A 53,330-nucleotide genomic window follows, 5' to 3' on the forward strand; every position below is an offset into this window, starting at 1 on the left:
GCAAATCCCAGCATCATCTGCATCAGGCCCCTAGAAGCCCTAACAGGGAGGAAGCCAGGAGGGGAGCCACCCAGACCCCGTGGCCCTGCCTGAGAGGATCCTGCTTTTTCTCCTGGTGGCACCTGGGGCTTATCAGACGCCTTGTGTCAGGCTCCCCGTTGGGGTGGGGGGTGGTCCCAGGACTCCTATTCTGGGGTGGAGACAGATTCATGAGCAGACTACTTTCGGTGGGGAGGCAATAAAGGGAGGGGGCATGACTGGGGGGCCCAGGGCCCTTTCAGCTGGTTTCGAGGCCAAGATCTGGGTTGTCCAAGAGCCCCAATGGCTGACAGGTCAGGGTCGGAGTGCACCAGGGGAGGGCACAGCCGTGCAAAGGCCTGCAGGTGGGGGTGATTCCTCATGCTACAGAGGAGGAAACTGAGGCTCGCGAGGGTAGCCAGTAACAGTCAGGACGGGATTCAAATCCAGGACCCATGTAGTCCGAGCCTCTCCCTAAGGCGGAAGGGCCTCAAGGGCCTCAGGGGCCGTCGCGAGATGGCCCCGCCCACGACCCCGCCCACAACCACGCCCACCAGAGGCTCTGCCCCACGGCATGACCGGAAGTGCGCGGGGCCCCCAAGATGGCGCCCGAAACCCGGAAGTGAGCGGGGCCGAGGCGAAGCTCGGAGGAACGGAGGCGCCGCGGGCTCCGCGCCCGGCCGGACCCGGGTCCGAGGTGAGGCGCGCCCGGCCCCACCCCCCGTCCCGTCCCCGCCGTCCCCGCCCGGCTGAGCCGCGCTCCCCGGCCTGCACGGGCCCTGGCACCCCGCGGCCGCCAGCGCCCCGTGCCGGGGGTTCCGGGGTTCCGGGGCAGCGGGCGCGGGGAGCGCGGTGGCGTGTCCCCGCCCTCCTGGGCGACCCCCGACAACGTCCTCCGCCACGATCCTGCGACGGCGTCGTCCGTCGTGAACTCTCTCTAACCGCGTCCTCCTCGGCGACCCTCGACCTTGCGCTGCTCCGTGACCCCCGCCCGACACTCGCCTTGGCGTGAACCCTGAACCCAGCCGACTCCCCAGCCTTTTCCTCTCGCCCTCCTCGGCGATTCCCTGACCCCTCCCGTCTTGGTGATCCCCGGACTTTACTTTGGTGACTCTTCACCCCGCACTTCTCTGTGACTCTCCTGCAGTTGGTGACCCCCTCCTGACTGCTCCTCCGTCATTCCCCGATCCCTCTCTTCTTGTGACTCTCCAGCTCCATTACCTTAGCCCCCCTTTTCTGGGTGACCCCTGACCCCAGGCTGCTTGCAGATTCCTGCCCTTCCTCCTCAGTGTCCCCTCTCCCAGTACCCCTCCTGTCCTGGCTTCTCCACCCTGGGGCTGTTGTTCCCTGTGTTTCCACGGGTGGGATCCTGTGGCCTTGGGATGGGGGCCTTGCTGGTATTAGCTGAGCTGGCAGAGCGTGTTGGGTGGGAGTGTCTCCTGGAGCTGGCACTGGGAACAGCCCCCAAGGATGTGCCGGGGGAGGTGGTGGGCAGAGGGCTGCCGGGGCTTGGAGTGGGTGGAGGAGCAGCCTGTGACGGTGGATGGGGACAGTGAGGCCCCTTCCCAGCACCCCAGCACTGGCCGGGAGAGGCCGGGGTGGGGGAGCAGAGGCGTGGACAGCCAGGCAGGAGTGTCTCATAGCATCGTGTTGTTAACGTCCTGGAAAAGGAAAAAGAACCGAGCGTGTGAAGTGTGTCTGCCCCCCCTCGGCTTCTGCTTCCTGGAATGCGCCTTGGTCCCGCCTGCCCTGGACATCCTTTCTGCCTGTCCACTGCCTGGCCCGGCCAGGTTTGTTGCCATCTGTTTGCACGAGGGGCAGGCCTGGATGTGGCCTGGGATGGAGCTGCTGGCAGTCACGGGGTGGGGGTGGGGGGGTGCGAGTGAGTGTTCCACGTGTGGCGAGGGGGCTGGTGTCGGACGGACTTTAGGTGGGAACCTGCCTACCTGCTGCCGGGCCAGGTGATCCAGCCCCGAGCCCACCACGGTGGGTCTGTCCCCGTATTAAAGGTTCGAGGGATCTGGGGCTGGTCCCCAGGGGCTGGAGAGCCCGGAGGGAAGAAAGGCCACCTGTCAGAGGCGTGAGACTCCAGACAAGTCAGTGGATGTGAGGCCCGCCCTTCCTCCAGGCTGGGCGACCAGGGCTGGACCTGACCCTGTGTTTCCGGTCCCTGCCCTGGGCTCTTCGTGCTTGGCTGTGTGGGGAGCTCTGCCCTCAGGGACCCTTGTGAACAGAGGAGAAGCTGCGGGCTCCTGTCCTTGGGGCTGAGACCTGGGGCTCTTGGGCAGTCTGGAGAAGCCACCGCCAGCCCAGCTGCACCTTTTCTTCCAAGCACCCTGGATTTTCCCAGGGGAGTCCCCACAGATGGGTAATGGCTGTTCAGGGCTGTCTGCTTGGACCCTGGGTGGGTGGTCTGGGGAAGGGTGGTCCTGGGACACCCCAGGGCCGGGGAGATTCAGGCAGGCGCCTGACAGACCCTGGGGAGCCTGGCGAGTGTGAGACACTGTCCCCAGGGACAGCCAATGGGGACCCAGGGGAAGGCTCTCTGGGATTTTGGAGGGCTGGAGGGCCCTTTGTTTAACTCTGTGAGATGTCTACTCACACCTGCCTGGAGCCGGACCCACCCTGTGTGTGTGTGTGTGTGTGTGTGTGTGTGTGTGCGCGCGCGCGCACGTGCACGCACACACTGGGGAGGTGTTTACACTTTGGCGGCAGGATGGTGGGCCCCGGGGCCCAGATGAGGGGCCTGATTTCCAGGGGAGCCTCGCGGCACAGCACAGAAGAGGCAGTTGGCTTTGAAGTCCAGGTGGGGTGGGCCTCAGGTGTGCAGCCCAGGGCCAATGCTCTCCGGCTGCCTGACCACCTCGACCTGGGTGGGGTGGGGGAACGGAGCTGGCCCCCACTGGGAACATGACCAGCCCAGCTGGCCCAGCTTGGTTCTAGCAAAGTCTCAGACACCCCTCCAGCAGGGGCCGGGCCGGAAACGCTGACCCAGCACAGGGCTCTGGCCACGTGAACAGCTGGGCTGGGAATAAAAAGGCAACTGTGCCCAGTCCCCAGAGGCCGCCTCCCTCCCAGGACGGCCTCCACCCTTGAGGTTTTTACAGAGGCTGCTGGGGGCGGGGATCTGCTTGTTCTCCGTGCAGGGGGGTCTTGTCATCAAAAAGAGGCATCTGGAGGCTGACACACAGAGTGAGGAGGCAGGCCCCCGGGGTGTCAGCACAGTTCCAGGGGGTGCGTGTGTGTCTGTGCGCGTGTGCGAGTGCATGTGTGCAGATTCGTGTGCAGCAGTGCACATACATGCCAGAGTGTGCACGCGTCACGTGTGAGTGCCACGTGCACACGTGTGCATGCGTGTTGCACGTGTGCATGCGTGTGTGTGTGTGTGTGTGTGTCTTGAGTATGTGCAATCCGTCAGTGGGCAGGCTTGGAGCATCTCCAGCCACTTTTCCACAGCCAAGGGCCGTGTGTTCAGATGCGGGGAGGGCTGGTTACGGAAGGCTGCCTGGAGTAGCCGAGAGCGAGGTCACTCAGGCCCGGTCCAGGCCTGGCCAGCCCTGCTCACCCACCATCTCCCCATCTGCCCAGCTTGGGTGCGGCCTGGTGTCCGTGGGCCCCCTCTCCCCTGAGTGGAACCCCAGTCCCCGTCCCTTGGAACTACCCTCTCCTCTGCTGCTGGCAGGTCAGTCCCACATGGGTGACCTGAGCTGGGCTGGGGAGGACAGCAAACTTCCTTCATCTTCCTGCCATGGTGACAGCCACCAGCTTCCTCACTGGGAGGTGGGGCCGCCCTGCCCTCAGGCAGGTGACTCAGGTGAGGGCGATTTCTGAGGCTCTGGGCTTGCCAGCCCCCTGGGGTGGGGGGCAGAGCTAAGGACTGTCGTTTATGTACAGCAACAGGGACTGACTTTGAGAACAAGATGCTCAGTGAGAGAAGCCACACACGGAAGGACACACGGTGTGTGATTCCATTGGTGGGAAACATCCAATCCAGAGAGACAGGGTTAGTGGTTGTCAGGGGCTGGGGAGGGGGTGGGGGTGACCGCTGATGGGAGTGAGGTTTCTTTTTGGGGTGACGGAATGTTCTGAAACTAGATGGAGGTGGTGGTTGCAGAAGTCTGGATGTACTAAAGGCCACTGAATTGTTCACTTTAAATTGGTGAAGGTATGGCGTATGAATCGCGTCTCCATAAAACAAAGAAGTGTTAAAAAAAAAAGAGAGATAGCAGGGCCTGACTGAGCCTTCAGATGCCCAGTGCTGCGGCCTGGGGTGAGCGGGCATCAGCCGGCCCAGAGCATGGAGGTCTGTCTTCTCCCAGCCCCACAAGGAGGGCAGGGGAGGTGCCATCTGCCCATCTTATGGTGGGTGAACGAGGCTCCCCTGGGAGCCCCCAAGCCCCAGCTCTGCCCTGACTGCCACCGGCAGGAAGCGGTCTTGCGGGGACGTGGGCTCTGGTGTCTGGGCCTTGGTGCCTGGGCCTTGGTGCCTGGGCTGTGGTGGGAGGCCTGGGAGCCCCTCCCTGAAGCCCGGCCCTGTAGGAGGTAGCAGGCCCTCCTGTAGGTTCCCCTGATTGGCAAGGACACCCCCCCCCCGCCCCTGCATTCACCCGTTAGGTGACTTGTCCCCTCCCAGGTCGGCTCGGCGCTCCCCCCGTGCAGCCCACGGGGCAGAAAGGGTGTCCCCCGCACGGCAGGCAGGGACACCACCAGGGAAGGCATTGAACTTGGCCCCGCTGTGTGCCGGGGGCGGGAGTGGGGGCAGCGGTCACCCCGCGCCTCCCTGGGTCCTCAGGCACCCGCTCCCTCCAGGCAGGCGACCGCCCCGCCTTCCCCGCTGGCGCCTTCCCCCGCTGGCCTCGCCCCCGGGCTGCGCCCTCTCTCTGCGGGCAGGTACCTCCCTCCGGGTTGGCCTCCGTCCCCATTGCAGCCAGTCCCCAAGTGAAACCGAAAGAGGTCTCGCGGCCTCGCTGCCAGGTCCGCAGCTGGCGCGGGAGCCGGGCCACATTCCGGAAGGCCGGCGCCTGGCATTTCCCGGGAGCCGGGGTGGGAGTTGCAGCCCCCGGGTCAGAGGCTGACACAGGAAGCGGGATGGAGGAGGACGGGAGGAGGGAGCGTCCTGGGGCTGCTGGCGCAGTGAGCCTGTATGGCTGTGACTCATCGCCGGATGGAGATGGGGTGAGAATCCTGCGTGGAGTTGGCCGGGAGGCGCCAGGAGCGGGTGTCCCCCAGCACCTGAGGTACGGTGAGGAAAGGCTGGCGCAGGAGCTGGGACAGTGGTGGGGGCAGGGCGAGCCTGAGGGATTGGCCCCTCAGCCCTCAGCCCTCACCTCTCGCGGACCGGACGACGCAGCCCTGCGGCGTTGGGGGGCTCGGAGCTCGGCAGGGGCCGCCAGCAGAGCCGCTCAGAGTGTCTGCAAAGCTCTGCGTGGCCTGCACGGCTTGGGGGCGGGGCTCGGCCCTGGAAGCTTCACAGTGGGGGCGTGAGACCCTCCCCACCACCCACTCCTTGGCCGGCCATGGTGCCACAGGGCGTGGGGGCCCTCCTGGTGTTGCCTGGGGTATGTCTGTGGGCCGGGGCATTTGGGGGCAGTTCCGTGAGATTCAGGCCCTCCAGAGGCCCAGCCACCGTCCTGGGCGCCGGGCTCAGGGTAAGTGAGTCTGCAGGTGGGCGTCGGGCGGCGCTCAGGAGGACCCTGGGTTGGGGGGGAGCTGGGTTGTAACTGGAGAGTCTGGCAGCTCTGCCCCCAGCACCGTGGGCACCAGGAGGAAGGCACCCCATGCTGGGACTGCACCCCAAAATCCAGACCTGCCACTCCCCTTGCAAAACCAGCCCATCTGGAAGCCCCGGGCCGCATCCCTGCGCAGAGGAGGCCCCGCAGCCCCTTTGTGGCCCTGAGGAGGTTCCCTGGCGGCGTGGGGTGGTACTATGCACAGGGTCAGGCCAGTCCCAACCAGGCTGCCTGTCCACTCGTGGGCTGTGTCCTAGCTGGGTTCAGGAGTCTGCTCAGTAACGGCCCCAGAGATGCCCCCGTCCTGGCCCCGGGACCTGCAGACGTGTCACCCCACACACAAAGGCACTTTGCTGGTGGGATTAAATTAGGGGCCCTGAGATGGGGAGGACCCTGGATTCCCTGGGGGGCCCAGTCTCATCACACAGTCCTTATAAGCAGAGGACTTTCTCCATGGAGGCTGAAGGGGACTGAGTCGGAGCTCAAGGGGCCTCCATATGCTGCTGCTGAAGCTGGGCCGCAGCCCCACCTTGCCGACAGGATCAGCACCAAGCCGGGCCTCCGGAGACCCAGAGGCGAGGGCCAGCGAGCTCGCCTGGGCTTCTGACCTGCAGGCCTGGGAGAGGGCCTGAGTTTGTGGTCCTTCATCTCGACAGGAGAAGGGGACGTAGGCTCCATCTGCTGTGATTTGGGGGCGGGTGCCCTTTGGCTTGGGCAAAGGTCTCTTAGGATGTTCTTGGCACCAGGCTGGACCTAAGGAGCCCAAGGAGGGTACTGACAGGTCTGACCACTCGCCTGGGACTAGTGTGACTTGGCTGTGGGCAGCACCAGCCACTGTCTCGCTCCGGACTCTCTGAGGAGCTGGGTAGAGAGACCTGGCATGCCAGCTGGCCTGAGACACTCCTGTCATCAAGCAGCAAGCGACAGGAGGGACAAACCCTTCTCCCCACAGAGCTTGGACAGACTGGGGCACGTCAGTGTCAAAGGACTAGGAAGTTGGGCCTGCTGAGATTTGGCTTTAACATCCACTCAGGGGAAGAAGACCTGGGGGTCAGAGGAGACCACAAGCTCAGTGTGTCTAAAGCCTTTTATTTTAATTATTTTTTATTTTTGGCTGTGTTGGGTCTTCCGTTGCTGTGTGCGGGCTTTCTCTAGTTGCGGTGAGTGGGGGCTACTCTTCGTTGCGGTGCGCGGGCTTCTCGTCGCAGTGGCTTCTCTTGCGGAGCACGGGCTCTAGGCGTGCGGGCTTCAGTAATTGTGGCTCGCGGTCTCTAGAGCACAGGCTCAGTAGTTGTGGCGCATGGGCTTAGCTGCTCCGTGGCATGTGGTGTCTTCCCAGACCAGGGATCAAACCCGTGTTCCCTGCATTGGCAGGTGGATTCCCAACCACTGTGCCACCAGGGAAGTCCTTCTAAAGCCTTTTTTTTTTTTTTTTTTTTGCGGTATGCGGGCCTCTCACTGTTGTGGCCTCTCCCGTCGCGGAGCACAGGCTCCGGACGCGCAGGCTCAGGGGCCATGGCTCACGGGCCCAGCCGCTCCGTGGCATGTGGGATCTTCCCGGACCGGGGCACGAACCTGTGTCCCCTGCAACGGCAGGCGGACTCTCAACCACTGCACCACCAGAGAAGCCCCCTCTAAAGCCTTTTAAAGACCACGAGTAATCACAGGCCCTGAGCACGCGCTTCCCAGTGGAGGAAGCCCGCGTGAAGATGCCCTGCCGCTGTGGGCAGCCGCTCCACACATGTCCACGTGGACGTAGGTTGGAAGGTCCGCCACCAGCAACGGTGGGCCAGTAGGCACCACAGCTGGAGCTTCATCCTGTGGGCTCTCCCCTGGTAAGGCTGGACCACACCTGGGAGTGGGGACCAGGGGTCGGGGCCCCAAGACCCAGGCACAGTGTCCCCAGCTGTGACTAAGGAAGCTCCCGGTCTTCAACCCCATTCCCCACTTGGCCCTCGGGTGGATACAAAGGGCTACGTGCCTCCAAGCTGTGCCCTGAGGGCTGGCGGGGGCGCTGACTGTCCTTCTGAGGGCTGTAAGGCAACGACAGGCCCTTATGGATGCGGGGCGGCCGCTCTGGGTGTGTGAGTTGCTTTGTGAAGCACCCGACCTGCCGTGGGCCATCAGAGCACCCCAGGCCGGCTCTTCTGTGCCCACACACGGATGGGTCTGTGGGCGCGGACACAGCCAGTGCAGGTGAGCCCGGGTTGGTGCCTCTGGGGCTCAGCCTGAGGGTCTCCTTTTCTGCATAAACATTCAGCAAATATCGCTCTGTCACCTGGATCTGGGGTCGGTTCTGCATCCCAGGGTGCAGTTTCTCCTAATGGCTGGCCTTGCCCTCCTGGCCTCTGGTCTGTCCGAGACGCGTGGGGGGAGCCCTGACACCCGCCACCTGCTTTTCTGGCCGGTGCCTGTCCTCAGGCATGTGCCTGCCCCCGTGGTGGCTCCTGGGGTAGCGGCACCGTCCCCGAGTTGGTGTCCGGGGTCACCGTGCGTGTGCCCTGTGGCCGGCGCCCGTGTGGTCTGGCTCTGCTGTGGTTGCTCTCCCCCCAGGGCCTCCTCCGTGCGGCCTGGTGTTGACTGTACCAGGCCGGAACCGAGGCTCTGATGCTGTGGCCCCATGATGGGAGTGGGGGCCGGCGGGGGGTGGTCTGTGTCCCAGTAGGCCGGGAGGTTTTGCAAGAGACTGCTTGTCACTTCAGCCACCCGCTGGCAGTGAAGTGTGGGAGCTGGGGAGCCTGCAGGTCCTCCCCCCACTGGCAGCAGAACTGGAAGTTGGACCCCTGGCCTTCTCCGCGGGCCAACCTCGTCCTCCTTGTTCCAGACCATGGGGCTCCCCGTCCGGCCCAAAGGGCGTGTGCTCAGGGGCTGGGCCCTCCCCACCGCTGGCATCCCAGGGCTGCTGTGTTCCACAGGCCTCCTGGGAACCCGTGGAGGTCCTGGGTCGCACGCTTGGCGCCAGCCTCGCCCTGGTCAGCGGTGCGCCCAGCCCCGGGTGGCAGGAATTAGAGCCCAGTGTCAGGGTGGCTCCTTGGCTCTGCTGAATGAAGCGGCCGAAGGAAGCCCCCCCCGTCCTGTCCGAGTGTCCGGGGGCGGCCGTAACAGCTGACCGCACACTTGGCTTAAACCGGAGATTTATCCTCTCCTGGCTCTGGAGGCCAGCCGTCTGAGATCAAGGTGCGGCAGGGCTGTGCTCCCTCCGGAGGCTGGGGCGGGGGGCGGCTGGGGGGGGATCCTTCCCGCCTCTTCCAGCTCCTGGGGCTCCAGGTGTCCTGGGCCTGTGGCTGCATCACCCCGGCCTCTGCCTCTGTCTTCACGTGGCTTCTCCCTGTGTCTCTGTGTCCAAATTTCCCTCTTATAAAGGCACAGTCTTTGCGTTAGGACCACCCTGCTGCAGTACGACCCCATCTTAACTGATTTCATCTGTGAAGACCCTATTTCTAAATGAGGCCCTATTCCCAGGTTCCTGGTGGACATGAACTTGGGGGACACCAGTCTCTCCAGCACACCTCCTCTGTCCCACCACCTCCCTCCTGCACACTGGGTTCTGTCCACCAAATCCCCATACCCCCATCGCTCACCAGCTGACCCTGTGTCCCCATGCGTCCCACCCGAGTACCGGGCCTGGTCAGTTGGTGGAGAGGCCCCTGAGGCTTCCCTCCCTTTCCGGCCTGTCCATGGAGGTGACTGTCCAGTGGCACGTGCCCTCCTGGGGGTCCTGACACAGCCGAGCGGTGCCAGCCAGCCCAGGTGGGACCTCAGAGCGTGGCCGGTGCCCGCAGGACAGGGCCCCATCCCCTTGCCCGAGCATCCCTGTCCCTCCATCCCTCCGACTTCAGCACGGAGCCTCTCCGGGCGCCCCCACTGGGGACTGACCCCAGGCTGGCTCTGATCAGCAGGGCGAGGAGGGAGCTCCCCACTCCGGCCCTCCCCCAGATACCCCGTTCAGCCCAGTCGGGGCCTGGCCAGGCCTCCCGATTCCACCAGGGCCTCTGTCCCCACGCGCCCCCAACTCTTCCCCCCGTCCCAGGATCCCAGGGCTGTTGCTCAGACCCCAGTGGAGGGGTGACCAGAGGGCTGCCGTCCTGTGGCCTGGAGGAGGCCGGCAGGTCCCTGATGCCTGGAGACGCAGTTCCTGGGGGGCCGGATAACAAGTGGCCAGCGGGGCCAGGCACCACCCGGCGGGGGTCCAGGCAGCCGGTTCTGAGGGTGCTTGGGGGGCTGAGCCAGTAGCACGCATCGTGGGTGAGATCCAGCGGCCTGCCCTGGGGACACCGGCCCCGCGGTGAGGTCTGGCCAGGGTGATGGGGTGAAGTGGGCTCAGGCAAGAGGCAGGGGTGGCCGCGGTCACCTGCCAGCTGGGCGCATCCTAGGGGTCCGGCTGTCCCAGATCTCGCCTCTTCCCACATCCCGCCCCCCCCCCCCCACCGGTCGTCTGGTCTGGGCCACCAATTCTTTGATCTTTCCCTTTTACAATGACTCATTCGAAACCTGATCTCAAAAGGAAATCCTGCAACTCAAAGCTGGGTGAAGCGTGGGCCCTTCCCTGAGAGCACCTTGTGGGCACCCACGTGGCACGTGTCATGGGGCTCACGTCTAAAAATACACTCTGACCCCGCCTCCTTCAGCCCCAAGGCCCCGCCTGGTGGGGTCGATCCTAGGCGGCTGGAAGCCCCCCAGGGACGTGGTGAGGTCACCCTCTGCAGCTCTGGGGCTGGCGACAGGGTCTTGAGCCCGGGCCGGGGCGGGGCTGGTGGGGCTGCTTAGCAGAGGTCAGAAAGTGAGGGGATGGGTGGGGGGACTGTGTTTGGGGGCTGCCCCAGTGCCAGCACTGGTGGGACGGGGGAGCAGGAAGCCAAGACTGTGGAGGTGGGGGCGGGGAGATGACCTTGGGCCTGGGCATCGAAGGACAGGGACACCATAGGGGTGGCCCTGGGGGCATGGGGATGGCGGTGGGCACAGTGTCGACCCCTCCCCAGCCCCCGACAACTGCTCTCTGTCTGTGGATCTGCCTGTTCTGGACGTTTCCCATCAGTGGAATCACACCCTGTGGGTCCTTCTGTGTCTGGCTTCTCTCACTGAGCATCACGTTCTCAGGGTCCGTCCACGTGGTAGCGAGTGTCAGGGCTTCGCCCCTTTGCGTGGCTGTGTGATGCCCCCGTGTGTGGAGGGACCACGTGGTGTTTATCCATCATCTGCTGGTGGGTACTTGGGCTGTGTCCACGTTTTGGCTGCCACGGTGACCGTTTAACCGTGTGAGGAGCTGCCGACCCCCAGGTGGCACCACGTTCATTCCCACCCACCGCGTCCCCCCTGCCCCATCCCGGATAATGGTGCCCTGCAGACGCCTTGACTCGCAGGCACATCGCTCCCCTCCCCACACCCCCCTCCAGGTCCTGGTCTGAACCCCCGCTTGGCGGGGGTCCCCAAGGCATGCCCCCTGCCCCGTGTCTTTGAGAGGACAGGATGTACAGGCTCCGTTACAGGAACTCCCACCCAGTCATGGAGCCCTCGCTGCGGGGACAGACCTCTTGCTGGGGGAACGTGATGCCCTGGATGGCAGGTGACGGCGTGGGGCCTGAGCCTGCTGGGGCTGCTACTCAGAACGGGGGCCATGGGGGCGCGCAAGCCTGGCCTGCAGCCGGGGGGTTCCTCGGGCACAGCGCACCCTGGGGACGGCCTGGGGTCCCCCTCCCATGCTTTTTGGCCGTGGGCTCTGGATGGTGCTTCCCAAGAAAGCAGCCCCGCCCTCCGCGGCTGCAGAGCCTGGAAGTGCCCGCGAGTGGGACGGGGTCGGTGGTGCTCGGGGTGTGGCTGCCGAGAGAGGGACGCTGTGGCAGCAGGGGTGTCAGTGGGGTTAGTGGGGGTCTCAGGCAGAGACACATGCCCTGCACTTGCTGCAGACGAGTGACCCAAGGGACACAGCGAGCCAGCCCGCCTTCCATCCCAGAGGGATCCGCTGAGGGGTCCCATGAATCGAGGAGCTTCCCGGGGCCTCCGCGGAGGCAGCGGTCACTGGAGTGGCTTGGGATCGCGGAGGCTCTGGGCTCCACTGCGCGCCAGGTGAGCCTTGTGCTCATACCCGAGCAGCCCATCCTCCCGATGACCAAACCGAAGCTCAGAGGAGCTCAGGCGCCCCGAGTTGTGGGAGGTTCTCCGACCCTTAGACGCGGAGCTGGGCTTTGACCGTCCTCCTGACCGAGACCGTGGGTCCCAGAGCATTCCTCCTCCTCCCGCCGGGTCTGGCCTGCAGGAGGCTGGGGGCCGTGGCACTGGCGGCCGGCCAGCAGCTGGAGCCCAAGGCCTGAGCAGAGCGGGGCGGCCCGGCCTCCACTCCCTTCCTGAAGGGCTGGACGCAGCTGTGGGCTGTGGCCCGGCCCCCGGGCCCCTTTCCTTCTGGGTCGCAGGGTGAGGCGCGCACGGGCCGCCCAGCCGGTGCAGGCGGCCCTCCCCGCCCCCACGGGATTGCACAAGCTGCCCGTGTGCGGCAGTGATTACTGGAAGTCCCGAGGATTTCTTCACTCTGGGCTTGGCCGGGAGTGCCAGCCGCCTCCCCTTCCTGCCTCCCCGGGTGATTAACGTCCTGGGGCTGCTTCCCAAGGTGTGCTCCGCCAGCCTGGGGTTCCTGCTATCCGAGGCGGGCGATGGGGCCTGGGGCCTGGGGTCCCAGGCCACAGGCGGGTGCGAATCGGGGTATCGCGTGGGGCTAGGTTGGCCCCTGCAGCTTTTCCCGGCTGGGTGTCTGCCCTCCTTCTCAGTGGGGACCCTGTGCGACGTTAGCCCCATCTGGGTCTGGGGGCTCTTCCCCACTCAGCTTGGCCCCAACCACCCGGAGACCCTCGGCAAGCCTGACCTGGTTGCAGAGGTATGGGGCTTCCCAGCCCCGGTGGGCCCCCCAGCTCAGAGCTGCTGGCTGGTCGGGCTTCCTCTCTGCCAGACATGCTAGGTACAGAGAGCCAGGGGTGCGCCCCCCCTCGGCTCATGCTGGGCTCGCTGGGCTCCCAGGGCTCGAGGCCCACTTTGTGGGTGGAGGGAGCAGCCCCCGGCCAGCATTATTCAGGGGCCTGAGAACGAGGGTGGGAGAGCGGTGGGGCCTGGCCACCCGGAAGGGGTTGCCCTCACCCTGGCGGTCCCAGCCCGGGTCCCCAGGAGGGGGTGGCCGGACAGCAGGAGGGCCACCCCGGCAGCACTGCGATGCTGGGAGCATCAGCTTGCCCCCTGCGTGGATGGGTCAGTCAGAGGGGCTGGGGGGACATCTACAGGGTCCCCTGGGGGTCCCGCCACCCCCTAGCCTGCTGACCCTGTCCCTGGAGGGCGCCCTCCCCTGTCGGGATCAGAGGGCAACCTCAGGACATGCGTGTCTTTCCCCAGGTCATGATGCCACCACCACGGAGCAAGAAGCCCAGATAGATGCCCCTGCGGCCCGGCGTGTGGAGCCCCCCGATGCTGGCAGTGGGGCCCACCATGGATGGGGAGTTCCCTCCGCACGAGCCTCCCCCAGCCGGCAGCGTCCTGTACAGCCCGCCGCCCCTGCAGACCCCACTGTGCGGGCCCAGCGTCCAGGTGAGCCCCAGCCCTCAGGGTCTCCTCCCGGCCCCTCGGCGCTTCTCTGGTGCCTCAAGCCCATATCCCAGCCCCCAGGTTTGCAGGCAGGACCCTCCAGGGGCTCCCGTCACCCCCAAGTCCCTCACGTGTTAGCCGTGAGGTTTCTCCTGCCAAGGCCTCGGCTGGCCCTCGGGACGCTCGGCCCAGGCGGCTGCCCTCACCTGCGGGACATCGAGGGCTTGGACCACTGTGGCAGGTCACACTCGTCTGCTCTGCTTCATCACTTCTTTCTTCTTACTTTATGAGACTTTATTTCTTAAGCAGTTCTAGGTTTACAGGAAAATGGCACAGCAAGTTCCCGTACACCTCTCCCCCCCCACTTCCCCACTGTTAACATTCTCACACTCGTGGGTGTGCTGTGTTCCAACCTGGGAGCCGGTGCTGACCCAGCATCGTTACCTGAGGGCCACGGTGACGTTCGGTTCACTCTTGGTGTTGGATGTTCTGTGGGTTTTGACAGATGTCAAGATGACCCGCATCCACCATTACGGCGTCACACAGCGTAGTTTCACTGCCCTAAAACCCCTCTGGTCCCCACCTGTCCATCCCTCCTCCCCCCAGCCCCCGCATTGCTGATCCTTCCCCTGGCTCCAGAGACCTGCCTTTTCCAGAATGTCCCAGAGTTGGAATCACAGTGTGTAGCCTTTTCAGATCTGCTTCTTCCGCTTAGCGATGTGTATTTAAGGTTCCTCCGAGACTTTTCCTGGCTTCACAGCCCATTTCTTTTTAGCACTAAACAACTTTCCATCGTCCACATGTCCCATGGTTGCTTCCACCCACTGAGGGACATCTTGCTTGCTTCCGAGCTCTGATGACTGCAATAAAAGTACCACGAGTGGTAAAACGACCCGAGGGGCCAGGCCTCCTCATATCACAAAAGGTACAAGAGGCCTCGTGAAGAGAAGTGTCCAGAGTCCTCCAGCGAGTCAGGCCTAGAGCCAAACAGGGGCTCTTTCCCTGCAGAAAAGAAAAGAAGCCGAGTTTCTCTGTGTGGAGACTCGAGCTGCCGGGTGGGGAGACCAGATGGGGTGCGGGCACCAGGGGGCCGCGTGGGCTGCGGCAGTGACGCGCACACCTGCGTGGGGAGAGAGAGCAAGGATCCAGCTTGGGGTTGGGAGAAGCCGGGCCCTGGGCCTCGGGACCCAAGTGGAGCTCCAAGTTGAGGGTCCAGAGCTGTCATGAGGCATCCCAGACCCCAGAGTGTAGCATCAGATGGGGCTGGGAGGTGCGCGCGAACCCAGGACTCACTCCGTGCCTGGCTGTGCCCACAAGGCACCCTAACAGGGCAGAGCACAGTGCCAAGCCACATTGAGCGGGCCTTGCCAGTCGGCAGGGAGGGAGCAAAAACGGGTCACAGCTGCAGACCCACCCGCAGCTTCCAAGCCTCGGCTGATGGCCAGAGCCTCCTGCCAGGGCCCCGGGCACACGTGTGCCAGGCCAGCTGTACCCACGGGGCCCCTGCCCTCCTCAGCCCCCACCTCCCTCCAAGCCTCTGGCCGCCCGCGCCCACCCTGAGGCTCTCGGATGCCCCGGTGCCATCCCACACGCGGCACAAAGCGTGCTCCTTCCTTGGGTGCTATGTCGCCCTGTTCTGCAGGCTCGGAGCACGCGCCTGTCATTCTTGTCTTTGTTTTTTTTTTTTTTGCGATACGCGGGCCTCTCACTGCTGTGGCCTCTTGCGTTGCAGAGCACAGGCTCTGGACGTGCAGGCTCAGCGGCCATGGCTCACGGGCCCAGCCGCTCCACAGCATGTGGGATCTTCCCGGACTGGGGCACGAACCCGCGTCCCCTGCATCGGCAGGTGGACTCTCAACCACTGCACCACCAGGGAAGCCCGCGCCTGTCATTCTTATAACGCCTCAGGGTTCCTTCTCCTCAGCATCCCATCATTTGCCTAATTATTTTCCTGTTGTTGGGCCTTTGGGGTGACTCCAGTTTTTTCTGCTGCTATAAATAGCGCCACTGCATTTTCCTCCCCCCTCCTGGATGAGTCCCTGGGGGTGTGTTTCTGGAATAGAATTCCTGGGTCAGAGCGAGCCCCAGCTTGGGCGGGTTTGCAGAGGATGGAGCTGTTCCACAGGGAATGGGCTCCTGCCACGTCCCGTGGTGTTGACCCAGGAAGCTGACTGAGGGCCAGCACATGAGCTCTGTCTGGACAGCCCGTGTGGACCAGAGGGGCTCAGATACTCCCTTTTACAAGGGAGGTGCCGCATGGAGCCCGACCTTGGCTCCGAGCCCCACTCCGGGCAGTCAGAGCCAGCAGGGCAGGCTCCCCAGTGCCCTCCAGGGCTCAGGCTGTGCACAGAGCCTGTTCCTCTTGGGCCACCGAATGTGGGGGTTGCCCCTCAGACCACACTGGGCCTGGCCCAAGAGTGACCAGAAGCCCGGGCAGCCTGTGTAGGCTGGGGGCATCAGTGTTGGCACTGTGCTCCTTACTTCTCTCATGTGTCCTGGCCGAACCAAGCTTGTAAGGAGGATCCCAGGGTGGAGCAGGCAGGGAGTGGAGCTGGCCCAGGACTGCCTGGCAGGAACATGCCCCCAGGACTGTCAGTGTCCCTAAGGTGGCCAGATTTAGCAAATAAAAATACAGAGCCTGGTGAAATTTAAGTTTCACATAAACACAAATAAAATTTTAGTATGTGGGTGTTCCATACAGTATTTACACTAAAAATTATCTTTTGTTTATCAGAAATTCCAATTCCTGTTTTTTATCTGGCAGCCCTATGTTATCTGCCGCCCTTGCTGCCCTAGCAGGAATGTCATCTTCCTTCATCAGTTTGCACATGGCCTAGTAAGCTTCTGGCTAATCTCCCAGGGCCTGCTCCTTCCCAGAAGAGGGCCAGCCTCTCTGTCTCCAGGCAGGCTCTGATTGGCTAGCTGGGGTAAGGGCCCATCTTTGGACCAATGTGGTCCCACAGGCCTGCCCTCTGAAGGTGGAGTCACCCCTCTGGCTGCAAGTGTAAAATCCCGAGGAAGGCTCTGATTGGCTGGCCATGCTGTACCACCCCTGTGAGATGGGGCTGGATGTCCTTGGTTGGCAGCCTTGCCAGAGCAACGTGCTGGGGGAGGAGGTTGGGGGGCTGGGTAGACAAAGTCATAAGGGACCCTCCCCAGCCTGAGGCCTCCCCAGCTTGAGGCCTCAAACTCCTCAAGGACCTGGGGGTCCCCTGGTCTGGGAGCTCCACAGGGACCGCCCCAGGCCCAGTCTGGGTGCAGGTGGAGAAGGTTGGTGAGCAAGGGGCCCCTTGGACCCCTTCTCCCTGGCTGCCCCCTTCTGGGCCCAAACTACATCCTGGACTGGCCTCTAGTTTGGAGGCCAAGGGGCCTCTACCAGTTGATACCATCTCACCACATCTCCTTCATGCCTCTTCTCTGAGCTGGACCGTGGGGAAGCAGGCGGGGCCCTGTGGACAGCCCAGGGCTGGGGGCACAGTGATGGAAAGTGGGGCTGGCAATCCCCTTGGTAGAGAGGGGTGGTCCCGGCCCCGCAGGCTGGTTCTGGGCTGGTACTAGGTCAGTGAGTCCCGAGGCGTGGGCCTTGTGTGGCCAGGGCTGGCACAAGTGGGCACGGCAGCTGCAGCCAGCGGGCCTCCCTGATGGAGCTTCACGTGGCCAGCGGCCCGTTTAGGGCAGGGACGCAGCACCCCGATTCTACAGAGGGTGTGAGTGTCCACAGCCCTACCCCTCAAGCCAGTCCTGGCACATGCTGCCCCTTCTGACTTCAGGCTCACCTTCCAGCCATCCTCCCTCCCCCTGGTGTTTCCTAAAGCAGGTTCTCCAGAACCCCTGCCTGTGCCTCACTCTTGGGCCACACGGGCTTGGCCTCTGGGAGCTCTGAGAAGGCTGGGCTTCAGACCTGCCTGGAGTGGTTGGGCTGCGAGAGTCTGGCTGGGACAGGGCCGTCCACGGTGCTGGTGGGAGCCCTTCACCCTGACCTCAGCCCCCGCCCCTCTGAGAAGTCCCCTGCCCCTCTCCCCCACCCACCCGCTGGCAGGCTGCGCGTCTCGCTTATGGGTGCTGGCTCACGAGGGACTCTTACTGTCTTGCTTTACACAGGGTCCCCTCCTCCACTTTCTAGAATGCAGGCGTCCAGCCTGGGCTCCCCAGGCCCTGCAGGGATTCTGGGGGCCCTGCCAGTCCAGAGTCACAGCCATGCCCGCCATCCCCTCCCCGGCTGGTCCCCAGACCTGCTTGTGTACTGACCAAAGCCTTCCTCTTCACCACAGCCCTCTGGGTGGGTTCTTCTGTGCACACGGGGAAGCTCCTGGGCAGGCGGGCTCAGTGCTCTCTGGAGCCTGCCCCAGGGCAGTGCAGTAGTGGGGGGGGGATGGGGGGGAGGAGGGCCAGGGACCCTGCCCTCCTGTCCTCTCCCCTGACGCCTGCCACTCTGTCTCAGAATGCCATGCTGCATTATCCCTGGTGGAGCAGCTTCTCGCCCACGCCATACCCAGCCTTCTCCAGCGAGAGCCAGTAAGTGCCCAGCCCCACTGTGTCCTGCTGGGGGGTCCCCCCTCACAGGGGCTTCGCTATGCCTCCTCATCCCGCAGTCATGGGCTAAAGAAAACTAGAGCTCTCAGCCACGGGGGCTGTGGGCCCGGCCCTGGCCACATGGGGAGAGCTGAGACTGACCTGCTGTGGTCTGTCTAGCGAGAACTCTCCAGGGAAGAGGGCAGAGGTAGTGGGGACGAGGGGGCCAGGAAGGGCTATACTGTGGGGGGCACACCAGGTGGTGGTGAGAAACTTCAGGGGTGAAAGGAGCTGGGAGGACAGCTTCCCCATGGAGGGCATCAGCAAGCTGGGTTTTGAAGGGTAAGTAGGAGTTTGCCAAGAGAGCACGCCTGGTACCAGGCCAAGGAATGGCCCATGCAAAGGGCACGGAAGCACATGTAGCCAGAGCCTCGAGGTTCTTCTGGGGCGCCATGTCCCGAGACATGGGTGCGTGGGCCCCTCCTGAGCAGAGTTTCTGAGGCACCGGAGTTGTTCCTGCTGGCCTGTCCTGCACCTGGGGTGGGCAGGCAGCACCCCCATCACGCCTGCTGGCTCAGCTTCCTTCTCCGCCTCCAGCCAGTTCATGAACTCCTCCTTCATTGTGGGCCAGCCCTGCGTGGACACCAGCTATGGGCCTGCAGCCGCCACCCCCAGCTTCCCGCCAAAGAGCAGCGACTTTCCTCAGGTAGGAGACCTCGGCTGGGCTGTGCCCCGCGTGGGGTGTCAATGCTGGGGGACTGGGCTTGTTTGGGGGACGGGCTGGTGTGACTTCCCCGCAGCAGACGGGGGTGCCGGGTTGGAGGTCACGAAACCGAGGCTGGGGGCCCAGCTGCGCTTCTGCTCGTCTGCGGGTTATGGGGCCACATCTCGAGCGTCCGATTTCCTCGCCCACTTGCTCCATCTGGGTGCCCTAGCGCCTTGGCGGGGTCCACGTTCCCGGCGCCCCCCCAGGCCAGAGTGACGCCCCATCAGGTCGAAACAGCATAGTGAGCATTTATGTCCCCGAAACGGTAGCCGCTTGACGAACGTGAGCCCCTCGAGTTGGAGGAAGGGAGGACGTCTGACCTCGATCTTTTGGGGGACGCCAGGCAGCTCAGCCCCCAGGGAGTCAGGCGGACCCTGCCTTGTAGCCTTGTCCACGGGGTTCACAAGTGGGTCCCACACCTCTGTCCCGCACGGCAGCTGTCGAACCTGAGAGCCTCAGAGGGGGTTTGCGGGAAGGAGCCCAGCAGTGTCGTGGGGTGACCCCAACAGGGGCCAGGTGGCGCCGAGTTTCCCTTGGGAAGCTGAAACTGTTGGCAGCTTCCGTGCTGGCCTCTGGGTCTGGGCTGCCTCGGCGCTCAGTTAGGGAAGCATCCACGTGGGCCCGCCAGGGAGTGGGGTGTCAGGTGCTCAGCTCCCCTGAGCCTCAGTTTCCTTCTGTAAAGTAGGGGCTCATGGGCCCCACCAGGTAACAGGCCGAGGGAGGCCACGGCACACACGGGCCGGTGCAGACCTGCTGGACTCACTTGGACCAAGGCCAGGGCCGTTCAGACCGGCCCACACTCACTGGGGCAGCAGCAGGGCCGGGCAGAGAACTGGACCGAAGGTTGTGTGCTGCGGTGACAGCATCCCCCCAAATCCAGGTCCTCCCGAGACCTCAGGACAAGACCCTACTTGGCAGTCAGGTGTTTGCGGGTGTGATTAGGTAGACGGAGCTGAGGTCCTCCCAGTTAGGGTGGCCCTAAACCCTCTGGGGTCCCTGTGGAGATACAGCTGCGGGGGCCGGGCTCGGGGGCAGGCACGTGGCCAGGGAGGTGGAGCTCAGGCGCTGGGGAGGTGGGGGTACCCGGAGCCTGGGGGGCACAGCCCTGCCACACCGTACCCTGGACGTCTGCCCTGAGCTGCCCTGTCAGTGACCCTCTGTGGCCACCCAGGAAACAACACGGCTGGGCCTCGTGGCGACGGGAGCAGAGCCTGCCCCTTGGGAGCCCCAAGTACCCCAGGGTGAGGGCGAGGGCCGTGGGGCAGGAACAGGAGGCCCGTGGACGCAGCCTCCCTGCCTTTACAGAGGCATACGTGGTTTCCTCTGCCCGCCACCAGCCCGTGAGGAGACCCTTGGCCTCCAGGAGAGGAAGGGCCAGTGGGTTCAGCATCCAGGGCGCCCGGCCGATGGCCCAGGACCTTCTCCCCACCCACTACGGCCCCATGTCTCTGGCTCATCTGCGGGCTGGCGGCTGACGGGCCTCCTGGGCACCGCTCTGCGTCCAGACTTGGTCCCCTGCTGGGGCGTCCCTGCTGGGTGGATGAAGCCTTTGGGGGTGTCCCGGCCCCTGCGGCCACCCGCCTGGCCTCGCTCCGCCCCCCACTCGCCCGCTCCCGCTGCTGCCCCAGCTCTGCGAGGGATCCACGCGGCTTCCGAGCCCAGCAGCCCCCGGGGCGCCGCGTCCGCTCCTTGCTGCAGGTGGGGAAGCGCGCCCTGTGTTGGAGGTTGCTCATCCACCTGACAGATGCTCGCTGAGAGCGGCCGCAGCCCACCCTCTCTCCAGCTGCCCTTGCTGGGGGCGACTTGGACCCAGATCTCCCTTTAGAGCAGCGAAACCTTCTTCAAACGCAATCTCACCTCACTGCCAACCATGGGGTCAGACAGATGTGAGACCACAGTTCAGCCAGGCTGAGGGTCTGAGGCCTAGTGGTCAGCCTCCTCCACCTCCCCCGGGACCCTGGGCCTGTGCGCCAAGCCAGGATGGAGTCCAGAGCGAGCCTGGCATTCAAGGCCCTTCCCAGCTCAGCCCTGGCCCGGTGGGTCCACCACAGCCACCTCTGCTCCTGGTTCAGACTGAGTGACGTCGCACGGGGGCCGGCACAGGGACAGCCCCAAAGACGCCCCTGTCCTGGTCCCGGGACCTGTGGATCTGTTGCCTCACGGGGCAGAGGTGACTTTGCAGGTGGGATTAAATTAAGGCCCCTGAGATGGGGGTGACCCTGGATTCCCTGGGGGGCCCAGTGTCATCACAGGGTCTTTTTTTTTTTTAATATATATATATTTTTTTCAATTAATTAATGTACGTTTGGCTGCGTTGGGTCTTCGTTGCTGCGCGTAGGCTTTCTCTAGCTGCGGCAAGTGGGAGCTACTCTTCGTTGCGGTGCGCAGGCTTCTCATTGCGGTGGCTTCTCTTTTTGCAGAGCACGGGCTCTAGGTGCGCGGGCTTCAGTAGTTGTGGCATGTGGGCTCAGTAGTTGTGGCTCATGGGCTCTAGAGTGCAGGCTCAGTAGCTGTGGTGCACAGGCTTAGTTGCTCCGCAGCATGTGGGATCTTCCCGGACCAGGGCTTGAACCCGTGTCCCCTGCATTGGCAGGCGGATTCTTAACCACTGCGCCACCACAGAAGTCCACAAGGTCTTTATGAGAGGGAGGCGGGAGGGTCAGAGTCAGAGAGAGACGGGAGATGCTGCGCTGCTGGCTGTGAGGATGCAGGAGGGGCCGCGAGCCAGGGATGCGGCGCCTCTAGAAGCTGGAAAAGGTGGGAACCGCTGCTGCCCTGGAGCCTCTGGTAGGAACCGACTCTGACAACCCATCTCAGACTTCTGACCTCCAGAACCATAAAGTAATAAACGTGTGTTGTTTTAAGCCGCTTCACCATGTGAAGCCTTCATGAGGCCCATGGCACACCGTTGAAGCGTTCACTCCTGTTTGTACATTAAAAGGAGTTGGAATGGGGAATCCAGACCTGGGCTGGGGGCAGGAAGTGAATAGAAGCCCACAGGCCTTAACACACCTCCTGGTTACTAAACTTGAGCCCTGAGTTTCCTAGCAGCCAAAGCAAAAAGAGAAAGGAGATGGGTTGTGTGACTCTTGCTGCCTAGCAGGAGAAAGCTTCTCCCCGACTTCCGTTTTGGGCCGGGAGCAGTTCCCTGGGGGCTGCACATGAGCCAGCCCAGGCCAGGACCTTTGGTGAGGGTCGAGCCAGCCTCTGTGTGGGGTCCCCATTTCCCAGGTACCTGGGAAGGATCTCTAGCCAGAGGGACTCTACCCTGGGGAAAGCGGGAAGCCAGTCCGGTCCCTGCTCTGGGGCAGCTCTGCTTCACTGGACAGTCCTGGCCATCAGACCTGGCACCCATTGAGCCCCCAGAGCCAGGGCCCTGGGTTCCAAGTGTGGGAGGGGAAGTGCCCCCAGGGATTACCTGAAAATTTCAGCTCTGACGCTCTTGCCTACACATTACACATGGCATCTTACGTAGCTGAGACCAGTGTCACAGGGCAGAAATTAGCCCTGGTGCAACACTGGTGACCACACCCATGTACACCCATGGGTGTGCTGAGGCGCCGAAAGAACCGGCCAGGTGTCTGTAGGGTGCCCCACACTGGGAGGGGGTCTGCGTCCCTGGCAGGAGGCCCACAAACACGGCACGTTGTCTTCAAGGCCTTGTCGATGCGTTTCGTTGCTGATGGGTTGACCTTGACCCCTGGTGAGGCAGCTTCCTCTGGGTCCCCCCACTGTGCACTGTCCTTCCCGCCCTCAGGTTGACACAGAGTTGCTCAGGCCCTTATACCCCTTACACCTTGAGGGGCCCCACCTGGGGTCTCCCACTGCAGGGTATGGTACGTGTTGGGGGGTGTGGACGTGTGGCTTTTATTTCTTAATTGGAATGTGACTTGCATTTCATACGGTTCAGCAGCTTTTGTGCATTCACAGTGTTGTGCAGACATCACCTTTGTCCAAAGTCCAGAACCTTCCATCCCCCAAAAGAAACCCCATCCCCCTTAGCAGTCACCCTTCCCCCTCCTCCATCCCGACACCACAAGCCCCCTCTCTGTGTCTGTGGAGCTGCCTGTTCTGGACGTTTCCCGTCAGTGGAATCGCACACCGTGTGTGCTTGTGTCTGGCTTCTCTCACTGAGCATCGTGTTCTCAGGGTCCGTCCACGTTGCAGCGAGTGTCCGTGCTTCACCCCTTTACGTGGCTGAGGGACGTCCCCGTGTGTTGGGGGACACGTGTGTGTATGTGTTTGTCCATCGATGGACATTTGGGTCGTTTCCACCTCTCGACTGCCGTAAATCATGCTGGTGTGGACGTGCGTGTAGACTTCAGTGTGAGCGTGTGTTCCAGGTGTGGCTGACTCTCGCTAGGAGGGCTGTTTGGGGCCTTGTTGGAGTCGGGGTTGGGGGGTGCCCAGCCTTCCAAATGCCCCCCGAGGCGTTGTGCCTCCAGCTCTTGCTGCCCCTGCCCCTCCAGGCCTTCCCCTGGGTTCTCCCCACCCTGGTTTCTCTGGGGTCCTGGCTGCAGGAGTGGCTGCCCCGCCCTCCTTCACTGCCCCCCAGTGCCGAGCCCCGCTGCAGCCCCCGGGATCAGGTGCTGCCCTGACCCCTCCTCCCAAGGCCCCCTGGACCCTCACGTCTCAGCCGGGCCCCGGGGAGGGGGAGGGCTCTTTTTGGTGAGCTGAGACCCCCTCACGCAGTCGCAGTTGGCAGGGCAGGCGTGCGCCCTGAGGGTCCCTCCAGGCATCTCAGGTGGGCCCCGCGTCCGCCCGATAAGGACACTTTCTGTCTGCCAGCCCCAGCTTCTGGGAAGCAGGATGAGGTCACAGCTCAGAAAAGTGCTTTGCAAACTCTGGGCAGCTCCCCACACGGAGAGGGGTCGGCGACATCCTCTGCTCCGCGAACAGATTTCCACAGGGTCAGAGGCTTGGCCTACCCCGCCAGCAGGCTCCTGGCGATTTCTGGCGCTGACAGGGCGCGGTGGGGGGCCGCTTCCCATGGGAAGCCCCTGGGTCACGCGGGGCCACGGCCAAGGTCCCCCGTCCTGGGGTCCGCACTCCCTCCGCAGGCTCCAGGGGAGGGTCCATCATGCTTCTCACAGCTCCTGGGGCCCCAGGCGTCCTGGGCTTGTGGCTGTGTCACCCCACCTCTTCCTCCGTCTCCACGTGGTCTTCTCCTCTCTGTCTGTGTCCAGACCTCCCTCTTGTAAGGGCACCGGCCGTCGGCTTAGGGCCCGCCCTGCTCCAGTGCGACCACATCTTAGCCGACTACATCTGCAGTGACCCCATTTCCAAAGGAGGTCCCGACATGGGCCGCGCCCACCCCTCTGTGGCCAGCCCGGGGGCAGCCTAGGGACCAGCGAGCGTCCTGTTGGCCGGGCAGCCCCACGGATCGGACGCGCCGGCCAGACGGCCGACCAGCCATCTGGTGATGAGATACAGGGGGCAGAGAGTCCGAGTTTAGAAACTGCTGGCAACCTGACCAGTTTCCTGCTGCTGAAACCCAATCACAAAAAGTTTGTGCTTGTTCTTTGTGGGTTTTCTTTTCAAGTCCGTTTCCTAGTAAGTCTTTTTAAAATTGAGACAAAATCACACACCTTAAAATTCATCCTTCTAATGTGTATTCACAGGGTTTTACAACCACCACCTTTATGTAATTCTAGAACGTTCCATCACCCCAAAAGGAAGCCCCATCCCCATCAGCGGTCACTCCCTCACCTCCTTCCCAGCCCCTGACAGCCAGGAACCCACTCCCTGTCTCTATGGATCTGCCTGTTCTGGACATTTCCCACCAGTGGAATCACACAACGTGGGTCCTTCTGTGTCTGGCTTCTCTCACTGAGCATCGTGTTCTCAGGGTCCATCCACGTTGTAGTGAGTGTCGAGGCTTCACCCCTTTACGTGGCCGAGTGATGCTCCTGTGTGTGGAGGGACCATGTGGTGTTTGTCCGTCATCCGCTGGTGGACACTTAGGTTGTGTCCACCTTTGGCTGCTGTGGACGTGCGTCTCCATTGCCTCTGGTGGGCACCTGGCAGTGGAATCAGGGTCATGGGGTGACTATGACTGTTTTCCGAGGATGCTGCCCCGTTTCGCGCCCCCACCGGCCGTGTAGGGGCTCTGATTTCTCCAGCTCCTCCCCACACTGGTCCCTGCTGGCTTTGTGGGTCCAGCCGTCCGGGCGGGTGTGAAGTGTGTCCCGCTGGTTTCGGGTTGCATTTCCCCGTTGCCTGACAGTTTGAGTGTCCTTCTTCCCCTTGTTGCCATTTGTATACATTCCTCACCTGCGGCAGTGGCCGCTGGCCATGTTCCCCCCACTTCCTCTGCCGGCTGTGGGCTGGAGACAGGTGAGGGCTGCAGCATTGGGCCGAGGTCTCCCTGACCCCAGGGACCCTCCCCAGTCAGAGCTCTGGGGTGCTGGGCAACCGCAGGGAGGCCCATGGGCCCGCTTGCTCCTCTCGGCCGTGGATCCGCACAGAACCGTCCTGGAATGGGGGTGATGGAAAGAAACAAGCAGGACGGGCACCAGGCCTCAGGGCTTTGTGCCCCCCGCCACTGGCCCTGTCTGCGTCCTGCCCTCTGTTCTGGGCTGCGGGTTGCAGGGGCTGACGCAACAGGGAAGAGCAGCGTTTTGGGCACAGCCAGGCCGCTTGCCAAGGCTGGAGGAGGGAGAGCAGGGCGGGGCCTGGGGCCCCATGGGGACGGCCCTCCAGGTGTGGCCACAGCACAGGCAAAGGCCCTGGGGCGGGCCCTGTGAGGCACTGGAGGCGGGCTCTGGGACAGTGAAGGTCCAGGCTGAGGAGCTGAGGGCAGGCCCAGGAGGGCGTGGGGGGCACGGAAGGGGCAGCCAGCCTAGGTTTCCTCCCTGCGATGCAGGGGCCTCTGAACCTCGAGTCACTGCTGTGGGCATCCCAGGGACAGCCGTGGTCCCTGCCAGGCCCAGCTGGGCACATGCTCTGGGGGGACAGTGGTCTGGGGGAAACTGAGGCCGGGGCCAGGAGAGCGCCCGGGGCAGGCAGGGGGCGAGCCAGTGGCAGCCCGCGGGCGTTGTTGACAGCCGTCTGTGGTAGATTCCGCCCCGTTCAGTAATTCTCCGCGCTTTGCCAGTAATCGTCCTGACTTACCAGGCAGGCATCATTTCCTGAAAGTCAGCCGGCCTTAGGGGAAGTAGGCGCAGGCGGTGACTAAACCAACATGCAAATGCGGCCGGGCGGGCTGAGGGCTGAGGGCCGGCGGGCTGAGCCGCCCGTGGTCATGAGGCAGCTGCTCCCACCGCTTCCTCGGGACCCGGCGGCCACCATGTCCCAGCTGCGCTTCTGGCTGCAGTTTGCAGCCCTCGGCAAGGTAACCCTGGGCTCCTGCCTTGCGAGGGGGGCCGGGCTGGGAGGGCCCGTGGGAACCGCCCGGAACAGCCGGGCTGGGGGCGGGGGGGAGGGCTCCCCCAGCCTGCTCCGTCTGTCTGTTTTTGGCAGCGAGGATGACCCCGCTGGAGTTTTCCGAGCAGAGCCACGTGGAATGTGGGGACAGCCAAGGAGGGCAGGGGGCTGCAGGGGGCTGAAGCCGTCCCACCTGGAGTCTTGTGGGCACTCCGTGTCCTGGGATGGTGGCAGTGGCTCTGTGGGGCATGGTTTGAGACGGGCTCTGATTGGACAGGCAGGCTCGGTCCCCATCCCTCCGTCTCTCTGTCCCGCTGTCCCTCCTCAGGGCCCCTGCCCAGGACCAGTGAGAGGACCTGTGTCCGAAGAATGTTTCTGGGGTCACTTTCCTGGCTGGGAGGGGGTGCTGAGCAGACCCAGAGCCGGGTCCAGTCTGGGGGCCATCCTGTCCCAGCCTGCTGGGCGGTGGCAGAGATGAGGTGGGGGGGGGTCACTGCATGGGCAGCTCCTCGCTGGTCCAGGGTCCCCGACATGCTGAGAGGCAGTAAGCACAGTGGGCAACCCTGTGCCCTCCTGGCCCCCCAGAACTGTCGGGGTAACCAGCCAGCTCCCCCGCATTGGGGCCTGCAGTGGGAAGAGCGGGGGCAGGGGGGCCTGGGATCCCGGAGGAGTTCCAGGTGGGGACGCAGGTCGGGAGGTGAGCCCGGGGACGGGTGGACACAGGCTGCCGGGTTGGGGGCTCTGGTGAGGGCCTGGGAGCTGCGGCCCTGCCCTGACTGGGCCCCTGGGGACCCAGGGAAGGTGATTCTGGGTTTGGGTCATCTTGGAGGTCTCCTGTGGCTGCTGGGAGTCAGGTCCCAACACTGGCAGGCAGCCCACCAGGGGGGTCCACTCTCACTTCCATCCAGCCACCCGCCCTCCACGGTGGGGAGGGGGAGGGACCTCGGGAGCCCCACCCCCACCCCCTGGGGACCCAAGTGAGGCCCACCTCCCTTTGCCCCCAAGGATCCAGGGGCCCCCAGACGATGCCAGCTGCCCATCAGGGCATCTGGTGGAGACGGTGTCCACAGACTGGGGAGAGAGCACCCACTTTCTTAATAAATTATATTTTTTAGAGCAGTTTTAGATTTACAGAGAGACTGTGAATCAGTTCAGAGGGACCCTGTGTGCCCACGACCAGCCCCTTGGCACCGCCCACGTCCCAGCTGATGGGCCCGTGTTCATACGTTGTCCTCAGGGCCCCAGAGTCCACGCTTCCCCACGTCGCCTCTGCCCCAGTAACACTGTGGCACCAGGACCCCCAGGCTGTGCCGGTGTCGCCCGCTCTCCTGGGGTGGGCTGGGGCCCTGGGCAGTCGTGGGGAGCCCGGCCTGGGACTCCTGAAGGACGTCCCCAGTTTGAGTTTGTCTGGTGTTTTCTCATGGTTGCACTGGGGCCATGGGTTCCCCGGGGGAGAACTCAGAGGGGAGGTGCCCTTCCCAACCATCACCCCAGGGGTCTCTGCTGCTGAACTTGACCTGACCTCCTGGCTCCTCCACGGGGGGCTTCTTCACCTGCACGCTGTCCTCCTGGGAAGGGTCTCTGTGCTCAGCCCTCACACAGGGTGGCCCCCGAGCGCCCCTTTCAGCCCCTGCCTCTGCCATCTTCGGGGCTGGCCCCTGAGGTCCCGCCCAGCTCCCTGCCCACTGCCCAGTGACTGTTTCACCTTTGGGAAGCAGGCCCACCTCTCAGGGCTCCAGGGTCATCGTCACCCTGACCAGGCTCGGCGGCGCTCGCTGGGAGGGCCACGCTGGTCCCAGAGGGACTTTAGCAAAGACAGCTTTCCCCGACTGTACGCGGACCCCACCCCAGCCAGCCTTCGGAGTCTCTGGGGGTCACTACCCCATGTCACTTCATGGGGTCCGGGCGGCCAGCTTCTGCAGCCCACCCTTCCCTGGCATTGTCCACCAGACTCGGGATGTGCCACCTCTGATCCCAGCTGACCGGGGGTGGGGTAGGGAGCAGGCCTCAGGGGCAGCAGAGCCAGACCCACTGCCGCCGCCTCAGTGTCCCCCGAGATGGATGCTCTGGCCTGTTGAGTCGCCGGGCTCTCGCATGGGGGTGCAGCGTGCCCCAAGGAGCATCATGGAGCACCTGTTCCCTGCTCTGGGGTTGGCATCCCCCTCTTGCTTCTTCCCAGGCTGCTGAGCTGGTCCTGCTAGGCACTGTCTGCCACGCCCCCATCTCCTCGCCTGGACTTGCCCAGTCGCCAGGTCCTGCAGCTGCAGGCGGTGGGGGGAGGTTGGGGTCTGCCCCCCTTCCGTGGGACCAGCCCTCCTTGCAAACCGCCGGAGCCAGGGCACCCTGGGCAGTGGGAGGCGTCCACAGGGGGCCCCCAGCCTTATACCAGCTGAGCGGGCCCCACCCCTTCCTGCCAGGCCCGCTGTCCTTTTCGCACAGTGCTCTCAAGCCTGCCTGTTGGGGGCTGTGCACGCACCAGCATCTGAGCACGGGGTCCTGGGGAAGCTGGACAGTGTTGCCTGGAGGCCCCTGCACCCCAGGGCATGGGGGCCTGATTCCCATGCAGATCAGTCGGAGGGGAGCCCCAGAAACACGGCCCTTGAGGGGTCGTGGGGCAGGACTGGGAACTGGCTGAGATCAGGGGCCTGTTCTCGGTTACCTGGGACTGCGGAGACCTGCCCTCCACCCCCAGAAGCCAGCTCAGCTGTGGCCTCCAGGCCCGAACTGGTCACATCGGGTGGACCCTAGGCCCAGGCCCACCCTTCCTCCCCAGAGTCCACTGATCTGAGCCCCTGGGGCCCCGAGACCCCCACTGGTCAGCCCTGCCCACCCTCCTGGCCTTCTCTCACTGGTTAGTGGGACACCACACCCTCTGTCCCAGCCCGCCCCGCCGTGGCCTTCCAACAGCCCTGATGGGCCGAGATGTGTGAACAGTACACGGGGCTGGGGGCTCCCAGACGGCCGCTCTCCCTCCTCCTTGGCCCCTGCCCTGCTTGGGAAATGCTCCCGTTGATGGGCACGTTGAGGCCACAGCCCACCTGGCTCCACCCATGGCAGGCAGGAGGGGGTGGGGGGTTCCCTCCCTGGGGGGCTCGGCTGAGGGCTGCCCCGCATCTGAGCCTGGAGGGGCTGAGGGAGGTGGGGGGCCTGCACCTTCCCCAGCTCTGGGCACGGGGAGCTGTGCTGCACTGCCCTCCCCAGGTGGCAGGCGGTGTGGGCACCGTGACCCAGCGGGCACCGCAGGGGACGCTGGACCAGAAGCCCCAAGGGGCTGTCTCTGCATGTCCCCATGTCCAGCACAGGCCAGGCACACTCAGGAGCTCCATGCCTGTGACCAGGGCTGGGAGGGAGGGGGGCCGGTATGGGACCCCCCTGCGCTGCACCTGATTCCCTTTGTTTATTTATTTTTATTTATTTATTTTGGCTGCGTTGGGTCTTCGTTGCGGCACGCAGGCTTCTCTCTAGTTGTGATGTGCTGGTTTTCTCTCTCTAGTTGTGGTGTGCGGGCTCCAGGGCGCGTGGGCTCTGTAGTTTGCGGCATGCGGGCTCTCTAGTTAAGGCGCACAAGCTCAGTAGTTGTGGCGTGCGGGCTCAGTTCCCCACCCAGGGATCGAATCCCCGTCCCCTGCATTGGAAGGCGGATTGTTTACCACTGGACCACCAGGGAAGTCCCCCGATTCCCTTTAAATTTAGGTTTAGAAACTGCAGCCTCCACAGCAGCAGATGTCTCCTGAAGCTGTGGCGGTCCGTGCGTCCTGGCATCCCTACACCGGTGTCACCTCTTCCATGGGGATGGGCCAGGGCAGGCACGGGGTGTCCGTCACCTTCTCCCAGTGTCCTCTGAGTAGAGTCCAGCGCAGCGCCTGTGGGGTCTGGTTTCTCTCACCTCCACTTGCCTTTTTCCTTTTTTCTTTTCAAACAGCTTTATTGATACAGTTCACATATTGTAAAACTGACCCATTTGAATTGCATAATTCAGTGTTTCCAGTGCATTCACAGAGTCGGGCAACCATCACCTCTGTTTAGTTCCAGAACATTCTCATGGCCCCAAAGAGAAGCCCCGTCCCCATCAGCAGTCACCCCACACCCTCCCCAGTCCCTGACAACCAGGAACCCCCTCTGTCCCTTTGGATCTGCCTGTTCTGGATGTTTCCCATCAGTGGAATCACACACCGTGTGTCCTTCTGTGTCTGGCTTCTCTCACTGGGCGTCGTGTTCTCAGGGTCCATCCACGCTGTAGCGAGTGTCAGTGCGTCACCCCTTTCTGTGGCAGAGCAGCATCCACTGTGTGGCTGGGCCTCACAGCTGCCCTCACCCGGCCTGTCTTGCAGGACTCCTCGTACCTCGATGACCTCTCCAATGCCTCCATCTTCTCCTCGTCCGTGGACTCCCTCTCAGACATCGCAGACACACCTGACTTCCTGCCCGCCGACAGCCTCAGCCAGGTGCCCACCATCTGGGACGTGAGCACTGGCCCCTCCACCCACGACAAGGTCAGTGTGCCCCATCCTCGGCCGAACAGACACAGAGGAGGGTGTGGCTCGAGGGTGCTCATGTCTCCCATGTAGGCCAGAAGATGCAGGGGCTCCCCAGGGGGAAGAGGGGCTCCGGGGAGCCCGGCATACACTAGTGGACACTGGTGGGCATATGCCTAGATGCCCTGACGGGTTCAGTGCCCATGAAACCCCCGGGCCCTCGGGAAGCGTCTGGGCCCAGTCTGGGGCTGGCAGGGGGATACGAAGTGCCCAGAGTAGGTGCAGCAGGCGACCCAGGCCCGTCCTCGCCTCGCCAGGGCCCTCCTACCGGTTCCCAGCCTCCCGGGAACCTGAGGCCCAGGCGGGCAGCTGAAACGCCACGCCCACTGCTGCTGCGGCCAGCCCTGCCTGCGGGAACCTGAGTCAGCCTTCCAGGAACCTGCGTCTGCAGCTGTTTGTTTGTTTTCGTTAATTCAAAAAAAAAAGGGAGAGGGAATTGAGAGTAGGTTTCAGACCTCCCTGTGCCTCATTTCCATTTTATTTTCATTTCAAAAAAACTTTGTGTTTTTTTTCCTTTCAGTTTTATTGAGATGTGATTGACAGACAGCAGTAAGTTTAAAGTGTACATACAGAATGGTGATTTGACTTGCATACATCATGAAATGATGACAAGTCAGTGAACATCCATAGTCTCATGTAGATACAGAATTAAAGAAATAGAGGGAATTCCCTGGCGGTCCAGTGGTTAGGACTCGGCACTTTCACTGCTGAGGGCGTGAATTCAGTCCCTGGTCAGGGAACTAAGATCCCACAAGCCACACAGTGTGCCCAAAAAAAAAAAAAAAAAAAAAAAAAAAAAATTAAAGAAGTAAAAACCGTATTTTTTCTTTGTGCCGAGAACCCCTAGGGTTTACTTTAAGAACTTTCATATATAACATACAGCAGTGTAAATTCTATTTATCGTGTTGTACGTCGCATTCCTAGTATCTATTTATCTAGTATTTTATGTATCCCAAGTACTTATGTATCTATCAAATCTAGGTGGGCGGGCAACAGGAAGGAGGCCAGTGGCCAGCTGAGGGGCTTGAGGACCACAAGGCGAGCCCCCCTGGAGGCCGGGGGGCCCATAGAGGCACTTCCTCCCCACCTGTGGCCTGCAGTCTCATGCCTACTCTCCCTGCCTCTCCCCTCCAGCTGTTCCTGCCCAGCGGGCCATTTACAGGCCTTGAGGACCCTGTGTCCTCTCTCTCCAGCACCCCACTTCTCGTCAGCTACCAGGTGAGCCAGGCCCCTTCCCTACCCCTGCCCATCCCTCCTGGGGACCAGGGAGGGTCACTCACTCAGGCTCCTGCTGTATGCGGGCCCTGGGCCGGCTTAGAAGCATGGTCTGACCATTATACAGATGGGGAAACTGAGGTCCCAGGGAGGCACCATGCTAGGAGGGGGGACCTCTCCCTATTGCCCCAAGTCACTGGGCTGGCTGGTGGACCAGGCTCCTGATCCGGGCAGGGAGGCTGGCGTGGTGCAGGGGACAGTACTGTCCCCAGCATGACAGCACCTTGCCCTCAGTCTCAGAGTCACCCCGAGGAGGACGACGAAGCTGAGGAGGATGAGGCAGAGGAGCTGGGCCACGCGGAGACCTACGCCGACTACGTGCCATCCAAGTGTGAGTGTGCTGTGGGAAAAGACCCCCAGCAGCGACCACCGGGCTGCACAGCCTCACGGGGTCTGCGTCCTCCGGCCAGGGGCGCCCATCCCCGGGGTCCCTGAAGGTCCCAGGGCCCCTTAAACTGCCAAGGCAGGTGTGGGAGCTGTGGGCGGGCTCCGGAGGGGCGGTTCTGTAATCGGGGTTGTGCTCCTCACTCGGCACATAGGCGGAGGGGGCAGTGGAGAGGTCAGCCGCCTTCCTGCTCTGCATCGATGGGCCACGCCCCCAACCCTGTCCAGACCACGCCCCTGACCTGCCTCCCCCTCCCACCCCATGCCCCTCTAGCCAAGCTTGGGAAGCAGCACCCAGACCGCGTGGTGGAGACCAGCACTCTGTCCAGCGTTCCGCCGCCGGACATCACCTACACCCTCGCCCTGGCCTCCTCCGACAGCGGAGCCCTTTCCGCCTTGCAGCTAGAGGCCATCACCTACGCCTGCCAGGTGATCCCAGGGTCTCCAGGCAGGTCTGCGTCCGGCGTGAGGGGGTCTCAGTGCCCACCCTGACCCTGCCGCACGCTGACCCCCGTCTCCTCCCCCTCTCCCGCAGCAACACGAGGTCCTGCTCCCCGGTGGGCAGCGCGCGGGCTTCCTTATCGGCGATGGCGCAGGCGTGGGCAAGGGCCGCACGGTGGCCGGCATCATCCTGGAGAACTACCTGCGGGGCAGAAAGAAGGCCTTGTGGTGAGCTGTCCCTCCCTGGGCATGGGGTGGGCCGGCAGGTGGGCAGGGGGTTCCTGAAGCCTACTGGCCCGCACCCGCAGGTTCAGCGTCTCCAATGATCTCAAGTACGATGCGGAGCGCGACCTTCGGGACATCGCCGCCCCTGGCATCGCGGTGCACGCGCTGAGCAAGGTGGGTGGCCCGCAGCCCCTCGCCTGGTAGGGGTGGGGGTCCCGGAGCGCGGGCGTGGCTATGCCCCGGCGCGCACCGATGCCTGGCCCTCTCCCCAGATCAAGTACGGCGACAACACTACCTCAGAGGGCGTCCTCTTTGCCACCTACTCCGCCCTGATCGGGGAGAGCCAGGCAGGCGGGCAGCACCGCACGCGCATCCGGCAGATCCTGGAGTGGTGTGGGGAGGCCTTCGATGGCGTGGTATCCTGGCCGTGATGCGGGGGCGGGGCCGAGCGCAGGGGGCCGGGAGGGGCGGAGCCGAGTGCAGGGGGCCGGGAGACCTTGGTCCTGGCCGGTGCCGGAGGGTGCGGAAGCGCGGGAGGAATTCCCGGAAGGGAGGGCCTGGTGGCGCAGGCTCGCCCTCAGGGACAGCTGTTACCCGCCCTTGGCCGTCTGGCTCAGCCTCCTGGCTCCAGCTGGCCAGACCCGTAACCACAGGGTCGGGGTGGTGTTTGCTGCGACACCGCGGGCGGCGGGGCCGGAGGTCTGGGGGTGCAGAGCACTTCCTCCCCCGTCCTTGTCCGGCCCCCAAGCTGGTCCCACCCAGGCTCCGTCGGGGCGGGGCGGGAGGCAGTCCAGGAGAGCCAGAGCACAGCTGGGCCAGAGGCCCCGCTGCTCTAGCTCTGCCAGCTGCTGTGGGTCCCAGGCCCTTCCTGACTGGGCCGAAGCCCCAGGCATCTCCCTCCTTTGCTTTTCAGCCTGAGATCACTTTCTTTTTGCTCCCACCAAACTGTAGGAAACAAAGCATAGGAGAGTCCACCAGGGACTGCCCTGGTGGTCCAGTGGTTAGGACTCCCTGCTTCCGATGCAGGGGGCACGGGTTTGATACCTGGTCGGGGAACTGAGATTCCGCAAGCTGCCTGGTGTGGCCAAAAAAAAAAAAAGAATGTCCATCAAGCTGTAGGAAGAAGAAGTTTAGGGGACTATAAGCTAGAGTCTGATGTGTATCTGGTGTTAACGTTTTCTTGTTTCACACATTCCTCTTACCAGTAACAGCCTTCAGGCCAACCCCCCTCGGCCTTCTCCCCCGCTGCTCCCCCCCTCCACACACACACACACACACACACACACACACACACAGAGGGGCCACAGCTTCCCCTGCGGATTTCTGCAGGGGCCCTTAGAGGACCCTCGGGCTCTATCTCCCTGGGATTCACCCTTGTTCTCAGAAGTGGGGTGAGTGCACTTTCCCGAAGCTCCCCTCGCTCCCTCCGATGAGACAAGGCCTGTGGGCCCTCTGTTCACGAGGCATAGTCTGTTTAGAGCTCCCATGAGCCAGAAGAAGCAGCAGGATTACTGATGCTTCTGGGCGCCCGGTGTCAGGTGACACCTCAGCTCAGCAACAGCAGCATAAAAAAACAGCAATGTTAACCTCACACCTCGGGGGCGGCCACATGGCATCGGGCTAACCTCACTCGCGTTTCCGCTGATCCTCCGTCGAACCCCTGTACATACGTGTGGACACGTGCGCGTGCGTGTGGCACTCACACCTTGCCTTTCAGGTAGGTTCGTGACAGACATACTTGTCTGTAACTTGCGCTTTTTCCCTTGAAAACATTAAGAACTTTCTGTGTCTTTCAATTCCTGTCCACGTTGTTCGGGGCCTAGAGGCTGTTTCCCTCTGGCTTTGGTGGCCTCACACACCCCAAGGACCACACCCCGTGGCCAGATCCCCCCAGGCACCTTCCAGAGTTCCCCCCAACCAGGAAGGGACCACCTAGGGTGTCGTGGTGGGTCTGTGGGGCGGCCCGCCTTCCAGCACAGTCCTTAACCCACGCCCACCCCAGATTGTGTTTGACGAGTGCCACAAAGCCAAGAACGCCAGCTCCACCAAGATGGGCAAGGCCGTGCTGGACCTGCAGAACAAGCTGCCCCTGGCCAGGGTGGTCTACGCCAGCGCCACAGGTGAGGGGCCTGGTCATCGACGAGCGAGCGATGCCTGCCCTGGCGCAGCTGTGTGTGGGAGAGAGTTGGGGGGGGGGGCGTCTGGTCTGCAGCCCAGCTCCTGCCAGGCCCTGTTCTCAGACACCAACCCCTGTCAGGGGCCTCCCTTCTGCCAGCTGGCCGTGGGCACTTTCCCGAGAGCCTCAGGTCCCCATTCCTGGCCCTCGTGCCATTTCTGGGGCCACACCTGAGGCCCCCAACCTTCCCAGGTCGGAGGAGCTGACGGTGGCTCCCCCTTCCCCCAGGTGCCTCTGAGCCCCGGAACATGATCTACATGAGCCGCCTGGGTATCTGGGGCGAGGGCACACCGTTCCGGACCTTCGAGGAATTTCTGCATGCCATCGAGAAGAGGTGTGCGCTTTACCCCGTGCCCATCCCCCACATGATGGGAGCGGGGGCCAGGTGTCACGCTCACCCCTGCCCATGCTCCTCTGGCAGCCAGAGAGATCTTAAAATGCAAATCCTATCCTTCCTCTGCCTAGTACTTCCCATCGGTCTCAGGGCGAAAGGGCCTCCCCCCCACTTTTCCTGCTCCCGTGCAGGCCCCTCCTTGGTCCAGGCAGACTACCTTCTGTGTGTTTCCAAGGCCCACCAGGCCCTTGGTGACCACAGGGCCTTTGCAAGTGCTCTCTGCTCCATGCACCTGGCCCTTCCTCGCTCTCCAGGGCTCAGTGCTGGGTGACAGCCCCTCCCCAGGTTGCTCTGCCCCTGGGTGGGACCTAGCATGTGGTCCCAGGCCGTTGCCCAGGCAGCCTGTGTTCACCTGCAGGGGTGTGGGCGCCATGGAGATCGTGGCCATGGACATGAAGGTCAGCGGCATGTACATCGCACGCCAGCTCAGCTTCTCTGGCGTCACCTTCCGCATCGAAGAGATCCCGCTGGCCCCGTCCTTCGAGCACATCTACAACCGGGCGGCCCTGCTGGTGAGCCTCTGACTGAGTGGACAGCCTGCATGTCCCCTTGGAATTACGCCCCCGTCACCTTCAGCGTCTGCCCTTAAGACACCACAGGGATTAGTCAGACTGGACAGGAGGGAGCACCTGGCCCGCCCGCCTCGGTCTTTGGCAGGAGCCCAGCATCTTGAACCTGTTCAAGTTGGGGATTCTGTACGGACTGTACGCCCGCATCCCCGCCTCCCCTCCCCATGATTTCCTGAGCATGTTGCCCCCAGGACAGAACCCAGAGCTGGTGGCCGTTTTCTGTCTCTCTCCGTGGGGCCGTCCTGGGCGCTGCGGGGTGGGAGCACCTCCCTGGACCCACCTGCTCGATGCCTGGATCCCCCCAGTGTGACAGCCGCAGATGCCCCAGACAGGGCCCGGTGTCACCTGGGGGCAGGACCACCCCAGCGAGACCCTGGTCTGAAGTGTGGAGAGTCAGAGGCCGCTGGCAGGGAGCTGGCAGGGAGGGTATCCCCGCCGCCTCGGGAGGCGGTGTCCACCCGCCCCTGGGCTGCACGAGCACCATTCCACCACGGTCTCACCAGCATCACACTTGTTGTTTCTTAACGTTTCCGACTGTCCAGCTATCGCCAGGGCCTCCTTGTTGCTCTACTTACAGCCCCCCTTCCCCGGCCCACATTTCCACGGGGCGGGGGCAGCCAGGGTCCGGGCAGAGACGGTGGTAGTGAGCTCAGCCAGGCGTGTCATTTCAGTGGGCCGAGGCCCTGGGCGTGTTCCAGCAGGCAGCCGACTGGATCGGCCTGGAGTCACGCAAGTCCCTGTGGGGCCAGTTCTGGTCGGCCCACCAGCGCTTCTTCAAGTACCTATGTGTTGCCGCCAAGGTGCGCCGGCTGGTGGAGCTGGCCCGGGAGGAGCTGGCCAGGGACAAGGTGAGCTGGGCTGTGCCGGGCCCCCTGCATCCCTGTGTCAGGGGCGAGTGGGCAGAACCCGGCACGCCGTGTCAGCCTCACGATCGCAAAGGAGCCTGCGTGTGGCTGGGCCGAACCCGCAAGGATGGGGCTGGTGAGGGCGATGCTGAGACCCGGAAGGTTCTGGTCCCGCCTTGCCCCAGGCTACCCGTGTGCAGGCTGGGCTGGCGAGTCCCAAGAAAGAACAGGGCAGAGGATGGGGGTGGGGGTCCGGGAGCTGAGGCTGGCTGTGGGCTGCCAGGTGGACTTTCCAGGTGGATCTGGGCTTGTCGGGGCCTGGCAGCCCGAGGGACACGGGGGTGGGAGGAGGGAGAGACTGAGGCCCGCCCTGGGTTTTGGCTGCTGGGACAGGGCCAGTGTGGAGCCTGGTGCTTCCCTGGGGGCCCCTCTGGGGCCCGCACTCCGGGGCTGGTGGGCAGGCCTCTGCTCACCACCACCCACCCCCGCAGTGCGTGGTTATCGGGCTGCAGTCCACGGGTGAGGCGCGTACCCGGGAGGTGCTGGGCGAGAAGGAGGGCCAGCTTGATGGCTTCGTGTCCGCTGCCGAGTGAGTGATGCCTGCGGCCCGGTGGGGAGGGTGGGGGCTACGCCGGGGACCCCTCCCTCTGCGACCCACCCTGGGGCCTACCTGTGGCCTGGCCCTGCCTGTATTCCCAGCCTAGGGAGCAGCCCCGGTCCTAAGTGACCTTAGGCCCATCTCGCATCGTAAAGCCAGAAAGGGTAACCGTGGGGACCCCAGGACTCGGAGGGCGCTGGCCGAGGGTCCCAGGGCTTTAGAATGAGGCTTCCCGGTGCCTGCACCCACACCCCCACGTGGGAACCGTGCCGTTTCAAGGACGACACTGATTTTAGGGACTGGCCTTGCTGGTCCCCAAAGCCCCTGGCCTCCCTTCCCACCCTGGGTGAGGGTCCCAGCACGAGGCCCCTTGCCTGGCTCACCTCATCCTGGCCTCTCCCCCTCAACCCAGCATCACCTCCCTTCCCCTGGGACCCCATCCTGGGAGCCTCCCCCTCGGCCAGTCAGCGCGTGTGGGCAGAGCTGTGGGCCCTTTGACGGCGGGAGCCCCACCCAGCTTCCCACCCACGCTCCGTCCATTGCCCACCACGTGGGACCCCCGCCCCCCTGTCCTTGCAGCTCCTTTCCCCTCCCACGCGCCTTCTCTGAGCCCCTGCACCCAGACCCACCCGCGGGGCCCCCTGGCGCTGGGTGTCCCCACCAGAGCAAACCCACACACGGGACCCAACCCCTCCAGGTCTCCCAGCAAAAATAAACTCTGCTTCTCACTTTCAGAGGCGTCTTTCTGTCGCTAATTCAGAAGCACTTTCCTTCAACCAAGAGGAAGCGAGAGAGAGGACCGGGCAATAAGCGAAAAAGTAAGCGCCTGCCGCCCGCCTGGACCTCGGGCGCCTTGTGGCCTCCTCCCTTGCTCCTGCCGCCTCCCTCCGGCCTCCCTCCTTTCTGAGCCTCGATCTGGGTCAGGCTGTCACTCCCGCTACTCCCGCTGCCCCCTCTGCTGCTGGCTGCACAGCCACGTGGCCTGACCCCTGATGCCCTCCCCAACCCTCCAGGGCAGCTTGCTCAGTCAGCTAAAAACCCCAGCGCTGCAGGATGGGGGTGTGGCTAGCGCATCCCCACGGCCTCTAGCCTCACCCCCAGAAGGCGGGGCCTCGCGCTCTCCAGGTGAAAGTGAGCCGGAGGCCAGAACCACGCTGGTCCAGGGATAGGATGGAGCTCTTAGAAGCACCCCGGGATGGGGCAGTGGCCTCCTAGCGCCTTCTGGCATGCACTGCCTGCTGCTCTAGGCAAAGGCTGAGCATCCTCGCCCAGGGGGGACGTAGGGCTCAGAGAGGCCAAGCAGCTTACCTGAGGGTACACGGCCAGCCTTGGGGGCCCAGTCCTGCTCCTCCCACTTCCTGGGACCGGCCTCCCGGGTGTCCTGGATGGTAGCTTAGTTACGTAGGCCCCTGGACCATCACCCCATCAGGGCCTGGGCTCATCCTCTGGCCGACCCACCCAGGGCCGCCCTGTGAGGGTGGGCGTGTGGCCTCCCCAGGCACCACCCGAGGACACACTGCCGTGTCAGGAAGTCTGGCAGGGATGTTAGAGGTGCCCCTTTACGCTGTGCCCTGGCCACCAGCAGAGCCCAGACCTGCCAAAGGTGGATGGAGCAGGGGGCTCTGGCCCTGAGCCCTGACCATCCTGGCACCCGGGCCTGTCCCCAGACCGTGCCGCCAGGACAAAGGCGTGGGGCCAGGCGGCAGTGACCCCTGGCTGCTCCCCTGCAGGGCGGCCACGGGGCCGTGGGGCCAAGGTGCCCAGGCTGGCGTGTGACGCAGCGGGCGTGATCCGCGTCAGTGACGACAGCAGCACAGAGTCGGACGGCGGCCTGGACAGCGACTTCCACTCCTCCCCCGAGTCCCTGATGGACGATGACGTGGTCATCGTGGACGCCATTGGGCTCCCGGCCGACGACCGCGGTGAGGGCCGTGGCCACCCCCACGCCCTCCCCCCAGGTCCTCCCCCCACGTCCCTGCTTCTCAGGCTCCGAGTGCGGGCGTTGGGGCGCGCGGCTGGCAAGGGCTGGTGGGGCTTAGGGAGAAGGTTCTGGACCCCTGGCTCAGCCCCGCTCCCCAGAGACCCCCGTCATCCTCAAGGGCCAGGGCTGGGAACAGGGCCGTGGGCAGGCGGCCTGGACAGTCCCCCTTGACCCTCTGGCCCCACAGGCCCCCTGTGTCCCCCACCGCGGGACCTGCACGGCCCCGGTGTCCTGGAGCGGGTGGAGCGGCTGAAGCAGGACCTGCTGGCCAAGGTGCAGGCGCTGGGCCGGGAGCTGCCCGTCAACACCCTGGACGAGCTCATTGACCAGCTCGGGGGTCCAGAGTGCGTGGCGGAGGTGAGCTCTGGTGCGCCCAGCTTGGCGGTGGCCAGCTTGGCGTTGGCGGCGGAGCCGGGCGTGGGGGTGGGGGCGTGGGGGGGAGGGGGGAGGGGGGCGGCGGTGCTGCGGCTGCTGGGTCTAGCGTCCCGTGTCCTGCACTACCCCTTCAGCCACTGCCGCCCAGCTCCACGCCCACCTCCCCCGCACGCCCCCCTGGGCCGGGGCTCCCAGGCCTGATCCCCGACCCCGTCCCCCACCCTGTCCCCGCTCCCGTCCTTCTTTCCCCCTGTGCTCCTGTGCTCTTTCCTGGGACGTCCCTCTGGTGCCACCTCAGTTTCATCTTGGCTCAGGCGGCTGGGTTGCCTTAAAAAAACTTAGGAAGATGGCAGTTACCATTCCTGCTGATGGCCCCGTGGGCACCCGAGCCTGGCAAGAGGCCGGGTCCTGGCAGCCCCCTGCCACACACACCCAAGAGCCCCAGGGTCCCAGGTGGGGGGACAGGGAAACTGAGGCCCACGGGGACCAGCCCCTGGGCGACCACAGCGGCTGACAGCCTGTCCCCTCGCCCCCACCACGGCCACAGATGACCGGCAGGAAGGGCCGCGTGGTGTCCAGGTCCGACGGGACGGTGGCCTTCGAGTCCCGGGCGGAGCAGGGCCTCTCCATCGACCACGTGAACCTCAGGGAGAAGGAGCGCTTCATGAGCGGAGAGAAGGTGGGGTGCGGGGCTGTGCCTGGAGGGCACCCCTGTGCACCTGCGCATGGGCTGGGAGGCACAGGGGTCCCGAGCGGCTGGCTGGAGGACCACCAGCTGTGTGGGGGTGTGTGTGCTGTGCTCCTGTGCCTGTGTGGGGCCCTCACAGCACCCCCCGGCCAGCCCCGCCTTCAGCCCGAGTCCCACGTGCCCTGTGTTGGTGCCTGGCCCACCGCTTCTCTGGGCTGCCCCGTGGGAGCTGATGTCCACAGGGCAGGCAGACCCTCCAGGGGTGACCCGGGATGGTCCAGATTCCATTCTAAGCCTTCGGAGACACCTTCACGGACACACACGTCTGAACTTCCTGTGTGGGTCCCCCCAGGTGCAGCCGGTTGAGCCAGGGCACGCAGGGTGCGGGGCGAGGAGGAGCAGGCTGCCCGCCCTGCCGCCCCACAGACCTGTCCCCGTCCACGTCCCTCTAGCTCGTGGCCATCATCTCAGAGGCCTCCAGCTCTGGCATCTCCCTCCAAGCCGACCGCCGGGTACCGAACCAGCGGCGCCGGGTGCACATGACACTGGAGCTGCCCTGGAGCGCCGACCGGGCCATCCAGCAGTTTGGTGAGCCCCGCCCCGCCCCAGGCCGCCCCACCCCGGGGCCTGCCTGGTCCCTAAAAGCCCTCTCTGCCTCCAGGCCGGACCCACCGCTCCAACCAGGTTTCCGCGCCCGAGTACATCTTCCTCATCTCAGAGCTGGCCGGGGAGCGCAGGTTTGCCTCCATCGTGGCCAAGAGGCTGGAGAGCCTGGTGAGCCTGTGGGCGGAGGGGGGGGCTGGGTGTGGGACTGGGCGGGGAGGCTCCCTGGGGAGGGCGGAGGGCGCAGGGAGGAGCACCACGTGGGCAACGTGTGACCGCTTCCCCCATCCCGGGCAGGGGGCTCTGACCCACGGGGACCGCCGAGCCACCGAGTCCCGTGACCTGAGCAAGTACAACTTTGAGAACAAGGTACCCGAGGTGGGAGAGCCCAGGAGAGGAGGGTCCTCGGGGTGCCAGGACCCCGAGACCTGGGGTGCCCCAGCCTCTGACGCGGCCCGCGGCCCTCACCCCTCCCCACAGTACGGCGCCCGGGCGCTCAGCTGCGTCCTCACCACCATCCTAAGCCAGACAGAGAGCAAGGTGCCGCTGCCCCAGGGCTACCCTGGAGGGGACGCCGCCTTCTTCCGTGGTGAGTTGGTGGACCCTCCCCACACACCCCAGGGGGACACGGGTCATGAGGGGGAGCCCCCGTGGGCTGGGGCGGGCAGGCGTGCGAGACTCTCCCTCCCCACAGACATGAAGCAGGGGCTGCTGTCCGTCGGCATCGGCGGGCGCGAGTCCCGGTCCGGCTGCCTGGACGTGGAGAAGGGTGAGTCCCACGCCCCCGGCCCCGCACCTCCTGGGTGGGTGGACAGGGAGGGCCGGCTGGACGCAGCCTGAGGCCCCCTGTCGCCAGCAGACTGCTCCATCAGCAAGTTCCTCAACCGCATCCTGGGGCTGGAGGTGCACAAGCAGAACACGCTCTTCCAGTACTTCTCCGACACCTTCGACCACCTCATCGCCGCCGACAAGAAGGAGGGCAAATACGACATGGGCATCCTGGGTGAGCCCCGCTGGGGATGCCCTTCCCCCCGGGCCCGGGCCCCCAGACCCGCCGCTGACCCCGCTTGCCCTCCCCAGACCTGGCCCCTGGCATTGACGAGATCTACGAGGAGAGCCAGCAGGTGTTCCTGGCCCCCGGCCACCCGCAGGATGGGCAGGTGGTCTTCTACAAGGTGAGCGGCTGCACCCGCCCGCCCCGCCCCCTCCCCTTACCCCCAACCCCCCTGATGCCTGCGTGTCCGCAGATCAGCGTGGACCGCGGCCTGAAGTGGGAGGAGGCCTATGCCCGGTCGCTGGAGCTGATGGGCACCCACGACGGCTTCTACCTCTCCTACAAGGTGGGCCCCCCAGCAAGCCCCCGGTGCACCCCCACGGGCAGGACCCTGGCTGGTGGGCCGGGAGGGGAGGGCAGCGGGCTGCACGGGCCCGCACACCGTGGGGACCCCTGCCCAGCACGTGCAGCGCAGCCCCAGCCTCACGCACGCCCCCACCCAGGTCCGCGGCAACAAGCCCAGCTGCCTGCTGGCCCAGCAGAACCGCGGCAAGCTCTTCACCGTGTACAAGCCCAACATCGGGCGGCAGAGCCAGCTGGAGACCTTAGACAGCCTGTGCCGGAGGTTTCACCGGGTAGGCCCCGACGGCCCCGCAGTGCGCCCCCACTGTACCCCTGGCGCGCCCGTCTTCTGCAGCCCCCAGGCTGGCCCTCCACCTCCATGCTTCGCTGCCCTGGCCGCCAGGCGCAGGATGAGCGGGCCTGGGGCCTTCGGACCTCCTGTTCCCCACCTGCGCGCTGGGGAGTATGGACAGGCCGCGGTCCAGGGGCTCAACCGGCTGTGTCCACAGGTGACAGCGGAGGAGGCCAGAGAGCACTGGGAGAGCAGCTACACCTTCTCTCTGACTCACTGCAGCCACACCACATGGTGAGGGCCCAGGGCAGCCCGGGGGGAGTGGGGGGGGGTGTTGGGAGGGGCTCGCCCACGCCCCGTGCCGCAGCTGGTCTGAGCCGTGGTCCCCGCGCAGGAACCGGCACTGCCGGCTGGTGCAGGAGGGCAAGGACTGCGCGCAGGGCCTGAGGCTGCGACACCATTACATGCTGTGCGGGGCCCTGCTGCGCGTGTGGGGTCGCATCGCCGCCATCATGGCCGACGTCACCAGCAGCAGTTACCTGCAGATCGTGCGCCTCAAGACCAAGGACAAGAAGAAGCAAGTTGGTGAGCAGTGGGTGCAGGAGGGGTGGGGGAGGGCGGTGTCCCGCCGGGAGGGGGGCGCCCCGCCCCGCCCCTCGGGCCCTGACCGCCGGCCCCGCCCCCACCCCGCAGGCATCAAGATCCCTGAGGCCTGCGTGCGCCGCGTCCTGCAGGAGCTGCAGCTCATGGACGCCGATGTGAAGCGCAAGCAGGCACGCGCCCGGGGTCTCCCCGCGCTGCCGCCCGCCCCACGCCCGCTCGCGCTGCCCTGCGGCCCCGGCGAGGTCCTGGACCTCACGTACAGTCCGCCGGCCCAGGCCTTCCCGCCGCCCTCGCCCTTCGCCTTCCCGGCCCCGGCCCCCGGCCCCGGCGGCCTGCTGCTGGGTGTTCCCGACGCCCCGGCTGACCCCGCGGCGCTCCTGCACCAGGGTTGCGACATCAACTTCAAGGAGGTGCTGGAGGATATGCTGCGCTCCCTCAACGCCGCGCCGCCCCCTGAGCCCCCCGGCCTGCTGGGCGCCGGTGGGGGGGCAGCAGGCGCGCCGGAGGGCAGCGGGGGCCCCGAGCGGCAGAGCGTCATCCAGTTCAGCCCCCCCTTCCCCAACTCCTAGGCCCCGGGGCATCCTTCCCGCACGAAACTTATTTATCTATAATAGGCGCCCTGTCTACACCGGGGAAGCGGGTGGTGAGCAGGGCCAACAGCCCTGCGGACTACTGAGAGGAGCAGGCGGGGCCAGGAGCCCTTCGAGGCGGGGACAGGGGCCCTTCATCCGGCCTCCCGAGGCCTCCACTGCAGTGCCTTCCCACCGGTGCCTGGGCAGACGCTCGAGACGCTGCCGGCCCTGGGGGTGCCCTCCAGCCCTGCCTGGTGGGCAGTGGCCATGCGCAGGCCCCACTCAGGACACTCAGGGGCCAGGCAGGGCCTGGGGGTGGGGGGCCTCCTCTGTGCCTCTGTCCTCTGCTGCCCCCTTCCAGGCCGGGGTTGGGGCTCCCACCCCACCCACCTTACCAGGCCCGGTCAGCCCTGAAATCCACAAAACTGGGTGGCCCCAAGAGCTGGAAACTCAGGAAACCCCAGGTGCTCAGGGCCCCACCGCCTCTGGGGGGCTCCGTGGGGCAGATCTTCTATTAATATATGCAACCCTCTCCCTGCTCTCTGTGCCCTAAATTATTGCCCAGCCACCTCTCCCAGGGCCTGGAATCTCCTGCGGAGCTGGTGGGTGGCGCCCTGGTTTCTATGTGTATTTATAATGAATTCAAGTGTATATATGTAAAGAGATCTTTTTTAAATATATGTGCCTTTTCACTACTTCCCAGGCTGTCTGCTGCTCTGGCCTGCAGGGACGGCGGGGAGGGGCCGTACGGTGGTCCGGGGAGGCTGCTGGCGCTCCCTCTGCTGCCTCACCCCACCCACAGCGCCTGGCCTTCTGGATGACCGGGGCCAGGCTCGGGGAGACACCCGCCCCAGGAGGCTGTTTGTCCACTGCATGGTCCTGGCACCAGGGTAGCAGGCCAGCTGCCTCTGCACTGGCCGTACCAGGCCCCAGGCGTCTTGGAGCAGACACTGCTGCCTCCTGCCCACCGAGACGTGAGCCGCCTGGGCTCGTTCAGAACCCCATGTTCAGGACTGCGGGCTCTGCCTTGGTTTCTTTCCAGGTCTTCCTCGGGGTGTTTGTTGGTTGAGGCAGGCAGGGCAGCCTAGGGACAGGAGAGCCCAAGAGCTGGGCCCAGTCGGGAAGGCAGGACTGGACGCCAGGCCCTTCCTGGAAGCTGTGGGGAGCATGCCCGGCCTCTGGCCCGGAAGTGGGAGGGGGCTGCCCCCAGCCAGGAGGCGGACTGGTGGGTGGGAGTCGGGAGGCCCTGGTAGAAGCAGGCCCTGGTAGAGCAGCTCAGCCACTCTACAGCTGTGCCCCCCCCAACTCTCACCAGGATGGCTCTCCTGAGGTGCAGGCAGGCAGGCTGTGCCCACCAGCCCTCCTGGGGGGGCTCCCTCTGCCAGGTGAAGCCCGTGGGCAGGCCTGGTGCAGACTCCGCGTCCTCACCGCGAGGCGGGCTTGGTGCCCAGCTGGGCCCGACGCCCAGCTCAGGTGCAATGGGCCTCCAGTAGGCAGGCCCACAAGGCCCAGGTCGCCTGACCCTCCCACCTGGGTACACTGGAGGAGACCAAGGCCCCCCCGCGGGCCTAGAGCAGCGGGCCAGTCAGGAGGCGGCATCTCTGCCAGGATCAGCTCTGCCCTGGCTGGGCTGAGGAGATTAGCAGCTGGGGCAGCAGGGCAGGTGCAGCCCTCTGAACCCCGAGGGAACTCCACCTCCCACATCCCCCGCTCCCCAGCCTGGGGAGCTGACTACACCTGCACCTGAGCCCAGAGGGGCCTGGGACAAGACACCCCCCACCCCGCAAGTAAGCAAAAGCAACAAGCAAGTCAGTTTGTATTGTGTGTTTTATTCCCACAAGGCAGCAGGGGGTGGGGTTGCCGAGCCGTGAGCCGGGCCGAGGAACCTTCCTCCGGCAAGGGTGCACGCCGGGTTCTCGGGTCTGCCCCACCAGGGGCTGGTTTTCAGGCAGACCATCATGGACGCCGGGTGGAAGGCTCCGAGGGGCACAGGCGGCAGGCTCGGGTCGGGGGAGCACACTTGTGGAGCTAGAGGTAGCACGGCAGGTCCTTCTCTATCACCTGCGGGGGAAAGGGGGTCAGGGGCAGCTCTTCCCAGGGCCCTCCCGGGCAGGCTCCCCAACAGACACCTACCAGGGGCTCTTCCATGGGACCGTACCGCTTCACCACACAGCCGTTCTTGTCAATGAGGAACTGCGGGGGAGGCCGTGTCAGGATCCGAGGCCACCATGGGGCTGGGGCGAGCCAGCAGTCCCCATGCACCGCCCCATTTAGGTCAGGGCCAGGGACCCTCAAAGCAGCCCAGCTGTGGCTGGGTCTGTCCCCGTCCCCCAGGCCCCCAGCATGCCTTACCTTGGTGAAGTTCCATTTGATGGCACTAGAAAAGAAGCGTGAGATCGTGAGGAATCCCGTGGCAGCTGCAGACCCCCCATTGCCCCGGGGGAGCCATCCTGACCCCCCCCCCCCGCTCCCCGCCTCGGCCCCCAACTCACTTTCCCAGCATGCCCCTCCCATTGGGCTGGACTTTCATCCACTTCCACAGTGGGTGGGCATCATCCCCATTCACACAGATCTTGCTGAACATGTCGAATTTGACGTTATGGCCAGCAGCGAACTCTTTGATCTCGGCGTTACTCCCTGGCTCCTGTGCAGACAGGGGTGCTGGGGTGAGTAGGGAGGAGCCTGTACCCCTTTGGCTCCCACGCCTGCACACAGGGACACAGGGACATCCAGGGCCAGCCATGACGCACCTGCTTCCCGAACTGGTTGCAAGGGAAGGCCAGGATCCGTAAACCACGCTCAGCGAATCGGGCGTGCAGGTCGACCAGCTGAGTGTAGTTTACCTCCGTCTTGCCTCATTGCGAGGCCACATTGGTGATGATGCACACGTAGCCCCTGGAGGCAGGACAAGGCGGTCAGGTCATGGCCGCGACCTTCCCCCTGCTCCCTCCACCAAGTGGGCAGGTACCCACCGGTACTTGTCCAGGTTAACCATGTGCCCGTCGATGTCCTTAGCTGAGAATTCGTGCATGGAGCGAGCACTGCGCCAGTCGTCGCGGGACGCGCACTGCAAGGCAAGGGCATGACGAGTGGCCGGCGGACCTCGGGGCCTGGAGCCCGCGGCCGCCCGGCCCGCTCGCCCAGCCCGCTCGCCCAGCTCGCCGAGGGAGGAAAACCGGAGTCCTGGGGCAAGTAAAAGGGGAGGCTCCATCTCCTCAAAGGCGCACGCTCCCCTTCACAGCAGGGCACATTTGACCGTGGACACTGAGACCCAGGAAGTGTTCGGAACCCCGCCAGGTACCCCAGCGGGTGGGGACGCCGCCCGCGGGTGTGGGGGCCCCGCGCGCACCGCGTCTGGGGACTCGCTGCCGCAACCTCTTTCCCCGGCCGCGGGCCCCACCTGTCCAGGGCTCTTGGAAGTCGGTGGAAGACGGGGGCGCGCCCTCCTGCGACAGCACGCTCGAGCCCTCCGCCTCCGGGGGGCTCGGCGCCGCCGCCCGGCCAGCAACCGGCGCCGCTGCCTGCGACGACCCGGGGAGCGGGCGGCTGCGCGGCCCATGCCCGCCCGTCTCCGGCCGCACCTGTGCCCACCGAGCGCCGCGCCCAGGGGACAAAGGGCCGGTAGCCAAGGGCGCTGGGCCGCTCCTCTGTGACGCCACCGCGCGGGACCCCGGGGCGCGCAGGGCGGGGGAGGGGCAGTGACGCCCCGTGGCGCGTGATCCCGGATTTCCACCCCGTCGGACACCCCCGCTCTCCGGGCCGCAGGCGGGGCTCCAGTGGCCAACGACGCCTCCCCCAGCTGCCCCGACGCTGCAGCTTCTGTGCGTCTGGGGCGCCCACCCGGGGGTCCCGACCGCCCAGCCCTGTCCCTGGCTCCCCCGGACGCGGCCCCCGCCCCCCACCGAGACTCGGACCGTGATCCCGGCCCGCGCGCTACCCACGGCCCCGACGGCCGCGGACGGGGCGCCGAGCGCTGTCCGCGCGCCCGAGGCCGGCGCCCCGCGTCCAAGGTCGCCGCGGCCCCGCGCGCCGTAAGGCAGGCCGCGCGCCCGCCCAACGGCCAGTGGCGCCGCGCTCACCATGGTGCTGGCCAGGCCGGGCACGGCCAGGGCCCCGCAAAGAAGCGTCGGCTTCAGCAGACGACACAGGCGGTTGAAACTCATAGCGGCGGCAGCGGGGGCTCCCCGGGAGGCAGCGCTCCTCCCCTCGCCGAGCCGACCAATGGACGCGCGCCGGCGCTCCTTGCCTCCCTGCCCTAGGCCACGCCTTCCAGCGCCCTCATTGGTTGGATGCGTCGGCTCTGCAGACGCGTGCCGGCGCCAGCCAATACGGGGCCGGGGTGTGTTGGCGGCGGGGGGCGGCGGGGGGGGGCGGCTGGGCGGGGCCGGGGCCCGATGGCGGTTTTCGTCACTGTGACTGCGCATGCTCATCGGCGGGCGGGTGGCAACGTAGACGCCAGCGGTGCGGAGAAGGCTTGCGAACAGTTATCTGCACTGAGGGATGCCCGACAACTTGAGATACTACTGGAAACCCGTGGCGGGGGGGGGAGGGGTGGGTGGGCTGGCTCGAACTCTCAGAAAACTCGCTCCAGCTCATTGAAAACTGTTTTTTGGGGTTTTTTTTTGCGGTACGCGGGCCTCTCCCGTTGCGGAGCACAGGCTCCGGACGCGCAGGCTCAGCGGCCATGGCTCACGGGCCCAGCCGCTCCGCGGCACGTGGGATCATCCCAGACCGGGGCACGAACCTGTGTCCCCTGCATCGGCAGGCGGACTCTCAACCACTGCGCCACCAGGGAAGCCCGTGGTTTTTGTTTTTAATGTAAATAAAACCACGCTGGTTGTCGGAGAACCCCCCACTCGGGCTGCGGTGTCGCTGCGAGGGCCTGGGGGTCACCTAAGGCGACAGCCCCGGACGGCGGCGTCCCTGCTGCAGGGTGCGCCGTCAGCACAGAGCCGAGTGTCGCCGCCCTTGGACACCGCCGCCTTAGCTGCTTGTATAAGTGACACGTGAGCCCTGGGGAGGGCCGTTAGCAATTTACCCTGTGGTCCCGCCCCCCTTTCTCCTGGAGGACGCGCAGGTGTGTGCTTAGCAAGGAAAGCGCCAGCCCAGAGGGATCTGTTGTCATTTGCAACGTGACACAGCGTGCAGTTCGGGATGGGGCTCCCGCTGGCTTGGTTCCAAGCTCATTTCCACTCGAGGCTCAGGCGTTTGGCCACTGCCCAGACCCACCCCATTCTCGGGACCTGAGTCACAGAATTCCACACCGGCCTGGCTGCCCCCACCCCCAGCCGTAGCTGGACGTTGACCTGCGGCCAGGAGGGTGTTGTGCTGCCCGTGAACTTCTCTCTCTCCTTCTTGGACCCTCCCGGTGAACGTTTCTGCAGAGGCTTTGGGGGCAGGACTTTCGGGGCTGGGGTCCTTTGGGGGAGAAAACGAGCCCCCTCCCTCTGCCCCAACCCAGGCCAACCCAGGGCTTAGACGGCCGAGTTTGGTGGCAAAGGGGACAGGATCCCCGGGACCAGGTTGCTACATTCCTTCCTTGCCCAATAGCCTTCACGTGCTTCTCCCTCTCAGCCTGGTCACGAGGGGCCGGCGACTTCTGAAGTCGTTTCTTGGCTGGGAGCTCCCATTATCTCAACTGGGTGCCTCACTTCTCAGGAAACCCCCTCCTCACTTCCGCCCCCTGGCAGCACTGGGTGTCAGGCCACCCTGGTGAGTCTGAGTGGCCCTTGGGAAGCCTCAGCTGTTCCCAGTTTCCCTTCAGCTGGTATCTGAAACTTTGTCGTGAAGATGGCCACCGGCTTGCTATTTACTTGAGGGTTTCCAGAAAAACAGCTCAGGGCGACCTTCCCTCCCCTTGGAGCCCACCGAGGGGGAGAGATGGAGCAAGGCCTCAGCCCATTCCTGACTTCAGGCCAGTTAAAATAAGAGCAGAACTGGGCAGGATGAGCTGCCCACTGTGCTCCCACTTGCTCTGAGGTTTGTGCCTGGGTTTCACCGCTTTTCCACACTTTCCCCACTTTACAGAGGAGCAGTGGAATCCTGGGGAAGTCTCAAGGCTCCAGCGAGGCTCCCCTGTGGTGACCAAAGTGCCTGTGTCCCCCAGTGGGGACGCTGAGTTGCTTACCAACCAGAGGCCTTTCCGGAACCAGCGCCTGATTTCTTCTTAGAAAAAAAAATGTTTTTAATTGAGTTAAAATCCACATAACATAAATTCACCATTTTAACCGAAGTGTACAATTAAGTCATTTCTAGTATATTCACAACATTGTGGAACCATCTCCACTATCTAATTCTGGAACATTCTCATCACCCCAGAAAGAAACCCCGTCTGCATTTGTAGTCAACCCCCCAGCCCCTGGCCCCCACCGTCTACTTCCTGTCTCTATGAATTTGACTTCTCTAGGGACCTCATATGAGTGGAATCAGACAGTACTTCACTTTCTGTGACTGGCTTATATCATTCAGCACCCCAAAAAGTAACCCCCTGTCCCCATTACCAGTCTCCTCCAGCCCCCTCCCCCAGCCCCTGACAACCATGAATCCACTCTTTGTGGATTTGCCTGTTCTAGACGTTTCACATCATGTACTGTGTGGCCTCTTGCGTCTGGTGTCTCTCACTGAACATCACGTCTTCAGGGTTCATCCACGTTGTAGTGTGAGTCAGTGCTTCTCTCCTTTTCATGCGGAGTAATATCCTATTATATGAATGGACCATATTGCGTTTATCCATTTGTCCATTGATGGGTTGTTCCACCTTTTGGCTTTGTAACGCTGTACAAGTTTTTGTGTGGGCATATGTGTTCATTTCTGCTGGGTATGCACCTCAGAGTGGAACTTCCGGGTCACATGGTAACTCTGTGTAACTATCTGAGGATCTGCCAGACTTTCCCACAGCCACTGGTCCATCTCACATCCCCACTCAGGAGTGTGAGGGTAGTGGCCTGATTTTTTTTTTTCTGATTTCTTTTTTGTTTAAACATTTATTTTATTGAAGTATAGTTGATTTACAAAGTTGTGTTAATTTCTGCTGTACAGCAAAGTGATTCAGTTATACATATATAACTTTTTTTTAAAATGTCATTTATTTTATTTATTTATTTATGGCTGCATTGGGTCCTGGTTGGTGTGCGCGGGTTTTCTCTAGTTGTGGCGAGCGGGGGCTACTCTTCGTTGCGGTGTGTGGGCTTCTCAGTGCAGTGGCTTCTCTTGTTGCGGAGCACGGGCTCTAGTAGTGCCCGAGCCGGGCACTGAATGTGGTCAAGGAAGTTTCCAGCAAAAACCCAAAGGGTGAGAGGGTAGGAGCCGTGGGGATGTCTGGAGGAAAGTGTATCAGGCAGGGGTGCAGTGTGTGCAAAGGCCCTGAAGCTGGACCTTGCCTGGTTGTGTTGGCAGCAAGGAGGCCGGTGGTGGGGGAGGGGTGGGAGAAGAGGTCAGAGGTCAGGTGGGGCAGATCCTGGGAGGCCTTGCTGGTTGGGTTGAAAAGTTCAGGTTTGCAGCCATTTTCAGCATATCCGCGGGGCAGAAGCAGGGAGACCAGGGAGGGGGCTGAGGAAGACCGTTCTGGCCAGAGATAGGTATGGCTCCAAGGGAAGGGTGAGCAGCGAGCAGGTCCAGGGTGCCCGGAGGGCAGTGCCCACAGGATCTGCAGGTGGACAGGACGTGGAGATGAGAGATGCAGAGGCGGGCAGAGGAGGGAGAGCGACTGGGGTGGGCAGGTGTGGGGCGGCTCGGGAGGGGGTCTTGGACGTGGTCAGCTTGGGGTTCCCAGGGGACCCTAAGGGGAGACATCCAGGGGGCAGTGGGATACAAGTCTGGAACTCGGGATGAGCTTGGAGTGGAGACAGACGTGGGTGTTGTGGGTGTACAGTGGAGACAGGAGCTGGGAGCCTGGATGAGATCACTGAGCAGATCGGAGGCTAGGCGCGAGGCTTGCCTACCTTGTTCAGAGGCCGGGAGGAGGGGAGGAAAGAGCAGAAGGTAGAGGGGTGTGGCCACCTCGGCTCCAGTCCTGACTGTGTGACCCGGGCACATTACTTAACCTCTCTGTGCCTCGATGTCCCCCCCCCAACTTGTAGAACAGGGACAAGAACAGCGCCCACTGCATAGGTACGTGGCTGATGATTGCAGCGCTGGCAATACTTAAGTGCTTCTTAAATAGAATAGAGGGACTTCCCTGGCAGTGCAGTGGTTAAGAATCTGCCTGCCAACACAGGGACACAGGTTCGAGCAACTAAGCCCGTGCACCCCATCTGCTGAGCCTGAGCTCTAGAGCCCGTGAGCCACAAATACTGAAGCCCGTGCGTCTAGAGCCCATGCTCCGCAGCAAGAGAAGCCACCACAATGAGAAGCCCACGCACTGCAACAAGAGTAGCCCCTGCTCGCCGCAACTAGAGAAAGCCCAGGCACAGCAACAAGACCCAACACAACCAAATATAAATAAGTAAATAAACATTAAAAAAAAATAGAGGGTGGGTGGAAGCCAGGTGTCCAGGAGCCCAGTGAAGCAGCTGTTGGAAGGAGGAGGGACAGAGCAGCCGTCAAAGCAGATCTGAGGATTGAGCAGGGGATTGGCCAAGGGGACACTGTTTGTGACCGCAGAGGGCAGATCCAAGGATGGGGCCCAGCTGGGGGAGGCATTTATGAGAGGAAAGATATTGGAGATGTGGATGTAGCAGGGGGAACAGGGAGAGGGTCCAGAGTGGGTTTAAGACAGGACAAAGGGTGTCTGCCTAGGTGATGGGCAAATCTGGGTGGGGGAGGGGGCAGAACTGCTGGAGGATCCACAGGGTGGCCTAGATGGTAAGGGCGGAGGGCCCAGGTGCGAGTGACAGGGGACATTAGGTACCCTTGCTGTTCTTGGGGGCAGGGAAGAGAGAGGAGAAAGGGCTCACAGTAGCAGGCGGGCCCAACCCCAAGGCCCATGACTCAGAATCCTGCCTGTGACCGTGTGACCTCAGCAACAGCACATGGAGTGTTAACTTTCTCCTTGGAACCTCGCCACCATGCAGCCCAACTGGCAGAGCCCAAGGTTCAGAAATCAGGCCACTGGGCTTCCCTGGTGGCGCAGTGGTTAAGAATCCCGCCAGTGCAGGGGACACGGGTTCGAGCCCTGGTCTGGGAAGATCCCACATGCCACGGAGTAACTAAGCCCGTGCGCCACAACTACTGAGCCTGCATGCCACAACTACTGAATTCTTTTTTTCTTGTTTTTCTTGTTTTTTTCTGGCCGAGCGGCTTGTGGGATCTTAGTTTCCCCCACCAGGGATTAAACCTGGGCCCTTGGCACTGAAAGCACGGAGTCCTAACTACTGGACCACCAGGGAATTCCCTTCCCTGACCACATTTGGGACTGCAAACCTCCCGTCTCCCTCAGCCTCGTATATTTCTTCTTCCACAGCATTGTCACCTTCTAACATACTTTATCATTTACTTATTATGTTCACTGTTTCTGTCCTGTCTCTCCCTGGCATGTAAGGGTGCTTGGC

At 63.9% G+C, this 53,330-nt stretch overlaps 2 protein-coding genes across 5 annotated transcripts; one reads left to right on the forward strand and one right to left on the reverse strand.

Annotated features, from left to right (window-relative positions):
* The first annotated feature begins 605 nt into the window (after positions 1 to 605).
* On the forward strand, positions 606 to 44,531 carry SBNO2 (strawberry notch homolog 2). 3 transcript variants are annotated; one of them, XM_070045361.1, is made up of 32 exons: positions 606 to 715; positions 13,119 to 13,310; positions 17,749 to 17,822; positions 18,417 to 18,525; positions 30,282 to 30,443; positions 31,620 to 31,703; positions 31,995 to 32,091; positions 32,419 to 32,573; positions 32,680 to 32,813; positions 32,894 to 32,984; positions 33,083 to 33,226; positions 34,813 to 34,930; positions 35,215 to 35,320; positions 35,739 to 35,892; positions 36,621 to 36,797; positions 37,286 to 37,383; positions 38,128 to 38,210; positions 39,123 to 39,314; positions 39,561 to 39,730; positions 40,296 to 40,427; positions 40,889 to 41,024; positions 41,098 to 41,210; positions 41,337 to 41,408; positions 41,520 to 41,628; positions 41,734 to 41,808; positions 41,899 to 42,042; positions 42,120 to 42,214; positions 42,287 to 42,379; positions 42,537 to 42,668; positions 42,885 to 42,961; positions 43,062 to 43,252; positions 43,361 to 44,531. In XM_070045361.1, exons 2-32 carry the CDS (start codon positions 13,158 to 13,160, stop codon positions 43,837 to 43,839), a joined length of 4,149 nt encoding a protein of 1,382 aa, XP_069901462.1. In that variant the 5' UTR covers positions 606 to 715; positions 13,119 to 13,157; the 3' UTR covers positions 43,840 to 44,531. The 3 variants fall into 3 exon arrangements, with proteins under 3 accessions (XP_069901462.1, XP_069901463.1, XP_069901464.1); XM_070045362.1 differs by having other exon boundaries at positions 42,311 to 42,379; XM_070045363.1 differs by having other exon boundaries at positions 42,292 to 42,379; positions 43,361 to 43,524.
* A 1,120-nt stretch (positions 44,532 to 45,651) lies between these two features.
* On the reverse strand, positions 45,652 to 48,055 carry GPX4 (glutathione peroxidase 4). 2 transcript variants are annotated; one of them, XM_030845767.3, is made up of 7 exons: positions 47,922 to 48,055; positions 46,815 to 46,909; positions 46,593 to 46,737; positions 46,335 to 46,486; positions 46,195 to 46,219; positions 45,976 to 46,035; positions 45,652 to 45,903 (listed from the first exon to the last, which is right to left on the reverse strand). In XM_030845767.3, the coding sequence occupies exons 1-7, from the start codon at positions 48,003 to 48,005 to the stop codon at positions 45,871 to 45,873; spliced, it is 594 nt and encodes a 197-aa protein (XP_030701627.2). In that variant the 5' UTR covers positions 48,006 to 48,055; the 3' UTR covers positions 45,652 to 45,870. The 2 variants fall into 2 exon arrangements, with proteins under 2 accessions (XP_030701627.2, XP_060151607.1); XM_060295624.2 differs by lacking the exon at positions 47,922 to 48,055 and adding an exon at positions 47,150 to 47,689 and having other exon boundaries at positions 45,720 to 45,903.
* Between the last annotated feature and the right edge of the window lie 5,275 nt (positions 48,056 to 53,330).

This window comes from Globicephala melas, chromosome 3 (assembly GCF_963455315.2).
Source record: "Globicephala melas chromosome 3, mGloMel1.2, whole genome shotgun sequence".
NCBI classification, from domain to species: Eukaryota; Metazoa; Chordata; class Mammalia; order Artiodactyla; family Delphinidae; genus Globicephala; species Globicephala melas.

What these genes read in the sequence shown, in the direction of transcription:
- SBNO2 (XM_070045361.1), top strand. Translation starts at nt 13,158, where the DNA reads ATGCCCCTGCGGCCCGGCGTGTGGAGCCCCCCGATGCTGGCAGTGGGG. An exon ending in CACTTCTCGTCAGCTACCAG is followed by an intron (nt 31,704 to 31,994) that starts GTGAGCCAGGCC and finishes CCTTGCCCTCAG; the next exon opens with TCTCAGAGTCACCCCGAGGA. An exon ending in GGACAAGAAGAAGCAAGTTG is followed by an intron (nt 43,253 to 43,360) that starts GTGAGCAGTGGG and finishes CCCACCCCGCAG; the next exon opens with GCATCAAGATCCCTGAGGCC.